This window comes from Dermacentor albipictus, chromosome 3 (genome assembly GCF_038994185.2).
Source record: "Dermacentor albipictus isolate Rhodes 1998 colony chromosome 3, USDA_Dalb.pri_finalv2, whole genome shotgun sequence".
Classification (NCBI taxonomy): domain Eukaryota; kingdom Metazoa; phylum Arthropoda; class Arachnida; order Ixodida; family Ixodidae; genus Dermacentor; species Dermacentor albipictus.
This window is the reverse complement of record NC_091823.1, coordinates 124,570,071-124,642,159: the sequence shown is the minus strand read 5'-3', so window position 1 is coordinate 124,642,159 and position 72,089 is coordinate 124,570,071. Positions and strand designations below refer to the sequence as shown.

Below are 72,089 nucleotides of genomic sequence, written 5' to 3'. Positions count from 1 at the left end.
GACGCTCTGCGCGGGCCAAGGCACTGGCTCGACAGCTGGAAGAGGACCCCGAGGTCCTCTACGCGGACGCCTCACTTCCCAAGTACGGAACCAGAGCAACGGCGGTCGTCACCACCATCGATAAACTTGTCACAGGTGCGTCGATACGGACGACGAATACAGCCGAAGCAGAAGAAGTGGCCGTGGCCCTCGCACTCACACAACCGGGAGTGAGGACCGTTGTCACAGACTCCCAGACCACCTACGCAAGCTACCGCAAGGGGAACATCTCTTCCATGGCACTAGCGATCCTCAACAAATGCAAATCACCGGGGCGGGCCGTTGAGCTCGTGTGGGCCCGGCTCACTCGCAAGTGGAAGGCAACGCACTCGCCTACCACTGTGCCCGAGAACTATCGATCCGGGCCGAGGACGAGCCAGGGCTACCGCACCCCGTGACAAGCTACAAAGAAATCACGCAAATGTACAGAAGCGGCAGATGTAGGCTTCCCCGTCCGCATCCGCAACTCAACCGAATTCAGCAAACGATCGTGCGACGCACGCAAGCGGGGTCACTAGCGAATCCAGTGCTCTTGCATAAGATGTTCCCAACAGAGCATGACACTTCATGCCCTTTTTGCAGACGGTCAAAAGGCACTCTAGCGCACATCCTTGCAGAGTGCACTAAGCTCAAAAACCCCCCACCATCCCTACCCCCACCCTCCCCAGCCTCAACCCCCCCGAGAGATGGGAGACCTTGTTGTCCAGCCCTGACCTACCGACCCAGCTCGCGCTGGCGGCTAGGGGCCAGGAACTGCTGGACACATATGGGACCTGAGAAGAAGGTTCCACCCCATCTGGTGCCAGCGCGCACCAACCGTCACTAAGGGCTCAGCACAAAAGTTGATTCTCTCTCTCTCTCTCTGTTCCACGTGAAAATGTCGTGCTCGTCTCAACCACAAGTGTTGGGAGTGCCCCCTCTACATCCCACCAACCCGCCGTGGTTGCTCAGGGGCTATGGTGTTAGGCTGCTGAGCACGAGGTCGCGGGATCGAATCCCGGCCACGGCGGCCGCATTTCGATGGGGGCGAAATGCGAAAACACCCGTGTACTTAGATTTAGGTGCACGTTAAAGAACCCCGGGTGGTTTAAATTTCCGGAGTCCTCCACCACGGCGTGCCTCATAATCAGAAAGTGGTTTTGGCACCTAAAACTCCATAATATTGTTTTTACATCCCACCGAGGCTTCGTGCCCTGGCCACCATACAGCGGGGACTCTGGCCTTCTTTTCTCCGGACTTGGACTTGCCCGGATACCACGCCTCCGGACCATGCCACCGAGCTGTGGCGAGCGCTGCTGTTGTTCCTTCAGGACCCAGCGGCACCACCAGTCGGCGATCGGCTTCGCGACAGCCACAAGCGTCATGCGGCCCCCCGTTAGCTACCTCCAGGACGTTCGTTAATAAAACGGAGGCAGCCTCACCCTTCCCCTTGTGCAATAATACCCCTCCCTTTCCACCGCAGCGTCTTCGGCACATTTTAATGTGGAATAAACGTGATTTCATTCAGTCATTCTCCTTTTCCATCTCCCAACTCCCTTTTATTGCAGGAACCCGGCCCTCCCACAGCCTCCGCGGACCAAGAAGTACCCCAGGAGCCACACAGGTGCCCTGACTGCAACATGACCACGCGGCCATCTGCAGCCCATCTGTTCTGGGAGTGCCAGCGACACGCTCAGCAGCGGGACCACCACATGATGGCGGTGCGAGTGTCGTCCTACGACGAGTGCATTAGACCGGCAATTGTCTTGATGGATTACGATAGGGTCCTTCTGGACTCGCTCCTGGCTTTCGCCAAGGACGCGCAGCTCCTAAGATTGCTTTAAATACGCCTCCCCCTCCTCTTCCTATTCCCCATTATGGGCCTTCGAGCATCTCTCAATAAATACATCTTGTCATCATCATCCGAGAGCAATGACGTCACACCACCTGTGTCCCCGACGCGCGGCTCCTTTTCCCCCGCTGGACTCCACACACCCTGGCCGCGTCGCTATGCTACATGATGCTATTCTTACACTCTGCTTTCACACTCTCTCATATCTCTTTCTCCCAGCTCGTCGAAGCTCCGCATGTCAAGAGAAACCCAGCGATGTTCTGTCAGTTGTACTCTAAAAGGTCATGTTTTTTTCGAATAATACAGAACATTGCACACCTTCTGAAAGCACAATCCATCTGCAGGTAACGTCAGTGCTGATAGTCTTGTGAGCTGCTTTCTCCGCAACCGCGAGCAACGCCGCAGCTACATGTAGGCAGGTTTCGCTCAACTAGCTAGCCAAATATAGATGAATATATACAGGGTGTTTCAGCGAACACTTTAAAAAATACTTAAAAGTTGCCTGTGGCAGATATCACAATTCTAGTTGATGAGCCAGTCTACTCGAAGTGGCGCACAATACTTGCACAAAAAATTCAGATGGAAAATTGACTAATTAATAAAATATCACTAATTACGTTTTTAACTACATTATGGCCCATATTGCAAATTACAAATTATAGCCGTGGAGTTCGCAAGGCGGATCTACTTGGAACGAATTTTCAAGATGACACCAGCTTCGATATATAAATACCCGAACTTTGTGGAGAAATGCATTGGCGTTCCAGATCATTTGTTAACAAAACGTCGTTCCATACACGTGACAGTGCACTACTCTGCAGATGTGCAGCACCACGCCTCCACAGTGGCACGGCCATTTCGCTGAGTTTCTTGTCATCAAATTCCAAAATGCCGGCGAGGAATGACATCACGCAAACTAGAGAAGGCAATGTGAAATGGTTTATTGTGCGCTTACCCCAATATTGTTGTGTTGCGGGTTTGTTGTCAAGCCACGTACTCTTATAACTTTTTGTACAAGCAACTAGCTTTTTTTGGGGGGAAAGGAGTAATTCAGCCAGATTTGTGCAGTGTCCTTGAAATGTTTTTCGGTGAACAGGTATATTTTTCAGTTAGGGCGTCCAGGGAATAGTAGGTTGGGGGGGGGGGGGGTGGCATCACGTGGGCTGGCTCCGGGAAATACCTGAACAAGTTATATTACTACATCGCTTCAACGACACGAGTTTTGCGTTCTGACACTTCAAGACCAAGCAATAATCCATGCAATATTATTCAGTTTGCGCGTACGCCCATGCAGCTTATAAGCTTGTATCCGCGCTCATTGAGGCTGGCGCAAGCGCTCTGCGTGACCATGGCGTAAAGGCTGATTCAGTGTCAGAATACTTTTAAATATCTTCTTTCTCCAGTACCAGAAGTAGATTATTTAACACGAATATGAAAATAATGCGTGAATGATTCTCAGTACTTCGCTACTGGACAGACGGCTGCATGTAGCAATCAGGAAAAGCACGCTGCTGAGCCACTCCTCTGCACCTATTTTTACAGCATTTCTACAAGTTCGTCCTTGAGCCTTATTGAAAAAAAAGTACCCATCGGAATAAGCTGTCAGCACCTTGAGAACGTCGCAACCATTTTCATGAGACTATAATTTGAAAATCAATTGTCAGACAGTCGAAAGAACAAGCGTGCGCGTTGGCTCTTAATTTCGCGGCGCCCGACAGTCACTGGCAAGAAGAGCGTGCCGTGCGCAGCGCGCCGGCTTGCGAGAGAGTGCAAGCCGAGGAGAATTGACTAGGAAAGCGCCCATAGCTATGCGTAGAGGAAAAAGTTGTCTGTACTTTCCAAGAAAAGTAATACTCTCTTCCGACGTAGAAGAGTTTACGCGCACGCTCGTCTCAGCTACATGCGTAATTCACCGATCAGTTTGTAACCAGTGCGACGCAGCAGAACTTCAGCGTTATCTAGACCGTGTCCAGGAATGGTACGACCGGTGGCTAATGACCCTTAACCCGACTAAATGTAAGCTTCTTTCCTTTACCCGTCAAAAGCGCCCCGTTACATTCCCGTACATAATTGCTAACGAATATATACAAGCAGTAACATCGTTCAAATACTTAGGCATTACTTTGTCCAATGATCTGTCATGGCATGCACATACTACAAGCGTCATATCATCGGTAAATAGAACTCTCGGTTTTTTGAAACGTCACCTTCGTAACGCGCTCCAGCACGCTAAATTACTAGCCTATAAGTCACTTATCCGTTCATAACTAGAGTATGTGTCAGCCATATGGTCCCCACATCAAGTATGCCTCGTAGATGACCTTGAAGCGGTACAAAATCGTGCCGCCAGATTCGTTCACTCATCTTATTCTCACGAAGTCAGTGTTACCGCCCTCAAAGCGGTATCTGGGTTGCAAGCTTTATCCCTTGGCCGACACATAGCAACACTCTCTATTCCATAAGCTTTACTGTTCATCACTTAACAGTGCTCCTTACATCACACCGCTCGCATACATATCTCCTCGCACTGGTCACCAACTGCAAGTTTCCCGTACACGTGCGAGAACTGTCAATTTTTCAGCATCTTGTTTCCTCGTGCAGCCAAAAACTGGAACGGCCTTCCTCGCAATGTCGTCGCTTTCACCTGTCCATCATGTTTTTCTGCCAATGTGACTGAGTACCTGTTGTCGCAAATTTGAGTGTTTTATTTATAATTTATATACACCCACCCTTTATTTAATACCCCCTAGTAGTGTATTTAAGCTAAATAAATGAAATGAAATGAAGAAGAGTTATTGTGAAATTATCGCCAAGTGAAATGCTACGTGCCCGTCTGTGTCATTGCATGTGTGCTCATTTTTGGCCACTCCTCTAAAGTCGGTATGTGCCACTGTGGCACAAATGGTACGAAAATCTTCAGTGTAGCTTGATCAATGTTATGCTCCTCTGCGCATACAGTGGTCATCCATCACTCTTCTTTCATCGACAAGCATCATACATCGCCTTCGGTCTCGTGACATTGCTGCACAGAGGACTATCACCGTGCATTCGCCTGATTGGGCGTTTGCATTTAGTTTTAGTTTGTGAGCGATTCAATGCACGAACAGAAGAGTTCCATAAAGGTTGTGACATTTGCGGCGGATGAACATAAATATTGCATGAGATTAGAGGTTGCGTACGGCGAAAGTAAACAATTGTACGCATCGCCGTTGTATAGCATTTAGCTAGCTCTCCTACGCTTTGCTGTATCTTTCTAAAAGCACGGCTGTAAGAACGTCAAGCAGAATCATGATGACCAAAATATGGTAATTGTATTGTGTCGAAAATGGTCAATTCGGCCGGCTTTTGTGACAATCTAGAGCTCTTATAGCTCTTCTTTCCACTTAAATTGTCAATGAACACCACAACATATTCAGGAAAAACGTATGAAAGTTCAGCAGGTGAAGTTGTGCAGCGCTACAAATAAAAATAACTTGTGTATTAATTTTCTTGCAGAACCACGTTTCATCCACTTGAGAAAATTTTGAAAGTACATCAGGCAATGGCGAATTTTCCCTCCTGAAATATTTACACGGAAATGCAGTCGAAGCAATGTAGTTACTTACCACCGCAAAGTTGCTGCGCCAAAGACAGAAAAGGACGACAAGGTATGGACATGCACTTGTCCGTATTTTGCGCTTGTCAGTGCCGATACTCTCTCGTCCTTGTCTGCTTTTGCCGCAGCATCTTTTCTGTAAGCACGACCAACTCTCCCAACAACAACCTTTATTTGCCGCAATGTTTTACAAGAAAACGTGAAATGGTAAAGTGGCACGTGTAAGACATTTGTTTTGAAATGACTCACATGCAAATTGAGCTGAATCCCATGCAGCTCTCCGTGTTTTCACTGACCTCACGGGAGCAGAGTGCGCTTGTGCCAGAGCATTACGTGCTACGCCATTACATTGAATACCGCATGGCCCCTGCTTTTTATCAGGCCACATATCCTTCGTAACCAGTTATTGTAAGCAAAGTGAGCGCGGGATCACGTGCGCGCATTTCTGTTGGCGTTGGAAGCAGACGAGCAGCTGAAGCCTAAGGCAATTGCCTAGCCCATGCACATATATATAGTATATACGCGGGCCGATGCTCGGAGTAGAGACAGTCTAAAGAACAAGCAAAGAACAAGAACAAGAAAGTCTCTGTGCGCATGCGCTCCTCCCATCTCTACGCCAGCATGTCCATGAAGTGTGATAGAGGGAGGCGCGGTCGTTGCAAAGGGGGCGTCCGCAGGAGTACAGACGTCTGTATTGCGTGTAGTCGGCTTAAATGGGGGTATACTACTGCATCTTCGCGTTAGAGGGTCTTTTGTGGATGTGGGTGTTGTCGTGTGTTCAATCTGAGGTGATGTAGTATGGAGCTGTAAAAGTTCCGGCTCCCTAGATGCGGCCACGTACACCATTCTCTTCTGGCGCCCGGTGGCATAAGCCCGGGCTAAAGCGTGCGGACACTGATTTCCGCGGAGATACTCGTGTCCTGGAGTCCATACTATTTCAACGTGCGAGAGTTGGGGGCCTTGTTTGAATAGATGGTGGGCGACGTAAGATATCGTGCCTCTGGCGTAGCTGCTTCAGGCTGCTTGGGGGTCAGCGAGAATTGTGACGCGCTCGTAGGTTTTTGCTGAAAGTGATGGTCAGGGCGATGGCTGTCTCCTCTGCTTCGAGAGCATTGGCAGTGCGGATCGTGATCGAAATCACCTCTTGATGGTTGTAGTCGACGACGCTGGCCGTCATGATTGCTTTTTCGTGTTACTGCGCGGTATCTGTGTAGCGTTTCATGCGGTAACATAGCCGTATTTATTCTGCCTGTTTTGTCCTATGTATTTTCACGACAAGACGCAGCTAATGTTTTACGGTCAAACGTTTCGTTAGCCTTTTGAAGGGAGACCTCTAAAACCTTTAATATATACCATACGCGCCAACTTTGTGTATGAAACAAATTTGTTAGCGTAAGCGAAAACGCGGCAAATAACGGTCTAAATATCTCTTGGGCTCGAAACTTATTCTGGTATTGCTTTGCTGAAGGCATACAACCTACTTTTTTGAGGTGAGATGTACACATTGCTATGCACGTAAGCGTACAAACTGCGAAAATTACAGTAATTTTTACACTGTCAGCGAGCGCAGAACCTAAGTTTCCGGTATCCATCATAGCGCACCTTTACGTGTACCGACACAATATGGTGGCCTGGCCAGACATGTCGCCACCCTGTACGGAGAAGCGTTGCATCGAGGCACCCTAAGAAAGGCAAATGGCCACGGCCGTCTGGTGTTGAGCGATCGGGCAGTGACGAGGCGTTCTTCCTGCGTCCACAATTATCCGCCAACTTCCCTCTTGACGCCTTTTATGCGCATTCACCTCTCCTTCCCGTCTCCCCCCATTTCCTCGTATCCATCACCTCACTCCCTTTTTTAAAATTCTTTTCCGCTAGTTACTGTCGCATTCTTCAAAATTCGCCGGTTTGTAGAAAGGTATGGCAGCTTTTACCATTCCTATATTTCTGTTCCTGCATGGCCATTGAGGCCATTCACCAAGCCCTCAAACCTGTTTGTTGTGGCGGTTTCTTAGCTTCCCTGGCCCAGAAACCCTGTCCTTGGAATATTTTGCTCTGTGCAAATCGGCGTTCGGTAGGCCTTTCTTTCTTGTCCCCCTTTTTTGTGTTGTTTTTATTTTTACCAGCATGAATACACTAGCCTAACAGTAAGCTCTTCTCAAGTTTCTTTACATAATGAAAGTCAGAAAGAAGCGAAAGAACGAGAAGAAAAATGTCATCAGCTCTTCCATCCACTATTTGAAGAAAGACGAGCAGCGAAGCTGTGGTGGTTTCTACGTCAGTCGACGCATCTATGTTTATATAGGTATTATTATTATTATTATTATTATTATTATTATTATTATTATTATTATTATTATTATTATTATTATTATTATTATTATTATTATTCGGTAGCCTAGGGAACTACGACATGGATGGATGGGTGTATGTTATGAGCGTCCCCTTTGGTTGCGCCACCAAGCTCTTGCTATTATATTGTCTAATGCCCCACCTAGCTTAAATAATAAATTAAGTTAAATGTGGTTTAATGGTGCAAAAGCGGCTAAGGCTATGTTGCGCCAACCACCAGGTGAATAACGAAAAAGAATGAAAAGAAAAACACTATGACCTCCCACAACCAAATTTTCTGATCCCCTATTGCGAACAGTGCTTTTCTACGTCTCCGTTTTTTGTCGTGTACCTACTTTTATTCCACCCATCCTCCAATCACCTCTTACTAATCCCTATTGCGGACATGTTTACTTTTCCACTGCTCTCGCTGAAGCAAAGTCCTTCAAGGAGGCCAGTGGTGCCTAAAATCGACCGCTGGGTCTACACATTCTAATAACACATGCGCCATATATATCCTTAGCCTTACCGCAGCAAGCACATGCTTCTTCTTCCTTCTTATATCTCGCTTTATATGTGCCTGTTCTAAGGCATCCCATCTCGCTTCGAAAAGTAATGAGCTTTCCTTTGAGTCATCCTAAATTGTCGGTTTTGACGTAACCGCAGCACAAAACGCCCACTCGTGGTAAAGATGTGTATAGGACGCAAGTGGCCGTTAAACCGAGCCTCGACCCTTGCCACGATGTTCGTTTACCGGGGCGCAGTCAAAGGGGCGCCCAGAACAAAACACGTCTGGTTGTAATTTGCGTACAACGTACTTCCTAGTTAATTGGCTGAATGAAACTTGGAAGGACTGAAGTTTAATTCTAGCGGCCAAACATGGGGCTGTCCGTTTCCCTTCCGTAGATGCCCGACATTGACAGCACACGGGAATTCCGTCACGTTTAATACTTGACTGTCAACTGACTCATTGTGGCAAGTAAATGAAACTAGGCGTGAGTACCGCTAAGACGGCTAATCACCGCCGCCAATTTCAGTATACTTTTATACGAAGCATATTACTAGAGCTCCACCCAGTTCCTCAGGCGCGGCGGTGTCGCCTTCAATACCACGTGACACCGTGACGTCACGACAGAGCAGAAACGGAGCTCCAATTCGCGCCGTCGCTCGCGGCGTCGCGGCGGTATATAAGCAGCTGCGCTTGCCTCTGCTAGACACTCACGAGGTGAGATGCCTCCTGGAGACAGAGCTGCTCGTTGGAATGAGAAGCGAAGGTTGCGGCGTGCTACAGAGACTGTTTCTAGGTGGCTTTGCTACGGCGCAGCGACTATGCGCCCCGCATCGGACGCGGTGAGCGTCGAGCAACGCAGCGTTCGGCGCGACAACGAAATGTGCGCCTGAGCAAGCGCCGCACGCCTGAGCCGACGCCGACGACACCGGCTTTTCTGCGACACGAGCTCCTTAACGCTGTCGCGTTACAATAAAGGCTAGTATGCTTCGCATCCTGGGCTTAACCTTAGCTAAGCCACAGCCAGTTTTTTTAAAGTATACCTCCATCAGATTTAGAGCTACAGAGCAATCGCGAGAAACGGGAGACGAAAAGTTTTTCGTGTCGACGTGACGCGTAGACGGTCCGACATCGACCACCGCTGCAGAGTAGCTATATGTATAGAGCGCCGCTTTTAAAAAGAAAAAAAAAAGGGGGTTGGGTTGGGGGGTGGTAGGGGGACCTGTTATGCGTTTTCTATACAAGCAAGTTGCAATAATTTCGGAGTGCATTCTTTCGCGCAGCGTGGTCGACGATTCGGTCAGCTCTTCGACGATGCGAAGACCTTGTGGGGAGCAACAATGCTTCCAAGTTTTATTCACACGCTCGTCCTACCTTTCTCTGTGTGTGGAACTTTTTTTAGCTCTTATCGGCCCCCTCAGCATTTATTGAGTGGGGCCCCAATGTTTTGTGCATAGAAGAGGCGATCACCCCATGACAACCCTCTTTCCCGCCCTTCGGACCACCACTAGCCCTCCCCTTCATTTGACATTCAAGCTTGCCCTTTCATCTATGTCGTTCTTTCGGAGCCCACCTCCTGAAAGAAACTAGACAGTTTTAGTATAGCGTACGTTATACCGTTGCGTACGCTAAAAAATAGCGGATCCTCACTGCGCATGCGCTGAACGCTAAACGAAATAGCGGGTATAGTGGGCGTACGCAACGCAAACGAGTTAGCGTAAGCGTCTTTGCGTGGTTTGCGGAGTTTGCGAGAAACATTGCGGTGGTCCCGGCTGCCCGCTTCGAATTGAATTTGGCGTTGCTTTTGTAAAATGCACTTCGTTCGTAGTAAATGACTGTGTAAACGGCTTTCGCTTAGTCTCAGGCCGCTTCGACGAAAAAGTATTGTGGTTAACCTCGTGGTGTTTTCGCACCGACCACACTACTGTGTTTTGCCGCGGAAAACGTAACATGCATCCGCTTGACATGCGGCTTTACACCAAGCGAACGAGCGAAATACACTTGGGCGCCGTCTCGAGGCGGATACAGCAAACATGAGGAAACATTAGCAAACCCTCTCGTTAAGCCTACTGCGCCGCTAATCGAGAACGTATATCGTAAACAACGCCCATTTGTCACCTGTGCGCCACTGTCGAAGCATCTTCACACAAATCTAAAGCAAACACGAGCATTAGTGGGGAACGAATGAGCCGAACAGTGCAGGCCGGCGACTCGATAGATGCGAAGCGGGCTGCTCTCACTTCGACTGGCGCTGCCATGTTGCCGTACGTAAGGCTCCCCTTGCGTGCGTTAGCGTTCACCGCTAAATCTCGAAAATAGCGTACGTACGTAACGTTTACGTACAGCGCATGCGCAGTGTGGTGCACGTAACGCTAACGCTAACGGTAACTCTTTGCGCTTGCTGCTTTACGCTATACTAAAGCTGTCTACTGTAGTGTATAGCATACGCTAAACTAAAACTGTCTACTGTTCAGTCGGAAAGGGAGGAAGGGTATGGGGTGTCAGAAAATTTTCGGGGGTTCGGCACTCCCCTCTCCTCGCTGCGCCAATTTATTTCATGCTTGGAAAAAAATCCACCGCCACTGTGTGATCAGCGTGCCCTGCAGTCCCATAAAGCGCAATGCCAATTACCGTTCTGTGTGGACAGTGCCTTTTAAAGGGATAGTGAACAAAAATTTGTCGCCGAGATTTCGGTCTCCAGGGATAGCTGTCGCACCGAGAGCGACCAAAACAACACTGTCAGGAGAAGTGAGCGAAAAGTAAATATTTTAGTGAATACTTCTCAAATCAGAGCACCTACCGGCCTCCTCCGTAAGCTCCGGCAAAACCGGATATCGCGTCACGCTTGCCCACCTCGAGGCCCATTTTGAGCGATCGTCCACACTGAGCGCGCGAAGGGGCGAGTTGACGTTTGCAGCGACGCGCTTTCTTTGTTCGACCGTCCTATTCGCACCACTTCCTCGTGTGAGCTGTCCAAAAACCTCGTATTTCATCTCGTGATTTTGTGGATTGATGTGTGGACCAGCCGTGTCAACGCCGCAGAATGCCGAGGGTGTGCTGCGCGCAAGGGTGCCAGATAGTATTGTCGGGCGAGACACGCCGTGCCACTCTTTTGCGAAAGATGAGAAGCTGCGCAGAACCGTAATTTGCTGTTTGTACGACGTTCTGAGCCAGATGTTTGGCCAATTCTGCCAGAATGGATCGAAATCCGCATCGTCTAAAACAATGGTTGACGAAAAAAAAAAAAAATCGCCGACATGTGATTGGTGGCGCCATCTCGTTTGCACAAGGGAAGGAGTGCTCGGCTACGATGAAACAACGGGAGCGGTCGCGTTAGCTAGCGCAAATGTGCTGAGGTCATGTTACCTGCTCACATGGGTGCCTGCTCACCACTTCGGTTCCTTGCTGGTGGCAACACTGTAGGCTGTGCTTAAATATCGTCCTGCGAATATGCTTCTTGGTAATGCAATTTTTCAGAACAGCTGCTGTCTTTATTTGAACCGTAGGCGACCGCATACGCAGCGCGCAGTGCCGAACGGTGGCGGCTGTGCGTTTAGCGATCCTAGCAGGCGCTGCGGCAATCGAACACGGTACTCGGCAGGTCGCCGCCGCGGAGGAATGGGGAGGGAGGGGGGGGGGGGGGTGTAAGGGGTGCACGCAGTGGATAACGCAGATCTGCGTTTCGGCTTGGCCGAGCGGAAGCTCTAGCTACCGCCGCGGAGAGGTGGCACTGGAGGATTAGCGAAGTGGAGAGCAAGATTCGCGCGCGAGATTGCGCCAGGAGCGCGCGCAGCTAGAGGTCTATTCGATTCAGCCAAGTTTCTCAGCACCTATTCACGGTGCACTTTACCTAGAAACCTCGATTCAACCGAGGTGCAGCAGTTCACCCTGCACCCCCCTGCTCGATTGAACGGGGTGCAAGGCAAGGTGCCGCCGCGGTGCAGTGCACCCTTGAACCTTGCAGCGAGTGGGTGCAGCCAACACCCTCTAGACTAGCTAAGGCCTCTCCATATCCTCCTCTCTTTTGTGGCTACGTCATCACACTACGACGGACCAGCTCTCGGCGCTTTCGAGGGGCGGCCGTCTTGCCACCACTTTCGCCAACCGGTCTCCGTCTTCTTCGTGCAACAACGCATGCGCGGAGAAGTACCAGCCGAAGTATCGAATTTAAGAAAACATTTTGATGCTTTCATTACTGCTTTGCTGCAAAAATAAAAATGCTATTTTGTAAAAATTTATACTTTTTGTTGAACCGCTTATTTTGGAAGGTAATATTGTTTTATGTACATGGTTTTGTTATACATTTACGTATTTGTACAGAGTGCTCGACTGGAAAATGCGTTCGCACTGCGGTAAACATCAGTGCTCCTTCATTTCGTTACACTCTAACATAAGAGTTGCACAAATTCGCGTAATTCACTCTAATTTCGTGAATGTTGTTGCACGTGTTCGCAGTTCTGCGTTTCTTTTTTTTGTGCGGCGTGTGTCACGAAACTCAACGCTGTTTCAGAGTTAGCACCAGTACGGTAACGTCGTCGGTAACGACGAGGAAGTACTTCAGTGCCGGGAGGTGTGTGTCCAGTGTGCAGGCTGTGATAATGCCCGGGCATTGTTGCGTACCGCGGTGCCGCGGGAACTATGACGGTGGTGAGCGTGTGCGTGTCTTCACCTTCCCTTTGGACCCAGCAAGAAGAGCTCAGTGGATTAGAGCTATCCACCGTGCGAACTTCACTCCAGGAAAGCGGTCGGTGGTAAGGAAACATTCCTTTAACTGTCGTTGTTACGCCTCCCTTAGTTGTATTGAAAACGCTGCAGGCAGCATGTTGCGAGATGAATCCGTAGTGCTGCCTCTTTCGGACCGAGTACATTTGTGTTGCTGACATTCAGTTCGCACGAAATTTATAGAAATTTCTCGCACTGTCATGCACCTGTATGATCTTTAAACTTCAGGTTCTAAAGCTTTTACTGTCTTTGTTTTTTCTTATCCCAGGTCTGCGAGCGCCACTTTAAACCGTCCGACATGGTAAATAGAACAAGCTACACGGATACCAAGACCGGCAAAGTGATTGAAGTGACACTGAAGCTCGTACGGCTACGACCTGATGCTGTCCCAAGCATACTTCCCGACTGCCCGGCATATCTTTCTGCCCCAAATGCAACCACGTCTCGAGAGGCCCCTGATGAAAAGAGGATGCGCCGAGAGGCAGCTGCGTTACAAGATGCCATCAACTTGTCTACTGAAACACACCAGGCGGAAGAGGTCAGAAACAAAATTGACAACTTTCAGGCGCTGTTGAAATGCATACCATCTATCAAGGTCTCCAAATTCTGGACGGTTGTTTCCCAGCATGACTTCATTCTCTTCCTCAATCTGACTGTCGATGGTGCCCCAGCAATCCAAAAGTCCGTTAAAGTCACCGAGGACCTCTCTCTAAAGCTGTATTTTCATGATGTCGAGGTCACCAAACTTGATGGCGTGGAGATCATTCCAAAAACTGTGAATGATATTCGGTGCTTGACAGGTCTGTTGGATGCTGTTGAGAGCTGTGATAAGGTTCCTGCCTTCCGCAAACCTGAAGACAAGACAGGTGGCATATTGAAGCTCGTGCTATCTCTTCTTGAAGACACAACAAACCAAGAAATGCAAGACGAAGAGCGGCAAGATGCTATGACATTTTTAAAGGAACAAGTCTTTCTCCTTTTAAGCAAGTCACCCCGCTACTCTTCAGAGCTGTTGGTGTTTTCCAGCCTTCTATTTACCATCTCTCCTCATGCTTATAGGTACTTGCGTAACTACGGAGGTCTCACATTGCCACATGAGTCCACGATCAGGCGTGTATGCAATGCATATGTTGTAAATCCAGCAGCTGAACAGCAGGATGCTTCTTTCCTGCTTTATGCGAAGAAGCTTGTGAGTGCAATGAAGGACCATGAGAAGTCGGTGGTTCTCATGATGGATGAGATCCATCTACAGGCGTATTTTGATTATAAGGGTGGCACGATTGTCGGCACTGCCAGCAACACTTCAAATGCTGCAAAGACAGCTCATGTCTTTATGATCCAAAGCCTCCTGTCATCACAGAAAAGTGTTGTTCACATTTTGCCAGTAGAACAAATCAATGCCCAACAGCTGAACACTGTGCTCCGCAGCATCATAAATGAGCTTGAAAAAACTGGGCTTCGCATCATTGCAGTCATCACAGATAACAACTCTATCAATCGCAAAACAATGTCTCTCTTTGGATTGTCATCAAAAGTCAGCAGCTCCTATCCTCACCCATCAGATCCCACTCGTCCTCTTTTTTTCGTTATTGACCCTGTTCACTTGTTGAAATGTATTCGGAACAATTGGATCAACCAAAAGAACCATGGAACCTGCATGTTTTTTCCTTCACTTATGAATTTGAACTCCAACCCCAAAATTATCACTGCTTCGTTCAAGACCCTTCGTGATCTTCATCTGAAAGAAGAAGACCACCTTATCAAGGCTGCTCCAACACTGTCAGTAAAGGCCCTCAATCCATCTAATATGGAAAGGCAAAATGTGAAGCTTGCACTGAAAGTGTTCAGCCTATCAACCATAGCTGCTCTAGAAACATGCGGTCAACGGTATGCGCTGCAGCATGCAGCTGGAACAGCGGAGTTCTTAAAGGTTGTCGAAACCTGGTGGAGGATTGTTAATGTGAAGTCGCCCAGCAAAGGACGCCGGCTTCGTGATGACCTGCAGACTCCCATTGCAGGAAAGCTGTGTCCACAAGTTGAATTCCTTCAAACCATCATGCAGTGGCTTGACCACTGGGAGAGCTTGAAATTTGACAATGGAATTCTCACTCGGGAGACCCACAGTGCCTTGCGTCTCACTACTGAAGCCTTGGTCAAGATAATAAACTATTGCCTTGAAGACCTTGGATTTGACTACGTACTTCTGGGGAAGTTCCAGACAGACTGCTTGGAGGAAAGATTTGGGAAGTATAGGCAGCTTTCCGGGTCGCAGTACCATGTGTCCATCAGACAAGTGTTCGAATCCGAACGCAAGCTTCGCCTACAAAGAGCCCTGGCGCTTCCAGACTTGGATTCAGGGGCACCTGCTGTCAGCATTGATGAGGCGATTCTACAGAGGTTCAACATTGAAGTAAATGACAAGGACTTCGAAATGAAGGCACAAAATCTTCCAGCTATAACGTACGTGGCTGGATACTGTGCCCATGCTGCGCTTAAAAAACTTGCATGCACTGCTTACCGAGCAAATTTGGTAGAAGATGAAGACATCATAATTGAGAATGCAGATATTATAGCAAGCATGAATCGGGGAGGGCTCAAGTTCCCCCAACCTCCAGTTGTGAATGCTGTAATGACTGCTGAAATCGTCCTGGACAAGCTGCGAAGTGAAAAGTATGCTGTGCGATTCCATTCTCTAGCGAACCAAAGGCAAGCCCTTTTCACACTGGCTACCAACCTGATAAAAGACAGTGACAGTTTCGACAAATGTGAAAGTGGTCATAGTCCTCACATTGTTATGCATCACATTCTTAGCGCTGCAACAAACATTCTGCTGAAAAACTATTGCAAAAATAGGAACGACAGTCTTGTGCAAGCAAAAGTTGCTCAAAAACGGAAGCTTAACACTTTCAAATCTTGACTGTTCTGACTCCTTGTGTGCAACACCTCTGAAAGTTTTCTGAATACTTGTACTCTGTAATAAACATATCCTTTGTATGTAACACAGCTTGCTTCAATATTATCAAATCGAAAGGCATCTGCTCACTTCAGATGCCACCCATGAAGCTGTAAGCTGTTCTGAGAGCCATAACTTATGGCAATGTTTTTTTGTCTGTGTGTGGAGAGGGTGACTGTTTGTCTGGAAGAAAAAGGTTACAAATAGTAGTCAGATTCCTGGCAAACAGCCGGCGCTAGGTGATATACCACATGGTTCAATTTTTGCCCGAAAATAATTTCAACGTCCGCGTCATGCAACGAGCTATTAATAAAAATAAAGATATATGTGAAGGCACAGCGGGATATCAATGCCCCCCCCCCCCGAAAAAAAAAAGAAAGCGCGGACTTTCAGGCAATCTTAGGCGATAGTAAAAGATACTGAATAGCCAACATATATTCATAATCCGGAAACCGCTTTCAGTTTTTAAACCTATTCACCGTGGACTGTGTACCGGAAATGACATCATAGATATACGCCAGCATTAAATCACGGGGACAAAATCTTCAAAGGACGATTTCACGTCGCGCTGCAGTTACACAAGAACGAACGCGCAGCAGCATCCCTTCATGAACACGAACTCCGGCGCCCGTCGTAGTGTGATGACGTCACGGAGGAGCAGAGAGGCCTTGCCTAGTCTAGAGGGTGTTGGTGCAGCCCGGCACCTTCTGCACCTTTTCGTTTGTGTTTCGTTTTTCTTAATCGAACAAACCTTAGAGCAGCGCGCTCGCAAAACGTCAAGGGACAAAGGCGACGCGAAGCGCAGGAACGGCGCGTAAGAGCTGCGCCCTGAAACCTTATTCCTTCCTCTATGTTTAGATCACTGATAAACTTCTCGGTGAAAGTACGGAGAAACCAGACCATGCGCCCCCACTGCGCAACGTGAGGAAAACAAAACTGCGCAGCCGGTCAGCTCGCCCCGCGGCTGCTGACGGTAGGTGTGACGTCAGATCCGCCGGCTCGTTGTCGGGAGCGCTTTGCGAGTGACGTGGTGGCCGCTCATAGAGCGTCAAAAATGAAACCATCCGCTCAAAAGTAACCCGAATAATGACTATATACTATAGGAATCGTGTCTTAGGAATGTAATTGTGGGGCTTTCCCTATATTCTTGGATTTTTATTCTGTATCCCTCTAAGTAAATGGTTTTATTGCACACATGAATGCTATTTTTACACAGTATGCTATCCCGCTTTGAAAAAGAAATGTCCAGCTCTGGTATAAATGTGATCTGGACAGTTACGAGCTTTAGTGAGCTAGAAACGACTGAGTGTCTTTTTATACAGTTTTGACTTTGCCGCGCTGTCATGCACCTTAACAAAGCCTAAACAGTGAGTACTCAAAGAAGCCGGCGAAACAAGCGAAGGGCCTCGAGCGGCCAGTCGCGTGGCAATTTTGCCTGTACTCGCGGGCTTTTTTTCACGCTCGGAAAAACTTTTATGTCGCACGTATTGAGCAATAGAAACCTCTATCGGGAGTTTTTTCATGTACCTCTACAATTTTTGCATTAACACTTCTAATCTAATTACAATATTTGAGAAGTCGAATAATTAATTAAAATTAATATGCAATAAGGCGGAATGCAAAATATACTCTATCTCCAAGCGGTGCGCAATTACGTTGCATTGTTTCTGTCCAACTACGTGGCATTAGCACATATTTAAATCTTGGTGCATGGTAATTGCAACACCCGGTGCATATATATATATATATATATATATATATATATATATATATATATATATATATATATATATATATATATATATATATATATATATAAATGTGTGTGTGTTTACATCCTAAGAATTAGGTATCAGCGCCTGGAGTTTAGCCTAAGGAATTTAGGTTCTTTATTATATTGTAGAACAGAGGCTTAGCTCCTATAAATGCGCCACCCTATCCTGTGAATCACTTCTGTTCCGATTGATTCGCGCGGTTCTTTGCTTTTATTTCCGCCCATAATGCTGCGCTTCGCAGAACAGTGGCTAACATGCGCACTTGCCGCATTGCGAAAAAGACCAATGGATCGGTCCTGTGGTGTCGAGTGTTCTGTCGTTCTGATCTGTGCCGCAATCACGTAAATGCATTCTCGTGGACCATGAGTGACCCGCGTTCGTCGCGACAACATTCGCTGCATCCTTGAGCGCCCAGCGCCACGTGTTGCGCATTTATGGTTCCGCGTAGTGGTGGCTCAAAGAGCAACGCAGACAGTTGCGCAGGGGTAACTCCGCCCAAGGCTCTGCGAGCTCTCTCTCGTAATGTCTATGTCCATGGACGGCAATGCCTGCAGATGAAACGAGCAGCGGCTGTGTGATGCCTAGTGCTTTAGGACGTCGTTCCCTCTTGCGGATTTTTATAGCGTCGAGCTCCTCCTCTTCTCTACGCCGGTACTCTGAATGATCTTTATTCGGGATTTTTCTTGAGCGCATGTAACCAAGATGGTGCTTTTGCCTACATCTTGGATAGCTCTTCAGTTTGGATACGTCTAAACTTTTGAGGATAACTTTCACATTTGCGCAATAAGTTGAGCCACTCGGACAATGGTGATTTCTCTGCAGCGAAAATACTTGGTCTACGTTTTTGTCCCGGCAAACAGATATGTGTATTGACTGCGTCATGACCGCTTTTTTAAGAAAAGCCTAATTATTTATATTTCTATGTATAACATCTTGTGGGCGCTACTGACGTTTGGTGTCTGTTTTTAGCAGTACTAGAGCAATCCAACATTGACGTGTGTTCGTGTACTGGCGTGTTATTGCACAATGGACTATAACTCCTGTTAAATAACGCGGATGCGTGTGCGCTACTTCTTCTGGGCATGTTTATTCGTAGACATGTTCATACTTACGTTTATTTCTGTAATCTCAGCATGTTTCTTTGTGTGTGACATGCGTTGGCGTGCTATGTGGGGAAAGGCTTATAACCTCAATTTATTTACTGTGTCTTGTGATAGTACAATGTCAAAGAACGGGCTAGTGCGTTGTGCATGGGTATGATTGAAATTGTAACAGCGCGACTTTTTGACGAGATTGTAAACCGACTAGAAGTGTTTTCTTGTCCTTTTCTGCTCTTTCGTCCATGTCTCCGTCGAAAACTGCGCTGCTACATATTAATCTTGGCATAACCGACCCCAATGCAGCCTACCTTCCCTTTCTTCAACAATTATTAAAAACAAATAATAGAGCCAGTGTGCGAATGCGTACCGGTGGGGGCCTGGGCATTACTTAATGCATGTCGGGAGTCTACAGCAATATATGCTTTATTATGCGTTCATCTAATCTGGATATGAATAAACACGCCACTGAACAAAATTGCACAAATAAAGAATTCTGTTAAAAAAACTGAGTCGCTCGATGCCAAGGCATCGAGCAATGCATGTGTAATTTTTGGGAAGTAAAGTTTCGTGAAGAAGTGCAAACCTGTTAGTGGATGTATAGTTCACTTAAGTTTGACGTGTAAGATACTGAGTAGAAATTGAAGAACGAATCTCTCATTTCCACAGCGCATCCTAATTATCACTTTCCGAAGCAAGACAATGCCATTCTTTACAGTTTGACTCTGAATGTTGTAATTCCTAATTTGAAGACAGGCTGAAGGAAGTTTATGTTTTCGAAATAATGGTCATTTCTGTCCCGGTGACGAAGCTTGTGTGCACACAGACGCATTGGTAAGACTTGTCAGATTCCCAGGGCTGCACACAGCGACAAGCAGTCTAGGCGAAGACCTAGAACTATGGCATGGTGACTCTAGGATAATCGGGCCCGTAATAAAATGTAAGTTATGAAGTCCAAGGACGTGGGAATAAAGAGGTGTTTCGGAGAAACGCAGGTTCCTGTTGCGTTTTATTACTGTGCAGAAAAATAGTAACAAAATAAACAATCAACTGTGATTGTTTCCATGCAATCACGTGCTTTAGGCAAAATTATTACAGCTTATCATTGGCGTTCCTTTAGTGGCGGTATATATTTATGCGACGCATAATTTCCCCCACTTTGCGTAATATTTTTGTTGCTATACACTATGAAGTATTTCCAAGCGGCTTTTGAACATCAAGCTTGGCATGTATGACTTGAGATTAGGCTTGTCGTGCAAAGCGTGTCATTAGGCCTTCTTGCATATTAAGAATAACGTGTACCTTGCCACCAAAGCGAACATTATGAAAAGTGCAACGAAACGAACTTGTATTCTTAGTGCCTCTAGTCTTCTTACATGAAGCTACTTCTATTATGAATTAAGCCTCTGGGCCCTCTAGCATTATCATCCCTTTATGACATATGTCACATACTCTTCGGGCACAACCTATAGAACAATCGACAGCCCTCACGTGAAGCAACTCGATGTTCAAGACCCACATCGAGATTTCCAACTTGTGAAGGTGCCGTTTCCGTGGTCATAAAACAGTCTCGTAAATAATGGAGAATATTGTAACATATTATGAGAACCGTGACAAGTTTACAGTGTAGTCACTGCACCGCATCGTGCCTGTTGTGGTCGTTTCATCTGAAAAACATATAAGTCAAGTCGCTTTACGCTCCTCATGAGCAGCCCCATATCAGAATTTCACCACCACGCTATTGGGAACTTCCATATCATCAGACGTCAGCGACTGCCGGGACAATACGGCATCATAAGCAACAAAAGAACCGATGAAGCAGTGCGTTTTGCACATGAAGAAGTCTAGCTTGGGCCTGTGACATTGTCAGGGCCTGTTCCATTTTCCAGGCTCGATGCACCGTGGCAACTTGGCTTACTTGCGCGTCGCAGTATTTTAGAGCATTATAATTGACCGGAATGCTCCAACGCATGAATACATTCTTTTGACCGCTTATTGCTGCTTCGACTAGCACCTGGTCTATCTCTATGCGAAGCAAATTTATTGTGCCTATGGTGGACGGGCGTCGCCTTTACAAACGCATGCTCGTTTTCGTGTAGGCACGATGGACAGCGCGTCGTGCAGCGCTTGTGATTGGGACCAGATAATCCAACATGTCCTATTACTCTGTCTCTCTTTCGACAATGAAAGGCACACATTGCGTGCCACTTTAAGCCTACTGGACGAAAGAGAGATTACGGAACAAAAAAACACTGGGTGATGGACCTCGACTATCGTCTGCACTGTAGGCCAGCACTCCAGCACTTTCTTAAGTCAACTGAACTCCCCCACCGATCTGATTGCGTAGTAAATGCTTTCATGTGTGTGCGCGCGCATCAGTTGTTATATTCCTTCAACCTTTGCTTTTTCTTTTTTCTTTTCTGCCCGCTTCCCCTTTTACAAGTGCAGGGTAGCAAACCAAGCGCAACCGTGTTAATCTGTCTTCTTTTTGTGTCACCCCCCCACCCCCACCCCTCTGTCTGTCATTCTCAAGACTGCATGAAACATAGTCGCGATCTTCCCACCTCGCGAACTCTATTTCTACTCGAAGTATTCGCGGTAGACATTTGCCTCTGTGTAGCGATATTAGGAAACATTTAAAAAAAAGAACCTGCGTGTTATTAGTCCATGCTCCAACATACGTAACATTTTACTCATGGTATAGCTTTTCAGGGAATTATTCCAGAGTGCGCTGTTTTCACACGACATAGCATCTTTTCAGTTTTTATTTCTCGCCCTTCGAAATTTCCTAAAATTTAGTATCCCATGCAGGAGCAGATCCGCAGACATTGCGAATGTCATTCGGATGATGGAGCCAGTTTGAGGAACTACAAAAGAGGTTCCAGTGGTTGGCTAGGGAATAGGCCCAATCGGTGTCCGGCTAATTGCTCCACTCGCCATCCACTCCACTGCTTTTTGTTCTTAAACACTGCTTATGTAGTGAAAGAGTGCCCTTGCCCGTTGACAGAGCTCAAAGCGAAGTTTTTATATTACCAGGGGCTTCGTTTTTCAGTTTTGCTACTTGCGCATGTTCAGGCATTCCTAGATAACTCTGCTCTTATCGACTGCAAGCTTAACAGGAGCGTCAGGCTGCTATTCGAAGTAAGGGCTTTGAGTGAATAGAAGCCATTGAACTCTTCTTTAATGACGTGTTCGTTAATCTAAATGTCGCCAAAACGTAGCATTAGTTATAAATTCAATAAGACTGTTTGTTTCAGTTACGACACTCATGATATTAAACAGCGCGGATGAGAGCGCAGTTGCATGCGGCATGGTGCATTACATCAGGCGTGAATGGCAGCTACAGGGGCGGAATGCTCTAAGCGAAGTTACGAACGAATTTTGTTGCAAGAAAAATCTTACGGGAAAAGCATATTCATGAAACAAAAGCAGTTCGTAAGATTAGCAAGGTTGCGGTTCCCGCCGCTTCAAACACGAGCGCTGTATAGTCGATAAAAATCGTGTATATAATGGTAACACACGTGCGGACTTCAGCACTTGCGTCAATAGTAAGCGTAATAACCCTGTCACACGGGCGAACTTAAGTGCACTTTGAGCGAGCGCACTTCGCCGCTAGTGTGATTCGCAGGCTGCCTCGCAGGAACGCTTAGTGACCCTCACTGCAGAGCGCACTCTTCGGCAATTGCAGTCGGCGAACACACTTCGCCGCGGCGACGTTTGTAGCTTCCTTAGCAATGAGTAAAAAGTGAGTTAATTATTATTGAAAGCAGAGTGAGGAGTAATTTTTAATAGCACATTTTGTGAAATTGCTAAGGTTACAAGGTAATAAAATGTACCACAGTTAAAAAAAACAAAAAAAAATATTTTCCCTCTCTGGCTGTTTACGGCCACGCCATCTGCAGGTAAAGGCCGCGCAGTTCTTTGGCGGAGTGCGTCCTTTGGAGTGTTACTGGTCCCATCTTGCTGTCTCGGCTTGGCTCGTTATGATTAAACTTGTCGTCGATGTTGCAATTAATTACTTTACTTCCACTTAAGGCGATTGTAGATACTGTTCCTATCAATAACCGACTTTTTTCGTGCCCGCACTTTTGAGTCATCAAATATATGCTTTGCCTTGTGACTCCAGATCGCCATCGCTGCCAATTTGAAAGAACACTATCACGCCGCCAAGATGACACTCAGCGCGCTGAAGTGCACTTGCTCTTACCCTACCACCAATGCCGTTTCACGCGCACTGGTGGTAGGGTAAAAATCCCTTGTGCTCAGAATTTATTCGAAGTGCCCCACTATTGCATGACTTATGATCAAATCGTGTTTTGGCACGTAAACCCCCATAATCCAATATTGTAATGTCAGCGTTAAGTCGCAGCGGCGTAGTCTGTGCGCACGGTTTTCGTTATCCTTCAGCTTACGGTTTGAGCTAACGTATGCGTAGGACGGACGACAATTCTGCCTGTTATACGGAGTGGGACGTTAATGCGATGATATTGTGCCCTCAACACTGCGTCCAGAGGTTCCGCACGCCCTACATGATGCTCCTATCGCTGGGCACCTTGGATGCTCCCATACCCTATCGAGGATGCAAGAGAAGTATTACTGGCCACGCCTGATCCCCAACGTTGCCTACTACGTCAGCACATGCCGAGACTGCCAGCGACGAGACAACAAAAACTAAAGACAGCGACCGACGGCGAGGTGGTTGCTCTCCGTCGAAATTGACGTTGAAGATACCCTGGTGGTAAGAATTAATCCGGCCCGACTACTGCGTGCCTCATAATCAGATGGGGGTTTTGGCACGTAAAACTCCAAATTTGTTTAATAGACCGGTGTTAAGCGTTAAGCGGTGTTAAGCAGAGAGTAAATGGGAGTAGCCCATATTCTGGTTTATGTTAAGAAGAACAAGCGTAGCTGAGCAAGCCCCGCTACGCGGAAGGCAGATAACCGGTGGACCATTAGATTTATGGAATGGGTGCCAAGAGAAGGGAACTGCTGTGGAGGACGGCAGAAAATTAGGTGAATGGGGGATGAAATTAGGAAATTTGCAGACACAATTTAGAACAAGCTAGCGAACGTCAAGCGTTATTGGAGATCGCTGGGGGAGGCCTCCGTCCTGCACTGGACAGGATAATAGGCTGATGACGTTGATTGTTGATGACTGATGACGCAAGTTTATAGGATGCAAAGGCCCATTGAATTAGCTACTGGCCATTAACGAGAGCGAGAGCGTAACCATCACGACAATTCGTGCTGAGGCAGGAGCCACGGGTGCCGCCATATGCGGCAACGATATTTCTTAGCGTGCGTGACCACTACGAATGCTAAGCTCACCAAATGACGTACGTTTACATAGCACCCGCAAACCACGGAAAGCCAATAACGTACGGAGCATGCGCAGTTAGAACAACGCAATTTCTTTAGGCACGTAATGCGGTTACGTTTGGTTGCAAAGTCTGTTGGAAAAATTTATATTCGCACGTGCAGTTCAGTGTGTGTTCTTATGAATGTTGTATATATATGAAAAAGTTAACGCTGATCATTATTGCGATGTCGACAGATTAGCCTTAACTTTCAAGAGGCACTACTTGGACTATGATACTCAGGGTAGTTAGGGGGCTCCAGGCCTTGACATCACCAACTTATGATTTGTAACCGGTCTCCTAAATTGTAATGTACGCGCATTTGTATATTTCGCCTCCCTTGGAATGAGGCCACCTGAACTTTCAAGACGAACGGTGCGAGGGATCACCATATTTAGTTGTTGTTGTTGTTGTTGTTGTTTTGTTTGCATGTTTCTTTAGCTGACGATAAGCCAAGTAGAAGCGATGAACACTGATACGACGTCAAAGTGTGATATGCAGTGAAACTTGCGCATGCGGATGTAACGTAGCGAAGTTTTCTGACATAAATTTGACGGTGTCGGTAGCCATGGCTTGTACCTGCATTTGTATTTTATGGCTGCTTTCACAGCTCCCCGCCCCTTAGACAGTGATCCTATCGGAAAGTAGAGCATGTTTCGTCGTCGGTAAGCGCTCGACAGCATTGTCGCCCAGCAACTTAGGGTACACCTTCTGCCGAGAGAGCAGATACTGAGCCTATGCGCGCAATGATATGGTGGTGGCGGTGGTGTTGATGTTGCTACAGTCCGGGTTTAGCTGGGCAGACCTGGTCCGCAATTGGCCCACATCAGGGTCTCTTTCTCCTCCAAGTATGTCACCATGTGTCTATCAATCCTGTTTGTCGTAGAAATATGAGAAGAATGAGTGACACTACTACCATTCTTACGGTGGCGCAGCGAACAGGTGAGTGCGGTTGCGCTTGTGAGCGCTGTAGCAGACACAACTGCAAAAGGAAGCTGTCGAAGGAGGGTGCGCAGTGATTTGAGCGATAATGTAGCCTCAACTAAAGATGCATGATGCGCGATCACACTGTCAGTTGACAGAGCTTCTCTCTTTCTCTGTTGTTTATTCCGACCTTTCCTTCCTTCTCGCTCTCACATGAAGCCGTAATTTAAGTGCGCTGCCACTCCGGCTGCACAATTATCTTAGGGTAAGACTTCTTGGCTGAGTAATTGTGTACAAAAGGCGCACCTTAGGGAATTCCGCCCCGTATCTTCTCTAGTGAACGCGAGGAGAAATAAATGAATGCGCGGGACAGATATGGCTAAAAACCTTCGAAATCCAGCGCACGCTCATTAGGAAGCCTCGTTTGGAGCACTTGTAGTGAAAGGGGAAGTTTTCCACTCAATGAAACACGTCACCTTCCTTCGATGTGGTCTAGGTGTTTACCATGTGGATACATTGTTTTCGCAAGTGAAAGCAATGCCAAGGCCCGGGCAGGAGAAACTATTAAAGAACCATTTGTGTAATGTCTGCTTATCTTCTGTAGGAGTTGCTAGACTGAAAATGGCAAAGCGATGGCCTACAGTGTCTTCATGACCTGTTCACTGTAACGAGTTTCACAATGCATTGACTCTGGGGTTTCCCGCAGAACTGTCATTACAGTGGTATTTTCCATACCGTAGCAGAAATATAAAGAAATTTATTATCACGTGATCAAGACCAGATTAATTGTTAATTCACAGTATCTTTCTTCATATAGAAAAGTCGACTGTGCCTTAATAAAGAATAAAGCATAGAAATACATCTACCAAAACTCTACAGCGACTATCTTCACAAGTGGGAAAGTGCTTCATAATGCATGCTCTTGCGAGGAAGACTCACATTATTCATTTTTATTCCGTGAATGCTTCTGCAAAGTATTCAAGAAGCTTCATTGAGAAGGATTAGATACAAATATGACGTGAAAATATTCGCCAGGCCGTATTTACCGAAGACATTATTTCGTAGAGCAGCACTTGAGATTAATGACGACCACTGGTCAAGCACCTGAGCAGGCAAACTGTAAGGGCAGAAATGAAGATTCATATTGCTACGGGGTAGTATTCCCAATGACGAAGAGCCGAGCAGGAAGAAGACGAAGACGACGATTGAAAGCTAGCGCGGGCTGTTGCCTCTTGGTCAACTGCGGCGTATTGCCTTGTAAATATACTTGTAAATAGCTTTTCGTCGGTGTCTTCCTACGTAACATATTTGGTGGAGGTGGACGTTCCCTGTACCTCGTCACGGAGCTTCGCAGTGGACGGTACGTCGAGCCTACCTTCATGGCTCCCGGCGACGCCAACCCGACTCCTCCGGCTCCGACACCTGCTGCCACTTCGACGACATACATCACCCTCTCCGCTCCCCGTGATCCTGGCGTATTCTCGGCAAAAGATGGGGAAGACGTCGAGGACTGGATCAGCCTTTACGAACACGTCAGCCGCAATAACCGGTGGGACCCAACTATCATGCTCGCCAACGTCGTCTTTTACCTCGGTGGCACACCTCGAGTTTGGCATCGGACGCACGAAGGTGAGCTGACCAGTTGGGATTCGCTTAAGCAAAAGCTTCGAGACTTGTTCGGCAACCCCTACGGTCACCAACTTGCCGCGCAGAAGGCGCTTTCCGGTCGTGTGCAGACGTCAACGGAGCCCTACGTCACGTACATTCAGGACGTCTTGGCTCTATGCCGCAAAGTTGACGCACACATGACTGAGTCCGACAAGGTCTCCCACATCCTCAAAGGCATTGCCGATGACGCCTTCAACTTGCTCGTATTTAACAACGTCGCGACGGTGGATGCAGTTATAAAAGAGTGCCGCCGCCTGGAATTCGCTAAAAGCCGACGTATCGACCAACAGTTTGCCCGTCTGCCCAACACCCCAGCGACATCTTCCTGTGCCGATGCTCCTCGTCCCACCAACACTGGCGATGTTACCAGGATTGTAAGGCGTGAGATCGAGGCCGCCTATCCGGCTGGGTTCGACTCCAGCCCCTCCAATGCACCTGCAGTCACTGTTTCCCTGATCCAGGCAGTTGTCCGCCAGGAGTTCGCCAACATGGGTATTCACACCATCTGCTCGGCCCATCGCCCTGATCCCCACCCGGCATCTTCGATTCCACCTCGTCCCGCACCTTCTTACCCACCACGTTTCCGTAACCCCTCTGAATGGCGCACTGCAGACGACAAGCCAATTTGTTTTCACTGCCATCGAATTGGGCACATTTCTCGGCACTGCCGCAGTCGCTGCAGTTCCCTGAACTAGTCTACATATACTGCCTACTCTCGCCCCCCAGGTGGCCTTTCTCGTCCCTATGCTGCCCGCTCAGATAATGCCGCCACCGATTCTCCTGCGCCGAACCGCCCCTCTTCTCGTTCGCCTTCGCCCCAACGACGACACTCTCGCTCTCCCCAGCCCCGTCGTTCCTATTCGCCGACTCCCTTCGGACGCCGCTCCCAGCCGGAAAACTAGTCGGTGCAGCGCCTCGAGGTGACGCTGCATTGCTCCCTACGCCGCCAAATCCTCTCCTGACGTTGCCCACTCATCTGAACCTTCTTGACGTGAAAGTAGACGGTGTTCCTGTATCAGCTCTCATAGACACTGGGGCGCATTTGTCGGTAATGAGCGCGGATCTTCGTAACCGGCTGAGGAAAATAATCACGCCCGCCACGACGCCTGTTGTCCGTGTCGCCGATGGCGGAACAGCCCCCGTAATTGGTATGTGTGCCGCCCGCGTCTCCTTCGCCGATCGCTCCACTACCGTGCTATTCACAGTCATCGCTCACTGTCCCCACGACATCATCCTCGGCCTCGACTTCCTCTCCGCACATTCTGCTCTCATCGATTGCTCCGCCAGTACTCTCCGCCTCGACCTGCCTGTTCTGGATCCCGCTGAACAACACCTTCCTCGCCTCAGTTCCGTCGACTTCGTTCGCTTGCCACCTTCGGCACTGACTTACGTTGACTTCGTGTCATCCCCACCAGTGCCCGACGGTCACTACATCGCGGCTCCTATGCAAGACGTCCTCCTTACACACGGGATCACACTACCTCATACTATTTTATCTATTACGGCGAATTGCGTCTGCCTGCCAGTGGTCAATTTTGCCTTGACGACACAAGTGCTGCCACGCGGGATGTCTCTGGCCCAACTTTGCTCATTCGAGGATCACTCTGTAGCATCGATTTCAGTAGACGACAATTCAACCGATCTTCCTCTACCATCGCAGTCGGCAACTTGTACCATCGCCAACTTACAGAAAATGATTGCACCCGACATGCCCTCCGAGCACGCTCGTGCGCTCTACCGCGTTCTGATTTCCTACCAAGATATTTTTGACTTTAACGATCGTCCTTTGGCCCAAACAACAGCTGTTAAGCATCGCATTAATACCGGAGATGCCCCTCCTATTCATCGCCGCCCGTATCGAGTACCACCGGCTGAGCGTCAAGTGATTCACACCGAAGTTCGCAAAATGCTTGCCAAGAACATTATTGAACCGTCATGTAGTCCATGGGCTTCACCAGTTGTGCTGGTAAAAAAGAAGGATGGCTCATGGCGCTTTTGCGTGGATTATCGGCACCTTAACAGGGTTACCAAAAAGGACGTGTATCCCCTACCTCGGATTGATGACGCCTTTGACTGCCTCCACGGTGCTCGCTATTTCTCCTCTATTGACCTTCGCTCCGGCTATTGGCAGATTGCCGTGGACGATCTCGACCGCGAGAAGACTGCCTTTGTAACACCCGACGGTCTTTACCAATTCAAGGTGATGCCGTTCGGCCTATGTAACGCTCCTGCCACTTTTGAACGCATGATGGACTCCCTTCTTCACGGTTTCAAATGGTCCACGTGCCTGTGCTACTTGGACGACGTTATAGTATTCTCCCCAACATTCGCTACGCACCTCGAGCGCCTCTCAGCAGTCCTGGACGTTTTTCGGCGAGCCGGTCTGCAACTCAACGCATCGAAGTGCCAATTCGGCCGTCGCCAGATTACCGTCCTTGGACATCTCGTTGACGCGAACGGAGTGCAACCGGACCCAGGCAAGATCCATGCTGTTACGCACTTCCCTGTTCCGAAGTGTGTCAAGGATGTGCGCAGCTTCATCGGCCTTTGCTCGTACTTCCGCCGTTTCGTCAAAAATTTCGCGGCCATAGCACGACCACTAACCGAGCTTTTGAAAAAAGACGCCCCTTTCCAGTGGGGCGATAACGAGGCCTCTGCATTCTCGCTTCTCATCGATCTTCTGACAACGCCTCCCGTTCTGGCCCATTTCGATCCTTCTGCGCCTACCGAAGTCCGTACTGATGCCAGCGGTCACGGAATTGGCGCAGTACTGGCACAACGCCAGCGTGGCCACGATGGTGTTATCGCTTATGCCAGCAGGCTCCTCTCGCCCGCGGAGCGCAACTATTCCATCACTGAGCGTGAGTGTCTGGCCCTAGTTTGGGCGGTTGCGAAGTTCCGCCCATACTTATATGGCCGACCCTTTTCCGTTATCACAGACCATCACGCGCTTTGTTGGTTATGCTCATTGAAAGACCCTTCAGGAAGACTTGGTCGCTGGGCCTTACGCCTCCAAGAATATTCGTTCTCTGTCACCTACAAATCTGGCCGACTACACAAGGACGCTGACTGCCTGTCTCGCTACCCGGTAGACGAGCCTGACGACGCCGACAGTAGTACCGCCGACGGCATTTTCTCTGTGTCTGCCTTCGCTAACATCGCCGATGAGCAGTACCGAGACCTATCGCTGCGAGTACTCATCGAGCGTCTGCGCTCTACACCTACCGACGCATCCGTTCGCCGATATGTCCTCCAGGGCGGCATTCTGTACCGAAGGAGCTTCCTCCCTGATGGTCCTGATCTTCTTCTTGTCGTGCCAAAACATCTACGACAGACTGTGCTCCTTCAGATGCATGACGCACCCACTGCAGGACATCTTGGCGTAACCCGCACGTACGACCGCGTCCGCCGCCGCTTCTATTGGCCTGGTCTTGCTCGCTCCGTCCGACGCTATGTTGCTGCCTGTGATCCCTGCCAGCGTCGGAAAACGCCTCAGGTGCTACCTTCCGGTCATCTCCAGCCGATCACCGTCCCTGTGGAACCGTTTTTTCGTGTTGGATTAGACCTCCTCGGTCCCTTTCCCACGTCATCCTCTGAGAACAAATGGGTAGCCGTCGCAACTGATTACGCCACCCGATACGCTATCACGCGGGCTCTACCTACCAGTTGCGCCACTGACGTCGCGGACTTTCTCTTGCGTGACCTTATCTTAGTGCATGGCGCCCCGCGACAGCTGCTTACTGACCGTGGTCGTAACTTCCTCTCGAAAGTTATCGCCGACATTGTGCGTTCCTGCTCTATTCAACACAAGCTGACTACCTCATACCATCCTCAAACCAATGGCCTCACAGAGCGCTTAAACCGTACTCTTACTGACATGCTGTCCAAGTACGTTTCGAAGGACCACCACGACTGGGACGTTGCCCTTCCTTACGTCACCTTTGCTTACAATTCTTCCCGGCATGACACCGCCGGATTTTCTCCATTTTATCTACTCTACGGTCGCGAACCGACCTTGCCCCTTGACACGGTACTTCCTCCTGCTGCGACCTCAACAACCGAGTATGCGAGCGACGCCATCGCCCTCGCCGATCATGCACGCCAGCTTGCCCGTGCTCGACTGACGGACTCGCAAACCACGCAGCAGCGTCGGTACAACGCCCGCCACCGTGACGTACAGTTTTCGCCTGGTGCACTCGTGCTCCTATGGTCGCCCTGTCGTCACGTTGGACTTTCCGAAAAGCTCCTATCGCGATACACAGGGCCCTACCGCGTGCTGCGCCAGGTGACGCCTGTGACTTATGAAATTGCTCCTGTGAGCTCAACCTCGTCATCTACTCTGGCGTCTAGTGATGTCGTGCACGTCAGTAGGCTCAAGAGCTACTACACTGCTTCAGAGTCCAGCCTTTAGTCGCTCCGGGACGGCGCTTTTGGCGCCGGGGGTAGTGCTACGGGGTAGTATTCCCAATGACGAAGAGCCGAGCAGGAAGAAGACGAAGACGACGATTGAAAGCTAGCGCGGGCTGTTGCCTCTTGGTCAACTGCGGCGTATTGCCTTGTAAATATACTTGTAAATAGCTTTTCGTCGGTGTCTTCCTACGTAACAATATGAACAAGCTAAAATAATGTTAAACAGCCTGGTGAGGGGAGGATTTACAGTTCGTTATTTATACTAACATTATTTTAGCTGCGAACAATTTCATTCATCTGGGCCGAGTAACGAGGTCGACGATGTTAACGTGGAAATCTATACACAAATCAAAATGTGTTGCCGCGCATATTGCAGGCATTATGAAGTCATGTAAGGCATCTCACCAATATACATGCAAGGAAACTTTTATAGTACGTGTAAGCTGCCAGTCATAGTGTGTAATACGTGAATTACAGCATAACTGAGCAATTTGAGAAAACGCTCAGGGTCAGTTTAACAAGTCATAAAACAAGAAATGATACATGTAACACCAAGCGCCAGGAAGACGGCATTACGCATTACATAGCGAATGGGTGCAGCTGTATTATACTTGTTGCTATATAAGAGGCGAACCGTTGCGCTGACGAGCTCACGTAATGCTTCTAGGGGATAACCAGCGGTCTCTCAGAATAGAAGGCGTAGCAAGGCAAGGGAAAGATAATGAATAGTGGCAGAAGTTTGGTTTATCTGACGAGATCACAGACAATTTGCAGTATTCGGATGTTGTCGTCTTGCGAAATCCAGTTGTTATTTAACTTGAATTGGAGATGCATTTGTCCTACTGTGAATAGTCTTAGCCTCGTACAACTGCTCCTGCATGCCGCCGCCACTACTTCGGGTACTGCTGGCATCGAGGCGAAGCAAATGAATATCCACTTGCCGCAAAGTTTCTAAGAGCACTTATAAAGACCGTGCGGCTGTTTCAAATCCATCGTCAGCATGGGCCTTAACAGAAAGAACACCTTGATCTGTAGGTCGCCCTCCAATGACGTATTAAATGTTAGTCCCACAGTCGAGTTATAGAAACGCACCATATTGAAACAAGAAGAACAATGTCCATGTGTCAAATCGGCAAGTTCACTGGTTGATTGCTATGTAGCTACATGTTTTTTAGGTTATTCACATCACCAAAGCACTCGCCATATAACAAAAGGACTGTCAGGGCCATTCCACATTTTTCAGGAACAGCGTTGCTAAAGATCTTGCTTGAAAGTGGTGGCAATGTTGTCGTTGGCCAACAGCCTAAATCTTATATAAATATTTCATCTTTTTATAGTGATATGCTGAAAAATCGCTCAATGCAAAACAACATCAAAAAAGAAAACAACAAGTTTTGATTTCTGTTGTTTGTCAGTGATCTACTAATCACTAAGTTTTCTTGAATATCCACAAAATGACAATATTCTAGAGGGCTAGACACCTAAAATAACCTGCTGCACACTTCAACAGGACATAGACACACGTACTTACGGGCACACACATACTACAATCAGCCACAACAGTTTACAGGAATATGGTTCAAAACTAATGTAAATTTCCGATATGTCGAGACATGGTGCTGCTAATTCATTGAATCACTATGTAGATCGCAAAATTTCCCAACAGAATTGAAGCTTCGATTCCAGGTTTGCTTCGTAGATGTCATGGGAATTCAGTTTTCTTTAGTTAACCTCGGTGTATCATAAACTGTCATGACCGAGTGCAGATTCAAAGTTCTCTTTTTCTCCTGGTCGTACTATGGAAGGTAGTACTGATAAAGCAGCTTCTCTGATATTGTTGCTTCGGCATCGGCGTGATTTGGCAGACGAAAAGAAAAGGTTGCGCGCCATCCGCGGCTTTAACTGCCCCCAATTGACTAACGACTAATTTGTGTGTGTGTATACGTTAAAATAAAAGATCAAGTGGTCAAACCTTTCCTGCAGTCATCCACCAAAGCATGCTGTTGTACCGCTATTCTACCTTTAAGAGGTGGCTTCATTTATTCAGGAAGAATGTGCCGACTTTCCTACACGTCTGAATGATCACTAAATTAATCGGAATGCTTCCTTTCGTTAGAAAATTCCACATTTTAGTGTTTGTTGGAAGGAAATATTTTCTTTGTGTGCACAACAGTCAGTGCTGGTAAGTACCGAACATACACGTATCTGAGATACAATCTTAGATACTGTTTGGCTATCTTGTATCTGTATCAAGATACGTCGGGCAAGGCGTGCATCAGTATCTGTATTTTCGATACATGACAGAATGTATCGTGTATCTTAAGATAAAAGATACTCCTATCGCAACATCACCATGCGAAGCTATAATCGTTGACTGAACTCCGATTCTCAACCTGATACTGCTAACATTAAGCTACTTGAATAAAACTAAAGGCAATTACATTCTTTTATCTTTCCACCAGGGCCCTCTGGCGAGGACAGGCGATGAGGTCTGCGCGTCGCTGTTGGTGGAGCAGAGTCACGTGGTGGCGCTCGCACCGTCTCAACAAAAACAAGTACTCGAAAGTCTGCGCGCAGCCGACCTTTCGTTTTCTTGATAGTTTGTTATCAGTTGCGTTTATGCCATAACGTCTACTCGTATCCACCATAATGTGCTGCGGGCGCCAATGCGACTGGTATCTTTCGCGCACATTCTGATGCCACTGTAGTGCCGTTATCGAAGTTTCTCTTGCGTGTGCTTTGTTACGAAGTATGACGAATGCTGGATGTTAGGTAGGGGGCTCGAGAAACAGCATAATACGAAATACTCCCTTTCTCCCCTGAGCGTCCGCACGATCTGTTTTAAAGTATTTTCCGCAGGCATTGAATTTTCTCTTGTCTGACCTCAACAGGTCAGTTGACAATACATCATGCTTAAATGTCATAGCTATTGGTGGTGGCACCTGTATCGTGTTTCTACATAGTCAATGCGATTGTGTGACCCAAAACTGGCTTTTTAGTTTGCCTAAATATAATTTCTTTTTTTTTGCTCACCCTTAAGTTTCCTACTGGTACAAATCACCAGGTAATAGGAGCTATAAGCTGCAGTAGTGTTAGTAGTGGCGGTATCCAGCGATGCTTTGTTCCACTGCAATGCAGATGAAACGTTCTTGGGCTGCACGAGTACAAAGAGAAATTGTAAAAGCATTGCGCCTTAATGAATAAATCGCTAACGAACGTTTTACGCCAGCAGATAACTCGAACATGAAAGGTCATTGCAGCTTTATGTCCTCTTTGTATACACGATACGCCACGAGCAGATGTTGCACTCCCACATGGTCAGACAAAAGCACATATATGTATTTTCATCATTTGGCAATGGTAGGGACGACAACGTTTTGATCACTGTAATATAACCCACCGTGGTTGCTTAGTGGCTATGCTGTTGGGCTGCTAAGCTCGAAGTCGTGGGATCGAAATCCGGCCATGGCGGCCGCAATTCCATGGGGGCGAAATGCGAAAACACCCGTGTACTTTGAGTTAGGTGCACGTTAAGGAACCCCAGGTGCTCGAAACTTCCAGACTCCCCAACTGCACTGTGCCTCATGATCAGCTTGTGGTTTTGGCAAGTGAAACCCCATTATTTAGCATTTTTTTAGTTACTGTGTTATACACACATTGGTTCGGTTACATCTTTAGACAGAATGTTGGCCAAAGTTAAATCTGTACATGACCATTGGATTGGTGTGGCACTTCAAGCCAGACTCTTCCAGCGCAAACGGAGTGAACCCTTTCTTGCGTGGTTTTGAAATATCCACTTTGAAGTCTACAACGATGATCACTGGGGAGGTGTCATCGCGGCTAACCCATGCAGCGTGCGTGGTCATAAACTCCTAGATATCACACTTGGGTATGCTTGAAGATATATATACAGCGGATATCACAATTCCGTCTGTCGTTTGTACGGCACAGAAATCCCCATAGTCGGTGGCATTGTCCTCTTGTGACTCAAGGGTGTATGGCTGTACACATACCTTGTTGTCCTTTGCGTATATGCTGTGTGGTGCAGCGCTAAGTGGGACAAGGTACGCAGAAAAACGATGATAAGTGCTGCCTACTGACATTTTATTGTCTAATACAAGGTCTCATATATATATATATATATATATATATATATATATATATATATATATATATATATATATATAAATGTATATATATATAGCCCAAATCATCACTGCGGCGGCAATGAATCCACCAAGCCCATCGACGAAGACGTCCTGTATTAGGAAGACGGAAAAAGGGTTTATTTGACATTAGTTGCACGGCTCCATTTACGAAAGCCCGCTCCATGCAGGAGCATGTTAAACGTCCGAGTTCACATCAGGACACGTCGGCCCCCAGTGCAAGAAAGGTCTCCGCTTTTAATACTGTAGTCTTCCCTAGGCGATTGAACTAGGGAATCTCAAGGCTGTATCGCGGCCGATCCCAATCGTCGAATCCGTTGAAATCCCCGCCCATGATACTGTATCGTTCCGCAGTAACCTCACCCCCTCACACCCCCCCCCCCCCGCCTCTGCGATGCACCCACATTTGCGATGGTACAGGACAGCAACGTGGGAATACAAGGTCGAAGTCGTTTCTATGGTAGCACTCGAAATTGGCCCTCTTCCATCATTAGTTCAGGCTGTCAGATAGTATGAAGGCCCTCTTGTTTACCCGTCAACAGTAGGTGTCAACGCTGCGTTTACTTCTGGATAGGCGCTGATGTATGGATGGGGTTGCCTCGGTGAAAACGTCGAATTAATGCGCTTGGCCATGTTGAGCTGTAATGTCCCCCAAGTTGTGTATATGGCGATGCCTCCTACTCGTCAGTCCATGTGCTATTCACAAACAATGCCAGTATACCATCGACTTGACATAATGCATCTTGATTGGTTTATTTATGCATCTTGATTAGTTTATTTTTTCAATAATTATTACTCATTGTTATCAATATTACTAAGGGTACAGAACTTCAAGATTGCTTCACCCCGCCGCGGGTCGGGTCGGTGTTGTACTATCTCCGGGATCGGCCTACGCAAATTGTTCTTTTTTTATTGCTGACTCACAAACACGAAAAATACATGGGAATCTTCATTTCTCTATTTCACTTCTTCTTCTTCCTATTATTATTATTATTATTATTATTATTATTATTATTATTATTATTAATTTCATTATGATTATTACGGGCAGACTACTTCAAGCATGCTTCACCTCCGCCGCGGGTCGGCCCAGTGTGGCACTATCTCCGGGATCGGCCCAGATCTTTGCCCGCGGAAATCGCATGTGATGGTGGTGGTAGAGGTATACAGGTCCGCTCTAAAGATGTCGCTACCAACGTTTTTGCTTCTGTATCACATAAGAGTGATCCGGTATTGCACAAACGGCTGTACGTTTACAGACAAGGTAAAACTCCACAGCGGTATTGGCGCCGCAATACTGACGCTTCTCATTGACGTTCTTGTAATTCGATCGCAGCCCGCTAGCTGGTGGGCAAGCATAGCAGCGACTCCTATGAATTTTGAAATACTAACAGGCATTTAATTCAAATAAAGCAAGGTTGCTCAGAGTTTTCCAAGGAAACATTCTTGTGAATACGCGTTTGCTGCCACATTATATAGATCTATATTTAGAGGTTTTCTAATGTATCGAAGTATCTTAAGATACAAATGAAAATTATTGTATCGGATACAATTATTTCGGTAGTAGCTTGTAACTGTATCTCAAATACCTCTTACCCGAGCATTTCGTATGGTATCGGGATACAGTCGCAAAGTACCGTTGCTCAGCCCTGACAACAGTTCAAAAATATTGATGAAACTCAGAGTCTCGCATAACTTTTAGAGCGCAGTTTGCGACCCTGTTGTCTGCAAAAAAAAAAGAAACAGATGGATGAATCATTCGTCGCATTTAAACGTGCGTATGTTACGCTTTCATTTATACTTTACAGAACGTTTACTTCGTTTTCGAATTATGCAAAAGTAATGTCACGTAATCTGTAAATTTGAAAACGTTATATATGCTATGCAATGCCTTGTTATTTTGGGGGGGGGGGGGGATCACGCGGTGGCATATTTCTTAGCGGGCTAGACACGTGTAATCCTGTAATGGAACATTAGTAATATGTGCCTGTGAAGTACATATTTTTCTGGTTCATTTTGTTGCGAGATTATAGCGCACCACTATTATCTTTTATGGGTTAAGTATATGAAATTATTGTCGCTTTATTCACACATGTTTACATGCCGGCCCATACGTAACCAAGAGACATTTTGTAGGCCTTCATGATTCTACAGCAAATCGTATCCTGTTTTTTTCTGCCCTTATATTACACTACAGCATGTATCTTGCCTATTGGGATAAAGTTGATAAATATCCGCATACTTAAGAAACTGCATACCAGAAGCATTGAAGGTCACTTGCTATAATAGCAGGCGTCCAAGCGGTTTGGCATATTCCCAAGAGCTCAACTGACCATACGCATGAAAGTCGCAGTCTCAAGAGCACTAGAAGAAAGGGTGAATGTAAACACATAAATTCTTCTTTTTCCTTCTCACCTGTAAAAAGCACTTATGTTCGCGTGTAAATTTTTCTTCTTCATTTCTTTGTTTGTCCGTTTCTTAGCTTTCAAACAGTGGTGGAGATAACATAAGGGAGATTCGTTTAATTAAACCTTATAGTCTATGTTTGAAGCAGCCACCACGGCTCAGATTTCGCAACCTTGAATTGTTTACAAGCTACATGCGATCGCCATTCGCGCCTTCCCTCCGGCGCAAACAGCGTGAGTTTTTTCCGACAGCATGTCTGATGAGTACGTTCTGAAATAAACTCCGCGTCGTAGCATCCGGGGCATTGTGGCACCAAAGTGTTCCTCCCACTCGGATGACGTCAGGCACAAAACGGAGACAACGACTGCGCTGTAGCTGGGGACACTTTGATGGCCAGAGAGGCTCGTTCCAGAGGCCATTAAGGAGACGAGAGACGTGGAATGACGACAGCTCGTTTACGATGCGTACGGCCGGCCGACCATGCCGCGAGGGCCAGCACTGACCCTGACCCTGGTTGCGCACTCAGGACGCACGCTCGCAAGCTGCGGTATTTCCCCGGAGGAAATGGCGAACGTCGGTATTAGACGGCTGGCAAGCGTCCCAGAGTGACCATTCCACATCTGTCTCTGGTTCAGTTCAGACGTTGACTTTGCCAAAGGTGAGTTCTGATTTCTGTTCACGCTGTGGTCCGACTTCACTGTTCGCACTGCTGGACTGGTGTACAGTACGTGCCGGTTGACTGCCAGCTGGGGTACCATTGCGTCCCACCGAGCAGTAGCTTTTCTGTTTCTCGTACGCTACAAGTTTACTAACTTTATGGGATTATTCGCACTGTCACTTATATGCGGGCTGCTGATAACATTGATATAGTGATTATTTATGTCAGCCGCGGTAACTTAAGATAACCTGAAATGTTTGTCTCCCCACGCTACCACGAACTGTGGAACGCTGCGTGAGAAAAATAAAAAGGGTGCGAACTGCTCACTCCACTTATTCATTTATTTAGCTGTTTCAATTGCTACAGCGATCTCCCATCCCCTACCGTTCTTTGTTTTACTTGCAGACAGATAATATTTGAAGGTGCGTTCACATGATATCTTCGAACTTCACTACTGAAAACAAAACGTTTCATTGTAGAGGAGGGGAAAGAGAAAATCAGAAGGCAGGGAGGTTAACCAGAATAACGTCGGGTGAGCTACCCTACATCGGGGGAATGGGAAAGGGGAAAACGAAGATGACAGGGAGAGTGAGGAGGGAAGGAAAGAAGGAATTTAGCGGTGAGTTCGCTGACGCGTGTGGTCTTATAGCAATTGCATTATTAGTCACAGATGTTCGCACAAGCCCACCGTCCTCAAGAACCACAAAAGCGCCTTCACCGCTTTATGGGAAGACCATGTTTTGGAATAGGCACAATTGTAGCACTAGAGGATATAGGATAAGTGCCAGTTGGACTCGTTCAGTACCGAGAATACATAACAATCTCAGCCAAATACATGTGGCTCTAATCCTAATGGCTGGAAGCCTAGTCTGCACGATCACGCAATGCAACTTTAGGTTTTTCTTGTACGCTATTACGTGCGAGTGCGAGTTTTGCATGTTCTGTACATCGAGAAATCTCTGTGCGCTATATTATGAAACGAAATGAGTTTACTTAAGCATTGTTCAAAGCTGACGCTTAGTAATTTACCCCTATATCTTTTCCTTTCTCATTTACAGACGAAAGGACCAGCCAACATGAAGACCTACGTATTCCTTTTGTTGACATCAGCCGTGCTTTTGCACGAAGTGCTTGGCGGCGGCTACGGCGGAGGTGGCTACGGTGGTGGCGGTGGTTGGGGCGGAGGCGGAGGTGGTGGTTGGGGCGGAGGCGGCGGATATGGTGGCGGAGGTGGCTACGGGGGTGGTGGCGGCTACGGGGGCGGTGGCCATGGTCACGGCGGGGGCCACGTGAAACAAGTGCCAACAAAGCACGTCCACGCCACGGTCGACGTCAACGTAAAGATCACAAAGGAGGTGCGCCACACGTCCGGATATGGCGGTCATGGTGGCGGATATGGTGGTCATGGTGGCGGATATGGTGGAGGCGGATATGGTGGAGGCGGATATGGTGGAGGTGGATATGGCGGCGGATACAGCTCTGGAGGTGGTGGACATCACTTCGGTCTCCTGCACAAGCTCAAGCACAAGTTACACTCGTAAGTACAGCCGCTTCGATTGGTACATGACCTGTGTGCAGCAACGCATTTCAAAGTTCAAACTTATGCTCTCGCAGGAAATGATTTGGATACAAGGAGAAATTACGAAGGGCAGCTGTAATTGAAGAGTGCTGCTTCTTACGCTAGTTGGTAGTTAACAGTGCGCTGTCGTGGGCTTGCAGAACCAGCGCGCCTTATTATGTCATTTTTTGCCAAATGCATGCCGGCACAGTTAGACTATAGCACCATCAGCTCCCGAGACTTTCGGTCAATATTCTCTCAAATGAGTTGTAATTACCGCATGTTATCTCACCAATTTCATCACCCGCCTTCTTTTCGCGTTTTACATTTTCAGTTATGTAATAAAATCAAGATAGTTCATGGTGTGCAAGACGTTGAACCAGTTTATTGCTAGTTTGCACATAATGGTGAAACGGAGCTGTTCGATGCAAGGAAAAAAGTCACAGCTTTGTATAAACAGTTACATTTTTGCAGGATATAGCGCGAAACAATAAAAATAAGTTGTGGCTGAACTTTCAATTTCTCAATCAAGCTGCGTGCTGCATCGCTTATTGTTACTTTCACATATACAACAAAATATTTTGCAGCTAGCTAGTGAAGCTATTTAGCTGCATACTACAGAAAACCAAATTACCATATCCTGGAAAAAAAAGGCGGTAAGGTAACGATGCTATTTTCTTTCATTTCTCCCCATAAAGATGCAGTCACCATGGACACAATTGCGCTAGCATCCTCTCCCTTAGTAGCACAATAAAATAGCATTGTACTGATCGTGTTCAGGAAAGGCAAGCCCTCATAATTTCTGTGTACTCCGTAAGCAAGAATTCGGAACATCAACGATTTGCGCCCCTAGTAGCGACGAGCTAAGAAGAGTCATTGCATCTATACCAAGGGACGCAAGTGATAGTTCGAAAATATTCGGATGAAAAAGATTCTGCTCGCTTAGCCCCCATCTCATTTCAGCGGTGCTCTATTTTGCAACCGGAAACATGCCCCAATTGGATGCGTAGTCTGATATATGGGAGAAGATGCAATGGGTCCGAATTTTAAGTATTCATTCCGTCGCCATTACTGTCAATTATCTCGGTTGTCATGCCATCTTCGTGCTGTCGTCATCATTCCATGGTAATTATCCTTAGTCGTCGCGCCATAATAATTATGCAGTCCTCATTGAATTGTCAGTGCGCCGCTGTTGTCATTGCCTCTTCTTGTCATCGACGAGATGACGTCACCGTCACACAGCAGTTGTCGTGTCATTGTCGTCATTCCGTCTTCATGAAGTAGTCATGGTCATTCCATCGCCGTCATTCCAGAATCGTCATCCCTTTGATGTCATGGTTTTGTCATTATTCAATCGTCCTCATCCCACCATCGTCATTGCGTCGTCACCGTAGTTGTCGTGCCATCGTTGTTGTTGCATTGTCGTCATTTCGGCGCTGTCGTCATCTCATTGTCGTTATGCTGTTGTGGTCACATCGTCGACGTTTCCTTCCTCGCCTTGTGCGGGATACGCATGTGCGTGAGTCACAAGTTCGAGTTGTGTGACGCGTTCCCCTGCGTAAGTGTGTCGCACTTAGGCTGTTATGTGATCTGTACTTAGGTGTAGTCGATAAACAAAGGCAGAGTTATTCGCAAACACGAATGAAAGCTTCGGTTAAATTGATTCCCAGAGCTCTTGGAATCCACGTGATTATTTTCGTCTGGTTTGTTCCAGCCTCGGAGAAAATTATGACGACCAGTAAAGGACGCAAAATAAATTTGCTTACAAAATTTAACCGAGTGCAGGTTCTGTGCGTTGCACACAACATGGTCGTCCTCTTTTTTTTTTTAATGCTGCACAAGCGAGGAGATGAAACCTAACAAGGAATTTCTTGATCGGTTTTATATTCCACCTCTTTTCACGCTGACAGTTATGAAACCAAACTGACTGGCGTAGAAGCTAGGTTATTACGTGAACCTTACTATCGATTACGACGCACCAATTTCTTTATTGTAAGCATCAGTTACTTCACCTTCCTTTCCGGAAATCTTATGGAGCATAGCAGGTAACGTCGAGGGATGGACCAAATGATCTCTTTTTTTAGTTTATAGATTCGTCGAGCAAATACCGAAACTCAGTAAATACTTTGGTAGTAGGAAATAAAAATGCCGCTTGTCTGCGAGTTGAAAATATGTGGTATCCTTCATATGCATGCGTGTAGGTATCCATTAAGTGTATCACATGTGAACATTTCATTGCCCATCGAGTCGGTGGCACTTCGAATTGCTCTCACTTTACGCAATCCGAAAGACTATATCCCCTTCTAGATGGACAGCTTAATGGGTGTTGAAATATTTCTATAATCTTAAATGAAGCGTCTGTTGTTAGACAGTCCCTTGTGGAACTTCTCCATCATGTAAGTACTGCTAGCCTTGAAAGGAGGGCGAAAAGCAAACGTATTTCTGTTGCTATGAAATGGTGTTCTTATCTGTAAGTGAACTAAGATATTGTTTTTAATTTGTCACTGTTGTCACATCCCTCATAGCTAATAGATAGGGATGAAAAGTCTTTGACCACTCTGTCGACACTCAGCTTCATTCATGGAAAGGTTTTGCTCCAGTGGGGGCACAGCGGTCTTCACTAATGTCAGGAAATAAAGTATTTGAGTGGCAAATAAACTTGGTAAAATATTTCGTCGATTGCGCAATTTTCATCACTACGTTGCCGACAAGCGTGTTCTCCCAAATGTCGCGAATCCGTCCAATATTTTGATTACATTAGAGCAGCGTCATCAACTCGATAGACTATATGAATAGAAAATTGTTGAAGCTGCCACTGCAGCAGCACTTAATTAAATCGCTGTTGAGTCGACAAAGTATTCGTTCCAGGCCACTGATAAGCTCTCATAAAAAGTGTTAGACATATGGACGCATCGTCTACACTAGAACACTCATTGTAATAACAATAGCAATCTAATAATTTGTCTCTTCTTCTTTGCAACGCAGCCTCCATCATGGTTGAAGTGCGGATGGTTGAGAGGCGCCATTATCTCCAAGCTACCTGCGGCAATGTCTGGAATGGAAGCCCGACATCTGTGTTCTAGTTGGGGCGTTTTCAAATTTCAGCACGCTACTTGCATTTTGAGTGTATTTTAGAACGTGAACTGAAGGGCTTGCTCAACCTACACACGCTAAAGAAAAGTATATGGCGTACGAAATGTGGTCTCAGTTATATTTATTTCAATATTTTCATCGTTGTGAATTGTTTTTCGTTATAGAACAGACACTATCCTTTGTGATTACAACGCCTTAGCTAAGTGTGATCAACGCTACTTGTCCCTCACTACATGTTCATCGGAGCGCAAAGAGATAACGTTTTCACGTCCTACTGGTATTTAATCTTATCTCTTATTTAATATGGCATGGGGAGAATAACGCGGCTGAGTTGACTGCTCGTGTATAGGCCCTTGAAATGAAGCCTTACTCACCTTTCCTGCTGACGTATAGAGCTCGTCAAGCTCGTCATGTCTTTGTTTTCTTCACACAAGATTTTTTCTGACATGAAACTAATCGTTGTTTGCAATGTGGCATAATAAGATTTGTTCGTGAATTTATTACGCACCAGGCATGCGCAAGAAATCTTGCCTTCCTGGTTAAATAGCGTATTATGTCATGCATCAGTTTATCTAACGCGCCGCTTAAAGTCAATAAACGTTTTGAGGGAAAGTTTCTTTTCGCTACAGCTTTGCACAAGAATGCAAGTTTTGTTACATATAGAAACATACTTGTTCTGTCTGCAACGCTATACATTGAAGCATAGTATTTGAAAAAGACTTTCTTAATCTGTATTTTCGTTGATTAGGGGCGCAGTATGCAGCTCATATATATATATATATATACATATATATATATATATATATATATATATATATATATATATATATATATATATATATATATATATATATATATATATATATATATATATATATATATATATAAAGTTGGTCTTGGAAAAGCGACTTCTTATTGGTTACTTTCCCTTGGCACTCATTTCGTTGTCGTGGTGCATATATTTACGCCTACGAAAAGGGAAAGTGAAACAATTGAATGTTGTTTAGGAATACTTATTTATTCAGGCTCCTAAATAGCAGTAGAAAATTAGCAGAAGCAAGCTCAAATCCAAGGATGCATCTGTGATACTTTGCTGTGTAGTTGTGCTGCCATATACCTCAGGCACTAAAAAAAAAAAAACATATTTGACGCCGCGGACCTTCCGTGTCATACACTATTTACATATGCTGTTGCATAGCGCACTTGTATATACTGAAATGCTCTGCACATATGTTGTACAAAGAAAACTTGAATAAATTGTTCCGTTTGCTATACATTAGGCTTGTTTTTCAAACGAGCCATTCCATATGCAGACTTGTATTTGGACATTTGGCGCTGAAACCAAAAAGTAATTCGACCCAGAAAATCGTGGCAACCTCTGGGAGCTCAGTTTTATTTTTCTTCCTGAATTCAGAAACGGAAGCTAAAATGAAACTATAGCCTGTGACTTAAGGCACGCACTGACTTGGCCCGCGATGCCGTGTTCTGCACAAATCTTCTAACGGCGCGCTTACCTTAACCCGTAGCACTTTGTTTCTTAGTATTTTTGTATTGCTTGTTATTGTTAAACAGCGCAGCATAAGTTGGTTAGTCGCTAATACCTCAAACTTCTACTAACACTTTATAAGTTATTGAGCAAAAAGCAGCTGCGTGGCGTTCTTTTTCTACGTTGATTTGCTTGCGTATTTATTTATTTACATAGCGCTGCTAGCATTCGGGAGAACCGCTTGCTGAGTCGGTGTGCAGGACTGACAAATATGTGACGTGACAAAGAACAACATTTAACATTTCCATACCTTGTATAGTTCTAGCAACTCTACATTTTAAGCTTAAAGAATAAGCTTTAAACAACAGCTAAATGAAGCGAAGTAAGATAATATTGTTATGTTATAGAAAACGCTAGTACAGAAAGGACACCGCACAATCTCTCAGGTTTTCATACACAGAAGTTTGACAATGAGGGTAGCATTCATGCATATGGTACAATTCACGCGGCGATTTCCTTATCAAGCTATCCATAAATACAAGCTAAATTACAAAAGAAATTGCGTGCGTGACTTCGTGGCAGGACTGTGAGAAAATTTGAAGGCTATAACGACAATGAGAACTGTTCTTCAAGCGCAGCTTGCATAGTTGTACAAAAAGACTGTGACGTTATTTTGGCTAAAACCTACTTCATTCACAGAGAGTTAAAAAAACAATTTTTAAGAAAAGTCATTGCTACTGTGCAAGTATTTTAATTTTCTTTCACGCAAAGCTCGGTACGAGGGCGCGTTTGAATTATGCCTCATCAGCATATGGCGGCCGTTGTGGGAAATTGTACCCTCGACATCTTCCTTCACATAATCAACGAGAAGAAGGGAAATAGAGGGTCTCGATTTTTGTTAATCAGAACCGTATAAAAGAAGAAATAAAGCAAAGCAAGGTATAAGGGTAATTAGTGGTCGAACTCGAAATCTATAAAATAATGAGGAAAAGGGTAAACGAAACGAACCGACCAACTCCACATTACGCGTGCGCTCCTCCGCCGATTGTGCTGCAGCGATGGCCATCAATCCGTTCACCAATTCGGGGATTTATGTATAATAAATGTAGCTCTGGGGGCTGTTAGCCAGTGCTACTCAGGGCATAGGGAGCGGATTTCAAACGTAACTTTTTTTTTGCCTGGTGGCGTGACTTCACACTTGAACTTAAGAGAGCAAGCATGAGGCTCATAAACCCTCGTATGCTACCTAATAGAATCAAGGGTGCATATCATGTTCGAGATCCTCGCTATAAATCAACAAGAAGCTTAAGCCGAAAGCCTTAAACGACTCATACGTCCGATGGCCTTGAAGAAAAGGCGTAGTCGGGTCGGTGCAATGATACAAAAGCAATAGTCAGCCATCCCTCATACCCCTCTAACCAAGGAGAAGATGTAATCGCTCATCCCTGTCGTAATGCCGAGGCTACAAGCGCAAAACAAAGTGAAGCGTACACTGCATACATTCATTGTAATCACGCATACAACGCACAGAAACGCGGCGTCTAGTCTAGTGGTACAAAAAAAAAATCACCACGTGACCTATACCAATCCATCGCTCTTACGTAAAATCTATCCGGATACTTACACAAATGCTACCTGCCGCGATTGTGGAGAAATAGCCACGTCAGACCGCATGCTCTGGTGGTGTGCCCGGTCAAGCTCTATCATCGATAACAGCTCGGCCAGATGGGAGGCGGTTCTCCGCAGCCATCTTATGGCTGACCAACTCTGGGCTGTCCAGCAGGCCCACGATGCGGCCGAGAGGCTCGGCATTTCGGTTCCCAAGTTGGCGCGGCCCGCTTCGTGAAGACTCACGATCTGCGGGACTTCACTAAAGTTTCACCATACCATACCGTACAATACCACACCATACCATACCACGTGACCTCTCAATGGCTCATACCCCGTAGGTCTGTGGCTACAAGTGCTCAACAAAGTGAAGCGAACAGTTCATACATTCATTACAATCACCCATACAACACGCTGAACAGTATATGTTTCAATCCCCTGCTGAGAGGATGCAACGTAAAGTCGGAGAGAAATGTCCTTGGCGCGAGTATGACCTCGCTGCACGGGCGCGCGAAGGCGCAGCTAAGCATCGAAAACGAGCCGAAGAACCTGAACTGGGAAAGCAACAACGCGGCGATGCGAGACGGCGCATTACCTGTGCGCAGCAGTCTTTCCCCTTCACGTCTTACAGGAGTGTAACATGCCGCCGAACATTTTCCTTAAGCCTTTATTGCACCTCGTTGCATTTACAACACATTCTGATGAACGGCGTTAAAAACAGAATCAAAATCCGTTTTTAGCTGCCTGTCCACGTTATTGCATCTCGGCAACGGTGGTCTCAAAAACGCGCCGCCTTGTGGTGCCATCTGTGCTCATCCTTCGCATCTTCTACGGAAACAAACGTGGCGGAGCCTGCGCATGCCCGCGAGCAGTGATGCAGGTAGGTTTTGTCAATTGTGAATGTATTTCTCTATAAGACAAAGCGCAAAAAAAATTCTTAACGCTAAGCTACACATCCTCCTGACTATGTAGATTAAAAAAAAAACGTTATCTCTGAATAGTTCCTTCCTGGCGACGGAATGTTGCTACGTTGCGCAAACGCAACACCGTACACATGATGTTATTTTTATTCTGAGAAGTGAAATAGCTCCTAAACGCGTTTATGGCAGAGCGATTCCTTCTGATAATGAAGGCGACGGCCTTTCCGGGAGTGAAGACAACCACGAGTACGTGTCGATTGAGTTTGTATGCAAAATGTTTTCTGGTCGAGTTTCCTTTTTTTTTCAAAAGTATGCGGCGTAACCGCCCGCTGCCGTGTCGCGCCGTCACGGGCGCAGCCTCACGTCTGTGCTTCTATGTTCTAAATTTTGACGATAACACGAAAACACTGCACTGTTTCCTCGCTGTACGGGAATCTGCATGACGTACTGCACAAAGTGTGGGGACCATCTGTGCTGCATAAGCAAGTATAATTGCTTCTTTTTGTTCCGAACTAAAACATAAGTACACCAATGATTGTCACGTGCAAATAAACATTTGAGTATCTATCGCACTAAATCTAACTTTCACCTTTAACTTCGTTATTTGCATGTTGTTGCAAATGGGCAACATACGCTTTTCCTGCAAATTTAAACCGCAGAAATCCGCTAAAGTAAGTTTCCACGGGAGTACAGCTACTGTAATGCTTCCCTGCAACTCCACAAATATTATTATGAGCAAACAAGATGTATTGCAGTAAAGGGTTAATCATGATCATGTAAGACCATATAAAGCCAACAGGAAACAAAGCTAAAGAGTACACAGGGTATTTAGCTGTGGTAGAAATTGAAATGTAGTAGATAATGAGAAAAAAATGGCGGTGGCTTAGCTCAGCTTCCACAGGATATACGTAGGGAAATCTATGGTTAGCCTTGGTTAATCTTGATTGCAAGTCCAAGTAAGACTGGTTGGCTAGCTATGTTGCGGTGTTTAGCCAGTCGTTCGGTGCGCTGTTCGTCTGCTTCCTGGACGATTTGTTTCCTCTTCATCTCGTTCCGATGTCGATTCCAGGCCTCCTCCTGCTTATCAGAATAGTCGCCGTCCATACTGCTGCCTCAACTGTGGTTGCGGCGCACGCGAGCTCTCCTTTTCAATCCTCGGGCATGTTATCAGACATGCGACGCAGCCGGTGAGCGAGCGGAGGCGAGTGCAACGACGAGGAACGCGGTGTGACGTCATACCTAACAGCGGCGAGGGAAAGGCGCGGCGCAGCGCAGCGACGGTACACCTGTGGCTCGGTTCTACTAGTGGCGCATGCGCAGTAGTGACTAGGGAGAGAGAGAGAGAAATATCCGCAGCGAGGCTCGCGTTGTGACGTCATGGGTCTCCTCGGAGCACCGCTACGGCGAAATCGCAAGTAAAGCTTTCGCTTTAAAAGAGAAAACGAGAGTTTTCGACGAGATAGACGTCAGCGAGGAATGACACTGCGAACAGGTGGTTGAGGTTAACAGGAGGCAGTCGTACGCCCTATGGTCAGGCGCTGGTACCCAATGAGGTTGAGAACGTAGAGGAACACACCTCTTTCTTCCAGTCTGTTTACACTTCACGGTAGTTGCAGAGCTTGCCCAGTCACTCGGTCTACGCCGGGAAAACAAAAAAAAAGGAAGTTTCTCATACCTAGGCCGATTATGTGATTTACCGGACACCCTCCAAGACAAGGTGTTGGTGTACCCACATCGCGAGACAAACACTCAAGATAAACTTCTGAATCGCTAAAAGCTATCGAAGAAACGTGGGAGGCAATGGTAACGGCGCCACGCCTTGAGTATCAGCGAAGTTTGATGGATCGGGCACTGGCTGTGGCTTTAGCCAACGGCTTTCTGGACTGAGAGAGCCGCCCACCTAGGGTGGAGAAAGGACACTTTCCCGCTGTTTCGCACAATAAGCGTTTATTCCTCCTCCTGCTCCGCATCATCCAGCTATGGCCTGTAGTGGCGCGTGCTAACACTCTGAGGGCTAGATCAAGTGAACATTAACAACCAAGTTAGGGGCCGAATTGATGGCTATCGTCGTAGCACAATTGGCTTTGGGACGCACGTGTAATTCGATGGTCTCGGGGGATGTTTTCTTCCGGTGGTGAGTTCTCTTCTCATCCACTTTCATTATCTTGTTTTAACACGATAGCGTTAACGAGCCCGTGTAGGAGAAAATCTGGCGTCGGACGTCGCATAGACAAAAGGATTTTCAAACCACATATACCCAGGCTTTCCACATGATGCAAAGTATTGGTTGAACTAATTGAATTTCTCAACCTAAAATACGTAAAAAAATTGTAAACTACGACTTGTACACAACCTACAGACGTGATCGCTCTCGGATTGTAATTTGACTATACGAGAAAACACGATTTTGTTAGGCAAAAACTCAAAGAAACTTCTTCGCACACACAAACCGGCCGCGGCGTTCACAGATCGGCCGCGGCGTCCGCCATTTTGCGCGCGCCGGTGCGATGGGTGCTTTGGGGGCCACGGAGTGGCGCGCCCGGTTTGTTGCATGAACTCCAGCTGGCGCTCACCTCCGCCGCATCGCGGCCCAAGCAAGAGGCCGTGGCACACCACAAAGCTCGCCTCCGTGCATAGCGTTCACGGCAAGCGTTTCCAGGTAAACATTAAGGGTTACATACGCTCCAGTTGCGGGGAAGCGTGAAAAGCAGTCCGGTATCTTTGAATGCTATCGCGTTCCACTCTTAAAGGTGAAGCCTTAAGCGTCGTCGAAATTTGTCTTAATTATTTCCTACATTCAATTTCTGTCATCCATATATGCTTGCCTCAGCTTTGATGGTGTGTGTACCAGTGCGAAGTGCGAGCTCCTCTCTTCCTTCTTTTCTTTCAGCCACCTTCTCGTTTTCCCCATTGAAGGGTAGCCTACCGTATTCAGCCTGGTAGGCTGCCCAGGCCTTCCCTTTCTCTTATGACTTCTCTCTTTCTCTCTCTCTCTCTCTTTCTTGTCGGTTGGCTTTATATGGTCGTTCTTCACATAATGTATTTAAGAAAAGCAAATCACTGCTGCAACAGCTCTCGATTTCGACGTTCACTGATTCCTTTCGGTCGTTTCGGTGTTTCGTGTTTTAAGATCGCTACTGAATTTTTCAAATATCTTAGGACTACACAGATAGCGTAATAACCAGGCATATGACACTAGGCATGTTGAAATCACGTAACTTTGTCATCAAGTGCAGGAGAACGGTAATTAGGGCGTGTTGATATTCGCTCGTTATTTCTGCGGCGGAATGGGCGAAGGCTCAAGCAGACACAGAAACAATAGGCATTATGGAAACAAGAGCATACTGTGAAATTGTGTGAGTTTATTTTTATAGTTATTACATTTTTAAAGTGGCTGCAACCACAAGTAGTCTTTAACCATATTGCCGTACTTAATTTAAAACAGCGACTACGTCTGCCACTAAAAAGAGGCAAAAGGAGGGCTGTGTAAGATGCATAGATTTTAACAAGCATAGACTGTAGTAGTGCCTGGCAGACAATGTTTTCTCAAAATTTTTGAAGCTTTCAGCGCCCCGCAGGAACATACTGAGGTTATGCACAAATGCTGCTAGGCATAAACACGGATGTTAGGGCCTGGAAGGTTCAGATTTGTCTTGAGCGTCATTGTTTTCTTCAGTCATGCAAGATTTGAGCCATCCATTGAAAAATCTGTCCTTGCGTCTCAGGGATACTGTCTTCATAAGCACGAACACAATCGCGTAGGTAACAACCTGTATTGCAAGCTGTCTGCTGACGTAATGAAGATATACTGTATCGTTTCACAGCCGTGGATATTGTCATACATAAACTGCAACGTCTCACTTCTCTTTTTCGGTCTCTCGCATCAACTTACTTTCGTTCTTTTTGCAGCGTCTAAAGGTTGGCTTATGGTAGGAAAAGCCACGTGTACAAAACACGGACGCCAATACGTGCTTTACAAGCCTGTCTTTTAATACAGTAAAAGCTCGTTAATACGAACGGCAAGGGGAAGCCGCTTCAGTTCGAATTAACGAAAGTTCGAACTAACGAAAGTGAAGGAGGGCAACAGTACACTGCGATTTGGAAGCAGTAGGGCATGTCAGAAATTTGGCGTGTCAGAAAGTGATGGCAGATGCCGCGGGCACACGCCCTCTTCAAGTCGAAGCTCTGGGTCCGACTGTGCCACACCACCGATGTCCACCGAAACGAACGTTAGCCGAGGCTTAACACCATCACAATGAATCGCGACGGCCGATACCTCCTAAGCTGAAAACAGAGGTGCACAACCGATGAAGACTGCCGAGACAAAGACGCTGAACATGTGAAGGTGGCGAAGGCCCTCATTCGTTGGTTCTTGTTTGCAAGCGCAGCTGCGACGTACTTGATTCGCTGTGTTTTGGAGCTTGCCGTGCCATCTCCACACAACATTAGCAGCTGTGCAAGATTTGCAAAGCCTCCGAGATTCGCAACGGGCAAGAAGTCTCGGAGGTTACGTAGAACGGAGAGGCGGCAGCCGCCGCTGCCTTCTGGCTGACCCCGCGTCGGTTAGATTTTTTTTTCCGATTTTGCCTTCTCTCGCCGTTCTCTCCGTTTCGGAGGCAATACAGCCTTGTGTGTAGGCAGTAGGCGCGCTTCTCTGGCCGTGTGTCAGGCGAGCGTAGTTCGAATTATCCGTGAGGGAACCTTCTCGCGTTCGAATTAACGGACTTTTTATACATAGACTTCTGTGGAGCTTGGCCGGGCCAAATCGTACAGTTCGAATTATCCATAAATTCGAATTATTGAAGTTCGAATTAACGAGCTTTCACTGTATTGTGAATTCGAACCAAGTTTCTGAGCCTTCTGTTAGTCGCTAAGCGTGCCTATTCCTAAACTTTTTTGTGTACTGTGCCAAAAAATACATCTCCTAAGAATACCAGCAGCAAAAGACAAGCTGAGATTGGCGTTTAGAAAAACGGCACCTTATATCTAACTTACCGCACCTTTATGATTTTCGGGATCCTCCAAAATGCTGTAATGTTTCGGATAAAAACCCGCACAGTGTGTGCTGTTCACAACACACTATTGCTACCCGATGGTCCCTGGAAACAAGGTGAAAGCCGGCAACTTCCATTCTTATTCCTGCGTAATTTCTATGCGAGAAAGATAGCGTCCGCGTGCCCTTGTTCAGGCTTTCTTTCTGAACCATGAGCAACAAAACCGGTGTGAATACTTCGTCTGCCGCTGCTGCTGAACGAGGCTCAGAGGCTCAGCGCTGGCACCCAGAGCACTAGTCCTTCAGAATCAAGTACTTTGCCACGACATATCGCGAATTTAAAACACCTGAACAGCTGCGCTCGAAATTCGCGTTAGGGAGTATCCTAATTACCGGTGAACGTTTCTAGCCTTTATTACCAGACCTCTCTACTGTTTCCTCCTGTTTAATGCCATGTTTGTGTTTGTAAATGTCAAACACGTAAATTGGTGTCACGAAAGTAAGCGAGCAGTTCAAATAAGAGCTGCATACGGTGAACCAACCACTCGGCGTCCTTGAAACGCCTGGTGTCATCTAAAAACTGAAAGCGGCATCGGTTTCATACTTGGTGAAAATATGGACAAGACGTTATGAATTATCTTCGTGTAAAGTTAATCTGTGCACATGCGTCAATTACGACGGTACACAAATATAATACAAGCGTTCGACTGGTTTCACGTGAGTTCAGGACGCGTTCAGCTTCTTTATGTGGTACCAGATGAAGTAACCTTCGGTTGCAAAGCAGATTCCTTTGCCAAACCACAGGAAAGCGATGACGTAAGGGGCGCACGGAGCAGTCCAGATGCCTCGCTCGTACACAAATATCGCTAGCGGCAGGAAATGCGTTCCCGTCACCAGCACGGCGCCCCATGGATTCTTGAACCCGTTGGCGAAGATGGTGCGAATCCAGTGCGGGTGGTGTCGGGCGTCTTTCTTCCAGTCTGTTCCCGCTTCGCGGTAGTTGCACAGCAAGCCCAGCCACTCGATCGAAGAGATGAAACCACCGAACCGGGGCCACACGAGGCTCCAGAGCATGGCCCGAGCTCCTAGGTCGATGCTGACGTCCAGCAGAGTGCCGAACGCCGAAGCCTGGCCCAGGAGGCGAGCTGCCCAGCCGTCGACGCCGTCTAGCATCACAGACACGAAGAACAGCAGTGCGAACAAGCGCTCGTCGGTGACCAGGAGCCAGGCGTACGCCACGATGGCCATGCGCAGATACCCGATCAGGTTGGGAACGTACAGGAACACGCTCGCCATCCTGAAGTCTTGCTTTGAAATTGGTTCTGTAGGAATGGAAGCTGAGAGAAAGAGGAAGGCGATTAAGTGGCCATATCGCCTGTAATGCACCTGTAACCTAGCATTCCATTCTATGTCCACGCGCAAACACGTTGGGCAAGACCAAAAGAAAGAATGAGAAAGGAAGGTAAATGCACTTTGGTAAATACTTGTTAGAAATATAGGTTTATTTCTGAAAACCATAAGCTTGCACTCTGCGCTCATGTGTAAGGGTCTGACGGCGCGTTGCCGCACTTCCAAAAAAGGTGCATTACGCAGAGTTTTCTCAAAATAAAATGTTCTCATGAGCTTGAAATAGAATGCCGTGTCAGACTTCATATAAGCTATAGCCTTTTCTTCTGCCGGATTTTTCGTTTCAGTTACGCTTCCTATACTGAAAAACAAAGCTTTTTTGAAATGTTTATGGTCATTAGCATTTATCGTAATATTTTTTTTATGTATAACCTAACCCAACCAATATTTAGGGATGTAAAGACACAGATTTACTACTGCGGATCCAGGTTGGGCATGGTCATGCGGTCTCGGGCTGGGTCTGGGCTTGGATGCTTAGTATCTGGCTTTAACTGGTGGGCTCGGGTTGGATCCCGGCCGGAATATTATGTCCGAGCAGTGTTTTAGCTAAAATTCAAGCGCCATCGGAGAAGCATGTAGTCTAGAGAGCATACCAAGCATATCCTGCGTTCCGACCGGTAATAATTCCCCATTCGCGGTTAGCACCATCTGCTTGTTCTGAGGCATTTTGATGGTAACGATATGCTTCTGTGTGCAACAAAAATGACCATCACTGAAGAGCGCCCAGAAATTCTTTGTTTCTTCAGTGCACCGCGTTGCGGCTGCGCGTAGTCTTGCAGGGCTGTGACAACATTGCAGAAGAATTACCGTTCTTGAGAGGTCGCGGAGAGTAATACGAAAACAAATCTTTGTGTAGTCAATAAAATGACTACCTTCTGGTAAACCTGTGCCGGATGAAAGCAATGTGTCAGTTTATGTGTCCTTCACCACTGCGTAAGCTAGAACATCTGTAGCAACACTGGACAAGCACGCAGACGAAGAAAAACACAACGAATTTTTTTTACCTTGCAGAACGACACCGCCATTGCCATCAAAGCTGTTTCTTTCGAGCAGTTACATTAGAAGAAAAGCCGGCACCCACCTAAAGCACCCATCGAGTGTAATTCAAGATTTATAATGCATAGCCCACAGTGCACTCGCGTTTAATTGAATCATGTTTACAAATGCCACCCTTAATCGTCGGCCTTCAAAAAGGAAATTCTGTCAATAAAATGTGACGTCACTTGTTTTTACTGGATATGGAGTACGTTCTGCTTTTTTTATTTATTTTATTTTTTCTCGCAAGAAATGTCCTGTCCTCTTATGGGGGGCGCTAACCCAGATAAAGCACTGATTCACCGCCATTTTCAGAACTCATGGTCTTCTATGAAAGCTGCACGCCGACATAATATCTGCTCTGGAAGAAGTCGATCACCTCCTGGCAGCATGGTAAAGCATTTCAATTCCACTGCACATTCTCTTATATTAAACCTATTTGAAAGATTATTGCGGTAAAACTTTTTCTAGATGGCTTCCTACAACGTCCAGTGTAAAACCGAAAATTATTGATGGGTAAGGGGCCCCACATAGCCCATAAGGTTAACCCCTATTACCTCGAAAAGTAAACGTTATGGTACGTTAAGGTCTTTCTGAGCGTAGGGCAAACATGCTACACGATGCCTAAAATACACTTCTGATGCTCTGGAACGCTTGTATATGTAAATTTCTAGAAAGTCTGTAAAAGACCTGCACGCTTAAAAGTTTTATCGCCAATTACCCACAACATGCCTTCTTTACCACCCAAGTAAATAGAATGTGCATCGGTCAGTTCTCAGAGGAGACCGAAGAAAACGACAACGTCCCTCGTATAGGGAGAAAATCAATATTAAGCATTTATTTTCAAAAGCCTCATGATTAGGCTACAGACCTCTAACTTTCAGTGCATGTTATTGACAACGTGGCTCTTATATTCTTTCAAAATAAAAAAAATGGATGTTATTTCTATTTCTTCTTTTCAGTGCAGCGGGTGAAAATTGTGAGCGTTTCATACATAACGCCTCGAATCAAACCAGAAAACGACGGTTTAGAGATTTTCATTTAGACTCCGTTTATACCACCAACTTCAAAAATTACGTGCCTGTCAACGCTAGCATGCCACTCAATTCGTTTACCTATAAACTTAGTGGGTTGATAATGTAGTTCTTTCAGAGCCCCACCAAGGCATGCATGTAACGCATTCAAGTGCTCCTTGTCACACTAATAGCTCCGCTCTAAATTTAGAGCACAGGAAACTAAGAACAAATAATTAAGGCGGGGCGACAGTATAGATTGAATGGGTGAACGTTACGAAAAGGCTGCGTATTGAAGAAGGCCAGTGTAGAAAAAACGCGAAAGAACCATCAATGTTTCCACGCACGTGAACTACCTCCTCAAAAGTGCTGGCTCAAGAAATCGCGCCTATCCGAGAGTCAAAACGCTGGTAGCTGCCGGATTTAGCACTGCATTTTTTTCCATCTCCCCAAGGTTTATCATTTAATTGGTGAATTAAAGTGCGCGACGTTTCCTTCGAAACAGTCATGACAGACTTTGCGACCTCCATTAGACCGCAAGTTCTTCAGTGATCAAGTAAGCCGGCTACAGAGAACATTTACCTCGAGCTTCCAGCGCGAAGACAACGTTGAGGTTCCTTCAAAATCGTAACAGGCGAGGCAAAAGAGAACCAAATCCAGAGCTCCAAAGCCAGCAATCCTCTTGGCGGTTCATTCGTTAGGTGGGGGTGACCTTGTTTGGATGTGCCGGCTGTGAAGAAGAGGCGGGCGAGGAGGTCATCAGACATCAGGGTGCAGTGGCGGCGGACCTCCTACGGGGAAAAATAAGGCGACGATAATAATTGAAGTACCACGCGGCGATACTCAAACACGAGTGAGGGTCGCTGCAGGAAAGCGCCGTGGACAAGATAGATGAGAGGCAGAGCATGTATGCTCACAGGATGATTGAAAGCGAGACTGTCGGAACGCAGCCACCTGGCAAATCACCAGAAACGAATGGTTCATTTCCATGTGGAGAAAATGGGGCACAAGAATTTTGCTTTGCCTTCCTATCAGCCATTCTCCCAACGCTTCAACTTTCGCTTAACTCGCGCTGTTCCAGAATTTACATCGCAGCTCCAACGTTACAGGATTCGCATGAACAAAGAGCCGAGAGTAAGTATAACTGGTCGCTCGATACAAGTTGTTCTGTTCGTGTTACCAGATATGCACTTAACCTCTGCCGTTACAAGTACTTTTAAACCAAAAGTTACCTAAATTTCTCACACACTAGCGCCTTTTTTCTCATCATGTTAGTGAGAAGGCTTCAGATACAAGTGAACAGTGATAATAATTCCCTGTCGTGTGTTTTGACTGATAATGTAGCCGCAGTACAATTCTAGAACTCAAGGCGCACATTTTGCGCCAACAGTAGTAAGATAGTCAGAGCCCAACCCATGAGCGGTTTCTTCAGCTCTTGAACGCCGTTGCGCTTAAACTACGACCAAGTTAAGTTTCATTTTGCCTAAGCGAAGGTACAACATTGCAAATGTTCCTGCAAGTCACTGGATGAATGCATTTCGCACTGAACCTCTGACGACCTAGTGTACACTTTACGATAGCCTTAAATTTCTCCATATTTGCGACAAACTGCGCTTGCATTCCAAGCTCGGTAGCTGACTTCAGTGGGTACATAATGGTTTCACTGAAGAAGCACCATTTCGCCCCATCACAGATGCCATGCAAGTTACCACTGTAGAATGAAAAACTTCCTCTCGGTTTGAGAAGTTAGTTGCCTATAACAACTGCTTGAAATAATCACAAGCGGCTGAAAGCGGAAAGGAAAAGCCGTAATAAAAGTCACCTGTAAATATACCAGCTACAGAAGCACTGAACGTCGGGAGAAAAAATGAACTGTGGGGGTTAAAGCGACGCCTCTTACATAGTGCGAGGACGGGGCAGTTCCATCCACAACCTCATGCTACTGGTCCGACTGCCATAGAATCTAATAGGTATGCTCCCGAGTAAGCCGTGGTGATTTTGACGTCACCGCTCTCGTCACGCCCACCCTTGCAATGGAAATTTCGGGCCAGTAGCATCACGTCATGGATCGGAGTGAACAGGCTTTGTGCTATCTAGGTGGGGTTGGTAAAAGCCGCAATTGCACAGTGTAGGATACGACAGGTACCATAGCGTAGTGTTCTCGGGGTTCCTTCATGCCCAGACCAAACCCACTGCAGGAGCATTCTTGCGTTTCGACGAATCGAAACGCGGCCAGGAATCGAACCCACGTCCTTCTGCTCAGTAGCGCTAAGCCATATCCACCGTCTTGTGTTGATTATCAAGTGTGATATTGCATAGTTCTGCATTCAGGGATGGCGGTTGTTTAACGAACACTGTTTGTAGGAGGCAATGTTACGTGTTCGCAGAAGTCTGCCTGCTGCAAATGCCGAATTAGATGTCCCGTGTGCTAACCGCTATGAATGCACCCGCTTTCACGTCTAGCGTGATCAATACGTTGGTGTTCCGGCAAGTTACATTTGACGCAATTTGCAATTACGCGAGACCTTGAGTGCTCACAGTGAGATCGCTCAACTTGCATGCATTCCAGGTAAAACCATGCGCTTCACGTTGACAATGCTGGCAATATTTGCGGGCTTCAGTGAGATCTGCACAAGGCGTTCCTACCTCGCGCGGGCTCTGCGTCCTGTTCCACGTGCACCCCTGAATCCTCTGCAGAGGGCCCGACTGAGCCTGAGGCGAGCGTACAACGGTTACGGCTCGGGCCCAAACTACGTTCCTGGCACCGCTTACGGCGTCGGTGTACAAGGAGTCTACCCCTCGGGTGGTGGCGGCGGCTATGGCTACGTCGATGGCTTGGGCTACAACCGCTTCGGCTATCCCGGTGGACCTAACAACAATGTGTTGCAGTTCGCGAACGTGGCGCCCTACGGTCCTGCTAGCAAGTTCGACTTCACCCAGAGGTCCATAGCAGGTTTCTTCAACCTAGACGACCCGTGAGTTCGTACAGCTTTGCAGGATCAGGGTCCGGTTTTTACGATTGGCATTCTTTTTCGCCACACCAGCTGTTAGGGGAAAAGTAGGTATAAACTATATATGACAATGCTATCACTAGATTGAGGTATTGGAGCGCTAGGTACATTGAAAGTACCTGCAATGTTGCCTTAGCATACCGTGGCGGCTTAGCAGCTATGGTGCTGTGCTGCTAAGCGCGAGGTCGCTGGATCGAATCCCTGCCGCGGCGGCCGCGTTTCGATTGACGCGAAGTGCAAGAACGCCCGTGCCCGTAGATGGCCCGAAAGTTAAAGATCCCTTTCGTCAAAATTATTCCGGAGCCCCCGCTACGGCGTGCCTTATAATCAAATAGTAGTTTTGGCACGTAAAACCCCAGAATTCAGGTTTATTCAAATGACGCCTTACAAGAATATCAACCAGTTCGGTGAAGTATCATCCGCTTCGCTGAACACAAACAAAATGCGAAATGAGGTTATTCGTGTACTTGAATCGCTAATAAACAAATGCAAACTCTCCGTTTCATCAGACCGATACTTCAGACAAAAATATTTTGAAACAGCTATGAAACTTGGTAACTCTTCTACAAATAAATTACTAAGCAGATAAATCCATTAAAAATAAAAACAACAGAAAGTACATCTTTCGTGCCCGAGAACAGGATGCTGAAATACTATATTATTAAATCATGTTTTGTTATTTTTGTCCTGAAACTTAACTTTTGTTTAGTTGAAAGGATTGTGAATTTTCGCCAATATTTTCCTTCTCAGGGAGGTAATTGTTAGTGAGTGGAAATGGGTTGAAATATTTTTCAAAATTCCAGAGGCTGTAATATGTGAACGCCTGCGGGGCATTTTTCAGCAATGAAATTCAGACGAAGAAGGACAGTCTTTAGTTCGGTGACAACATGGGTAAATGCCTCGCGTCTTATAGCCTTCAGTTCTAAAAACATCACGCTGGTTACAGAGCTTTTTGCTAAATGGCATACAGACAGTCTTTATTTTCTTCGTAATTCATGAACTAAATATACGCACATCCGGACGGTCAGGGATACTACATAGCAGCCTGAAAAAGAAAAAATGGCTGTGGCTTAGGTAAGGTTAAGCCCAGGATGCGAAGCATACTAGCCTTTATTTTAGTTGTTGAACCACTGTTTAGCCTGGTGAACTGCTGTTGCTTGGCTATATTTGGTTCGGCTAGACGAAGAAACAACTCATGCATTACTTCTTCGCCTTCAAGAGTGGAACGCGACAGCGTTCCCGTCGACCCGCCAAGGGGTGTAAGACAATGGGCTACAGGGCAGCGACTACGCGCCCGGGGGGGCGCTGCAAGCGCTTGATTTCGTCGGACGTGTGTTCCTGCAGCTCCGGCTTTTGAAGTGCTTTTCCCTTTGGAACTGCGAAATTCCGACACCTCTGGCCGCTCCTCGCAGCCAGTCCACCTGTGGCACCGAACCGAGCCATCGACGGCCCCCGGGATGCTCCCGGGGGCAAGACAGCGTCGCCTAAAGTGAGTCAGAGCGCTTTAGGCTTAGCCGCCTCATCGCGTGAACAGCGATCCCGCCAAGGCGCAATAACGCCGCGCAAGAAAGAGCAGCTGCGGCAGCAGTTAGCTGTGGAGATCATGGCGACTACTCCTGCTGCTGAGTCGGTTACCGCCACCAACGAAGAGTCGATGGAAGACGAGGTAGGGGACCCGCGAACACAGGCGTCTCTGTGCGACGCTGCATCACCGGGCGCGTCTCCAGTGCTTGCCTCGTCAGTTGCTACTGTCCAGAAGCGTCCGTGTCTGTTGAATCCAGATGCTCTCCCGGAACGCCTGTCTAACAGCCCCCCTGCATCGTACAAAGTTGCCATCCGTCCAAAGGAAGGCTACAACATAGAAGACATCCCTACGACGACCCTTCAGAAAACGCTCGCTTCTTGCGTCACCGCGACGGGCTTCTCAGGCTACACATATCACCGGGCCTCCAACACGGTGTCGGTGTGGGTGCCGTCCTTAGAGAAAGTGTGTGCCCTGTGCACATTGACAGCAATCACCCTTCCCAGTGGACGCGTCTTGCCCGTTCAAGCATACCTGCTCTCTGGCACGGACATCTCTCGTTACGTGGTAACAGGGGTCGATCCCGACGAACCGCCGGAAACTCTACGTGATACTTTGACTTGTGACACTCATCATGTGCTGCTAGCCCGCTACCTAGGACGTGGTCGCACATGCCTGGTAACAGTTTCAGGACCCGCTACCCCGCCCAAACGGTTTATCTACAATGGGTGCGTCCTTCGACCTCGTCCATACCGCCCAAGCGTAGTATACTGTTACCAGTGCCTACAACAAGGCCACATGCGTGCATCGTGCCCTAACCCGGCTCCGGTGCAGACAAATGAGCCAAACACCTCCCAAGCATTCCGATGTGGTCTATGCAAATCCAATGACCACTCAATAACGGATCGCGCTTGCCCAACGAAACGTAAGGCTCAGAAAAGTAAACGCGGCGTTCGCACTTTTCGCCCTACTCCACATACCCAGGACCTGTTGGTGTCTCCCAACCGCTTCGCTCCGCTAACAGAAGAGGATGAAGCCATCGAGGAAGACGACCCTTCATCATCTAAGGGGGTATCTACTCCTCAGGCAACTTACAGCGATGTTACTAGCCGGACTCGCCACAGGCATCGTGCGTATACAACGGCCCAGGAGGAACTTCAAAAGGAATTGGGTGACATCGATCGCAACATCGAAAAATTGCAAACGGAACTATCCAAACTCAACTCTCGCCGCAACCGCCTTGTCACTGCGAACACTTCGTCGACAACAAATAGGTCATCGGTGGCACAAACGCCTCATAAATGTCATTCACCAGTGCCGGCGACAGGTATTGCGTCTGTGCGTGAACCTGCGCCTGAACTCGCCTCCGACCCGGCATCGCTTCTGCGTTATGTTGTACAACAGTTACAGGCCCTAACTGCCACTCTTGCGGAGCACTTATTATGATGGCTGCCACAATGGCCTCCAACCCGCCTTCATATGTAATTCAATGGAACTGTCGGGGTCTCGCTAACAAGGTTGGCGAGCTCCGAGAACGCATTCGCTTGGGCTCACTTCGAGCTTGGGCGTTCCTCCTGCAGGAGCAGAACTCTCTTCCTCGAATCTCGGGGTTTACTAGCTACGCAACACCTTCCATCCCAGATCGCCGTGCGTGCCTGTCGGGTGATAAACCAGGCAAAGCAGCTATATATGTTCGTACCTCCCTCGTTCAGACGGCTATACCTATGGTGACATGGTGCACTGCGTGGCAAGAGGTCGTGGCTGTAAAGGTGCAACTCTCTCAGTGTGCTGTTGTGCTTGTGTCGTGTTATGTGCGTCCTCACTCGGGACAGGCGCCCCGTATTCGTCTAGGGTGGATCACCTGGCTTCGTCGGCATCATCCTGGCTGTCCTATTCTCATCGTCGGTGATTTCAATGCTCCTCACCGTGAGTGGGGGTACTGTGTGTCTAGTGAACGTGGACGTCTCCTCCTAGATACTCTCACCCAGAACAACTTTAATCTGATTAATGACGTATCCATGCCTACACGACGTTGCACCCACCCACGAATGCCAGCGTATTCACCGGACCTGGCCTGGTGGTTGGGCCATCAGACAGTTACCTGGCATCGGGAACCGGACTGCTGGGGGAGTGATCACCATCCCATTCGGCTCGGCTTAGCCCCTCAGAAAACTGACCGCCTCCGTCGCCAATGTAGGGTGATCGAATGGGACAAGTTTCGTGCTTCGTTATCAAGGGACGCTCTTGCCCCTCTATGCGACCCCATCCCAATGTTACAATCGGCGGTCAAAACAGCCACTTTAACGTCATGGGTCGAGGAATCTCGTCCGGCGCCAGATCTTCGACTCCTGCAGCTTTGGGCACAGCGTCGCCAAGCAGAGGTTCATGCCAGCCGACACCCAGATTCCGTGGAGGCTCAACTCCGCCACCGTCAGCTGACAGCTGCAGCTAGACGCCACGAACGCCGCCTCTCACGTCAACGCTGGTTGGCCTGGTGTTCTTCGCTAGGTCCAACCACGAGCGCCGCCTCAATTTGGAGAACGTTCCGAGCAATGGAAGTTGGTGGACGCTCTCCTGACCCGGGTTCCAGCGCGTGCCTCGCGTCTGGCAAAACCGCAGACGCCTTTGCATTTGACATAGCGCAGGCATTATTTCCCGGTTATGATACGCGGCCACCTGTGGTCTCCGCCCCATTTACGCTTCCGCCGAGTGCAGGGGCACTCCCATCAGCTCACGCTATCGCTGGGATGCAGTCTCCGTTCACGGTGGCTGAATTTCTCGCTGCAATAGACCAAGCCAAATTGAAGACTGCCCCGGGTCCTGGCGGCGTGACCTATGAAGCGTTTAAAAACCTAGAAGGAGCCACTTTGGAAGATGTTCTTAATTCTTTAAACGCTGCATGGCTGTCAGGAGAAGTACCGGAGCACTGGCTGCAAGCAGCTATAATCGCCATCCCAAAGCCCGGCAAACCTCATGACAACATATCAAATATTCGACCAATTTCTCTTATGTGTACATTATGGAAATTGTTGGAACGCATGGTGGCTAACCGTCTCCAGTGGTGGCTAGACGTACATCACTGGTACCACCCGTCGCAAGTTGGCTTCCGCCCCCACCTTGGTGCAGAAGACGGCCTAGGTCACTTGTCCTCTATGGTTTTGATTGGTGGCCGATCGACCCGAGTGAGGTCCGTGCTCGGCATGGATGTGCACAAAGCCTACGACCACGTCAGCCACGCTGCCCTCGTTGAAGTGCTACGCTGGATTCACTTACCCGCCCACACATGCAAGTTTATTCACACCTTTCTTACATCTCGTGAATTCGCCATACGCATCAACAAGGAGAATGTGGGATCCTTTCGCCCACACCGCGGTGTACCGCAAGGGTCAGTGCTGGCCCCCATACTTTTCAACATTAGCCTCCTACCCTTGGCATGGCGATTGGGCGACATTGCTGACCTGCACGCACTCATTTATGCGGATGACATCACAGTCTGGACTGTCCACCCGTCTCTCCAAATTCAAGCCACAAGGTTGCAGCTCGCTCTTACGATTACTGATCAATGGTGTTCTTTTCTGGGACTTACGTTGTCGCCTGAAAAGACTGCTCTGCTTCCGGTCGCGAATGCGCGCGGCCGCCGTGCATTCAACACCACCCCTATCGTCCTTCTCTTGCACGGAAACAGAATTCCAATCGTCAACTCACTCCGAGTCCTCGGCCTGGACTTGTACGATTCCGGCTCCGCCGGCCCCTGGATTCGCACAGCACGTCAGAAGACATCCCAAATGCTGCACCTCATCCGTAGGATTTCTCAAAAGTCAGGTGGTGCCACAACCACCATTGCCCGCCTCCTCATACGTACTGTGCTACAGCCAAGATTGATATACCAAGCCCAGTTTCACCACATGACACGAGCAGAGTGGGACCGCTTGGAATCTATCAATCGAGCAGCAATGCGGGTTATTACGGGCCTCCCACAAATTACACCCATTCACGCACTCCAGGCCGAAGCGCAATTAAATACGCTAGACGAACTGGTCCACCAGCGTCGCCAAGCTCGTTCCGCAAAGTGCCACAATATCCCTGAAGCTGCAGCTCTTGAGAGGTATATGGTAGACGGTTCAGTGATGCCCTGCGATTCCTGCTCGCCACGACCACCATGGCTTTATCAGCAAGTTACGGACAATCGGCCTCTGACTCGCATACACACACGATCCAATGGCCACCTTAGAGAGCCAAGTATAATAGCAAATGGCCCATCAGCTACGAGTGCAAGCTCTTCGTGCAGACATGTAGCGTATGTCGACGCTAGTGTGAGTGATGATCACGTCACCACGGCTATCGCTTGTCCTGAAATATTGTCAGACATCGCAACCTGCTCGTATGCTTGCTCCCCTGCCTGGCCGTCGACACAGGCGGAGCTCTTGGCAATCCGAGACGCAGTATCCATCCTCTGTCCACTGCTTCCGCCGTCTAGGAGACACATTGATATCTTCACCGATTCCTCAGCTGCCATCCGCTGTCTGCGGCGTGTTCTGAATTCCGGCGTTTTGGCACAGGAGATTCAGGACACAGTGGAGAAATTATCCGTTACACTACGAGTACAATGGATACGTCGCAATGCACATCCAACACAAGCCTTAGTGGATGCAGCGAGCCACAACAAACCTTCGCGTCCACTTCAACTGGCCCCCATCTCTCCGGAGACAAGGCTCCTCGCAGAAAAAGAACACCTTCGGCGCGCCACGCGAGCACTTCTCCCACCGTGTGGCACCGACCTCCCTGGCGGCCTAGCGCGCTGGGAAGAGGTCTTGTTACGAAGGTTACGCCTCCGTGTCGCCCTCACCCCTGCGATAACCTGGTCGTGGTCGGCACAGTACCGTGCCTCCATGAGCGATTCCTGCCCCTTCTGTCCCGCTCCTGTCTGCGAGGTGGACACTGGGCACCTCCTCTGGACTTGCCCTTCTCTACATGCCCTCCGCCAGAAACACCTGCTTCGCTGTGGACCACCCCCAGGTCGGCCACCAGACGTAGAAAGTTGGATCTTGGGACCCCACCACCGGACATTGCTGGACTTCCTCCGCGAATCCGGAGTGTATTTACATGTTTAAACATTTCTTTATGCCAGAAGGCACGCTGTCGCAATAAAAAAAAAAAAAAGACTACGCGCCCCGCATTGGACGCGGTGAGCGTCGAGCAAAGCAGCGTTCGGCGCTGCAACGAAATGTGCGCCTGAGCAAGAGACGCACGCCTTAGAAACAGCGCGTTTCTAAGGCAACACCGCATTCACTAGAGGCGCTTTTGTACCGCTTTGAAGCGTTGTACTCGTGGCTCAGTGGTAGCGTCTCCGTCCCACACTCCGGAGACCCTGGTTCGATTCCCACCCAGCCCGTCTTGCAAGAGTTGAGCCAAAGCCACTTCACCTCTGTCGTGACGTCACGGTGTCACGTGATTTCATGGTCACCGCCGCGCCTGAGGAGCTGGGTTGAGCCCTCGTAATATGCTTCGCATAAAAGATTTGCTGCGCACGCAGTTTAGGCTTTCAAGTACAGGTATTACGTCAGACGAAGATAACGGTTGAAGGTTGACCATCTCCATCAAGTATCAATATTGCATTAAATGCACACAGTTTCTTTAAACTGTCTAATTGCTGTTTAAAAAACAGAAAGAATGCGACGTTTCGCCCGAAAGGCCAAACATAGATTGCGATGGCAAATTAGCGGACATCTATGCGAAGTAAGGATAGTTGTTTTATGGGGCGTGTAAACTCGTAAGGATAGGCATTATTTATCTATACTGCAATCCCCATTGGGGATTTTAGCAGGGTGGGAAACAATACATATGTAAGAATACTATAGTATAGGCAACGAAAAACAATACAAGTCAGGTTAACGGAGCTTAAACATAGCAGTGGCACAGCAAGAAAACAAATTGTTACTCAATACTTGAAACAAACGCCGAAAGGGATGATTTTAAAACTTGGTCATTGGTTAGATGATTCCATTCAACGATTGTTCGAGGAAAGAAGGAATACTTAAAACAGTTATTACGTGTACTAAATGGGGTTATTGTTCGGCTATGTCGCTGTCTAGTAGCATAACCAGATGAAAAAGTAATTATTCCCGTGAGATCTGTCTTATAATGACCGTTAATAAGTTGAAAAAGAAATTTTAGTCGTGATACACGATTTCTTTGCATTAATGGTGGCAGGTTTGCTTTTGTTAAGAGGTATGTCACTGAAGTGCGTCCGAAGTTGTTATAAATGAAACGAGCTGCTTTTCTTTGCACCATTTCTATCTTGTTAGTGCCAGTTTTAGTAAAAGGGTCCCAAATTACACATGCATAGTCTAGCATCGGTAAAACTACAGCTTTATATGCGAGTAGGCGTACAGTGGGAGTAGAAAGTTTCAAAGCCCTTCTTAAAAAATAAAGCTTGCGGTTAGCATTAGATACTACATATTCAAGGTGCTTAGCCCAAGTGAGGTCATTTGTGATCCAGAGTCCTAGATACTTATAATGTGTTACTTCGGAAATATTTATGTTAGTAATACCATATGGAAACGTTAGTTTATGTTTCTTATGTGAGATGGACATAAAAACTGTTTTCTCGAAATTAATTGACATTTGCCTGGCAGCGCACCAGTCGACAATTTGTCGAAAAGCATCATTCAGCAACTCCTGGTCAGTAACATTATCTATCTCCGAGTACAATACACAGTCATCTGCATAAAGCTTAGCCATAACACGAATACCATGCAGCATATCATTAATGAACAAAAGGAACAAGAGAGGTCCAAGGACCGAGCCCTGCGGAACACCAGAGCCTACCGGAAGTCGTTCAGAAGCATGATTATTAAAAACAACAAATTGTTCTCTGCTATCAAGGTATGCTGTAAGCCAATTAATTAGTCTGGAGTTTTTCAGTATCTTGCTCAATTTGTAAAGTAGTTTTTTGTGAGAGACCCTGTCGAAAGCCTTTGAAAAGTCCATGAAAATAGCATCTATTTGTTTCCCATTGTTAATTGCTTTCGCAAAGTCGTGCACTGTTAAAACTAGTTGGGTAATTGTAGAGTAGCCTTTTCTGAATCCGTGTTGATGCTTTGTTAGTACATTATTGTTTTCCAAGAATTCTGAGATATGATTATGGATTATGTGTTCCAAAAGTTTACATACTGTAGATGTTAAAGAAATTGGACGGTAGTTTTGAATGCAGTGCTTTTTTCCTGTTTTATGTATTGGCTTCACTCTGGCTGTCCTCCAGTCACTCGGTACTTGTCCCTCGCACAATGACCTTGTGAACAGAATGTGCAAGTACTTTGATGTCCATTTTGCATACCGTTTTAAAAATGTGTTTGGAATGTTGTCCGGGCCAGAAGATTTTTTAGTGTTCAATTGTAAAAGCATGTTGAGTATACCTGGTTCGCTTATTTGAACATCGGGTATAGGCGGCACACACATTTCGAAAGGTGGTATTACATCATTATCATTTGTATAGACGGACTTAAAGTGTTTGTTAAACGCATTTGCTATTTCTTAATTTAGTTAGGCATACTAACTAAATTAACAAGCATGGTGTCACGCCCGCACGAGCAAACATGAACACATCTCACTCGATGACCGCGCAAACTCGCTGTCAGAACGGCAGAGTGAGGAAGCGCGGCAGCAGCGGCGAGCTAATTGACCAAAGTGCTGCTTCTCGCATGAACTTGAACTCAGCGGCGAAACGTAGCGCAGGGCGAACTCTGTCTCTGCTGCAGATGGCTTTCAAGACACAGCAGCCCGTGCGGTAGCGCGCGCGCCCGCCCGGGCTGCGCAGAGTAGATCGCGCCGCCCCCCTCTACCCTCCCTCTTTGGAGCTTTGTGTGCGACGGAAGACGGCATGCGTCCTCCCCGCTTTTCTCCCTTTTGTGCGCCAGATTGAGCCGCGATCGTCAAATCACCCTCGCACGCTTTCACCGGCACTTAACAGCACGCGGCGTGCGACGACGATTTTATCGCCCTTGGACTCCATAAGAAACCCCACGGCGACGTCGACGGCAGAAGTGCGGCTGGAGTATCCATATAATTTCTACCGCAATGAAACACCAGCGTATGTTTTCGTAGCACACTGGCAAAGGCTCGTAAAACGATGCGCGCAAATTAAAAAATACATTTGCATTTCTGAAGTCCGTGGAGATTGGGCTATTCCTTCCTAGGCTGCCCAACGAGCGCTGAGAGTATACCGCCAATGCGGGGCAAGAAGATGAGTATAGCTCCGTGAGCTCATTCAGTGACTGGACACTAATCAGGGAACTTGTGAGCGCTCGAATGACGAGAAACACAGAGTATAACTGTTTGACAACCATATGAACACACTTGTCGTATTGGTGTTTAAACCTTGCGTTATGGCATTCCTAAGAGATAGTGACACAGTGTCGGAATATTGATAAGAGCGAGCTTTAACTTTTTAATTATGATTATAATTTTCTGATGTTGCCACGTTGTAGTGACGGCAAACAAGCATAGTGGCGCCACAACGGTCACGAAACTAGCTATTCATTGGGCGAACCTGTGCCCAGCAAAACAGGAAGCACAATGGTTGCGGTGAGCACACTCGTCGACCGTTGAAATCTGATCTGCATGTCAAGCACGTCGGCTTTTATGGATGACTCGTCGAAGATCGCCGCGTAATTGCTGAAGCTCACTTACTTTCCAGAAAGTACAACACGAATTGCGTTGCGCATACGATCTCATTACGCAAGATCCAGCGAGAGTATAGACAGTAGGCGTAATCAGCGATAACATTCTAGTATGTTTCAGATCACGGAGGCACGTCTTGACCTGAGCAATACAATTTTGCCCTTAGCAGGTGAAATGTGGTTCCGGAAGTAAGAATAGACAAGTAGACGTATTGCCTTCGTTTTCTAGATCGTTCAAGTAAGACGTGTTAGGGTCTGTATTTCGGTTTATGGTTATGTCATTCTTTATTTTTTTGTGCGGCATTACAAAACTGTTACAAATCTCAAGTTTTCCTTCCCTTTTTGTAGTATTATCGGCGAATTATCTGCTAAATGTTTGTGAACACCATAAGTCTTTTTACTAGTCTATATGTTACAGTGCAGAATTTGACACAATTGGGAGCCCGCGTTTGCAGAAAATAAACAACGTAATGGTTCGACTTCAGCGATCGTGACTCTTTGTTCGTTTAGCAATTTACTGGTGTGGGGAAGCCGGCGACATACTAAATTTGCTGTGAATCTTTTCAATTTCTAATAAGTAAATAAATATATCCAAACTTGATATGCATAGACCAATCCTTGAAGGCGACTTTGACTCGTTTGAGTTGAAGGCAATAACGAAAGCCACGTTTTGTAAACATTTTGCTATCAATTTCATAAGTTAAAGGATAACAGTTTGCTACTGTATTCTAAATACGCGCACAGTATTCAGTAATTTGACTGTCCAAAGTGGTTGCACTGGTGTATACCGCTGTCTGTGGCACGCATGCTTCCGAATCGTTCAGTAAAACTTACGCAAAATACTGGCCTGACAGCTGGTCTTGCACAAATGAGACCAAAATACCGGATTCAAATAACTTGTGTAGTAGCAGAGAAAACCTGCTGCATGGAACGCCTTGGTTAGGTTTGTGGATAGTTAAAGATGATCAAACGTGTGTTCCCTGACGCTGCACAGAGTGATACCAAAACGGACTTCATGTTCGGTACGCTTCTGACACGACAGGCTTCATCACTCACCGTCATTATTTCCAAAACTGCAACATGCCGATTAAACAATAACGAAAGTTCATTAGCGAACGTTAACTTAATAATAAATCTGTGATTGTCGAGGATTGTATGGTTTCCATCGCTGCAAATGGGTCGCAAAAAAGGGCATTAGTGCCTTCAGTGCTCTGTTTTCAAGAAAAGGGGTAGTTTTTTTTTATGCGAAGCATATTACGAGAGCTCAACCCAGCTCCTCAGGCGCGGCGGTGTCGCCATGAAACCACGTGACACCGTGACGTCACGACAGAGGAGAAGTGGCTTTGGCTCAACTCTTGCAAGACGGGCTGGGTGGGAATCGAACCAGGGTCTCCGGAGTGTGGGACGGAGACGCTACCACTGAGCCACGAGTACGATGCTTCAAAGCGGTACAAAAGCACCTCTAGTGAATGCGGTGTTGCCTTAGAAACGAGCTGTTTCTAAGGCGTGCGTCTCTTGCTCAGGCGCACATTTCGTTGCCGCGCCGAACGCTGCTTTGCTCGACGCTCACCGCGTCCAATGCGGGGCGCGTAGTCGCTGCCCTGTAGCCCATTGTCTTACACCCCTTGGCGGGTCGACGGGAACGCTGTCGCGTTCCACTCTTGAAGGCGAAGCAGTAATGCATGAGTTGTTTCTTCGTCTGGCCGAACCAAATATAGCGAAGCAACAGCAGTTCACCAGGCTAAACAGTGGTTCAACAACGAAAATAAAGGCTAGTATGCTTCGCATCCTGGGCTTAACCTTACCTAAGCCACAGCCATTTTTTTTTCGAAACGTGGCGTTGTGCATACGCCAGTTCATTGGAGTAATACTATCTGATAACTTTCTTACAGGGCAAGGCCATTTGGCGTCAACTTCAACACGCTAAGAGTGAGCGGCTAAAACCTGTCAGCGAACTGAGTCGAGCGTCCCTATTCATTCACCGTCATCAAGCACGTCCTCGGCCTGGTTCAATAAGGGGAGATGTCCAAACAGCCGGCGCACGAATAAATAGAAGAAAAAAACTGAAAAATCATGCCACTCCATGCGAGCGTGGCAGATGGATCTGCTTGATTAGAAAGCAAATGATGAATAAAACGATGCTGACGTGGGTAAGACGTTGAAAAATTCGCGCCGACCTAGTTTTACATTATCGAGAAGAAAACTGGTGCGGTTTAGACTTTTCATATTGGGTTCTCCAATATCAGTTGCTTTAGAATTCTTATTTCTGGGATTATTGTCCGCAGCACTTGAAAATCGCCTGTGGGTAGAGAAATCTCGAGCGCAAGGACAATTTTAAGCAGATTTTGAAGGAAACCTTTCCAACGAACTTTGGGGTGGCGCAGCAATACCCCTGGAACTTCCTGACTGTCGCTGCAATGCCCGCTGGAATTCCCTCGACATCGACAAATGCCCTCTGGATTGCTGCAATTACACGTGAGCCCCCCGCAAAAACATTGCAGAAGCTGCAGAGCTTACTTTTGTACTCACACGCAACAGCCCAGAGGGGACATAGAATCGTCGACAGAAGAGGCAGAGAATGCGTGAAGCCAACACCGTGACGAAATAGGTGAAGGTCTACCTTTCGCTCCTGGCAGCTTGCATACATGGTAATAGTGGCGGGCAAACTGTAATAATAATAATAATAATAATAATAATAATAATAATAATAATAATAATAATAATAATAATAATAATAATAATAATAATCGTCTTTATTACAAATACGCAATTTATACAGATACCTTTGATAGGCCTGCCGAGGCCTTCCGTGGGCATGTATGGCAGAAATCTGGCAGTAAGGGCAATGACTTCTGTAACTTTATTACAGACAAACTAAACGCCCTTCAAATAAAAGGAAAAAAAAGAAAAAAACGTATCAAAGGTTCATCATGTGAACATAGCAAGTAAACAGCCCTTAATGTTCAAATGAAAACCTGTAGTACACAACAATCATTAAACTGGAGTAAAAATATACAAAAATATAAACGAAGAGACAAAAGGAAAAAAAAAACAAAAAGACAACGTAAAGACAGTGCGGATAACATATTCTTGCATTAATTTTGGCAAATATCATGCTACAAGAAGAGAGAATGTATACATGCAAAAACTCCTATTTTATGATTGCTTTCAGGGCCTTTCTTCTCCCAGACAAATTTTTCTGACCCACTACTGAACTGGGAAGGTCAGTGAACAGGTGCGGAATAAAATTCGTCCCGGATCAGGACAAATTTTTCTTCAACTCCGGGGCTTTTCTATTGAGGAACCCGCATGGCTGTCCTTTGTAGCG

General features: G+C 47.0%; 3 protein-coding genes across 3 annotated transcripts; 2 read left to right on the top strand and 1 right to left on the bottom strand.

Moving 5' to 3' along the window:
• The first annotated feature begins 12,899 nt into the window (after positions 1-12,899).
• LOC139057913 (uncharacterized) lies at positions 12,900-15,979 on the top strand. Its single transcript, XM_070536708.1, has 2 exons — positions 12,900-13,052; positions 13,292-15,979. The coding sequence occupies exons 1-2, from the start codon at positions 12,900-12,902 to the stop codon at positions 15,938-15,940; spliced, it is 2,802 nt and encodes a 933-aa protein (XP_070392809.1). The 3' UTR covers positions 15,941-15,979.
• Positions 15,980-52,811: 36,832 nt separating this feature from the next.
• LOC135909463 (uncharacterized) lies at positions 52,812-56,258 on the bottom strand. The gene is made up of 2 exons (XM_065441455.2): positions 56,133-56,258; positions 52,812-53,432 (listed from the first exon to the last, which is right to left on the bottom strand). Exon 2 carries the CDS (start codon positions 53,389-53,391, stop codon positions 52,819-52,821), a length of 573 nt encoding a protein of 190 aa, XP_065297527.2. The 5' UTR covers positions 53,392-53,432; positions 56,133-56,258; the 3' UTR covers positions 52,812-52,818.
• A 299-nt stretch (positions 56,259-56,557) lies between these two features.
• Positions 56,558-70,829, top strand: LOC135909464 (uncharacterized). The gene is made up of 3 exons (XM_065441457.2): positions 56,558-56,684; positions 58,120-58,525; positions 70,654-70,829. Exons 2-3 carry the CDS (start codon positions 58,128-58,130, stop codon positions 70,700-70,702), a joined length of 447 nt encoding a protein of 148 aa, XP_065297529.2. The 5' UTR covers positions 56,558-56,684; positions 58,120-58,127; the 3' UTR covers positions 70,703-70,829.
• The last annotated feature ends 1,260 nt before the right edge of the window (positions 70,830-72,089 follow it).

Excerpts from the sequence above, each read along its gene's own strand:
- LOC135909464 (XM_065441457.2), top strand. The coding sequence starts at position 58,128 with ATGCGCTTCACGTTGACAATGCTGGCAATATTTGCGGGCTTCAGTGAG. Across the intron at positions 58,526-70,653 it reads TTCTTCAACCTAGACGACCC|GGCAAGGCCATTTGGCGTCA; the intron begins GTGAGTTCGTAC and ends ACTTTCTTACAG.
- LOC139057913 (XM_070536708.1), top strand. The coding sequence starts at position 12,900 with ATGCCCGGGCATTGTTGCGTACCGCGGTGCCGCGGGAACTATGACGGT. Across the intron at positions 13,053-13,291 it reads CTCCAGGAAAGCGGTCGGTG|GTCTGCGAGCGCCACTTTAA; the intron begins GTAAGGAAACAT and ends TTCTTATCCCAG.
- LOC135909463 (XM_065441455.2), bottom strand. The coding sequence starts at position 53,391 with ATGGCGAGCGTGTTCCTGTACGTTCCCAACCTGATCGGGTATCTGCGC.